Consider the following 72,089-nt stretch of genomic DNA (forward strand, 5'->3'; position numbering starts at 1 on the left):
GAGTGTGAATGGTTGTTTGTCTATATGTGCCCTGTGATTGGCTGGCCACCAGTCCAGGGTGTACCCCGCCTCCCGCCTAAGGACAGCTGGGATAGGCTCCAGCACCCCGTGCGACTCTTGTGAGGATAAGCAGTGGAAAATGAATGAATATTTAAATTGAACTCACTTCACGGCAATGTTAATATTTCAATTCTATAAAACAGCGAAGTACTTCTACTGTGAAAACTCAAGTAATATTACCGCCTAAGGTAATTTTACCACCGTATGCACAGTAATCCTAAAAGTCCTTTGAAAACATGTTGCCCCTGAGTGAGAAAATAAGAATTTTTACCATGATAATGTATATTTCCCTGGTGTAAAAATCCATTTTACACAACAAAGAGAAAATAAATAACATTTCCTTTGAGTAAAATAAAATTTCAACAATAAAGTGAGTCTTGGCGCACCCACAAAAGTAATAAAAATATAAACTTTCATGGTGTAAATATCTACTACCAAGCAGACTAATTTGTCCCTGATGTAAGTGTCACTTTTAAACAGTAGAGGGAGTACTGAGGCATAAAGAAAACATTTACATTACATTTTCCTGCTGTAACAGTGACTCTTTAAAGAAAGTAGAGGCATGTTGGAGTGCAAAAATAAAAATAAAAATAAAAATAAAAATAAAAATAAAAATAAAAATAAAAATAAAAATAAAAATAAAAATAAAAATAAAAATAAAAATAAAAATAAAAATAAAAATAAAAATAAAAATAAAAATAAAAATAAAAATAAAAATAAAAATAAAAATAAAAATAAAAATAAAAATAAAAATAAAAATAAACATAAACATAAAAATAAAAATAAAAATAAAAATAAAACACCCAACAACAATAACAACAAATACTTAGGGACACATGCAACACTGTGAATAGTGACTATTATTAAGTCTACCACTATAAATGTCTCCTCTATTGGAAAGCAAAATATGTACAAAATCTCTCAGATTTTATCATAAAAATCCAGATGCATCATATATTTGTTGGCAGAATTTCCTTATAGGCTACAACTATTGGATCTTATCATCATCGTTATCATTAGCAACATTCCTTGATCGACTGAGGACACAATCACGCTTTCACACTACGCCACAGCATCCAACAACATCAGGACCAATGTCTGGTGTGATGAATAAAATATGTAAGCCGCGATTGCTTTCAGTATACAACAGGAAACGGGAGACGAGTGTTAAACACCCTGATTCAGATATTAGCAGAACTTCGTCTCACCTCTGATACTTACTGTACATCTTAGGTACAGAACTGCATGGCTGACTGTATTCGACATTGGTACCACTCATACAGAACTGTGAGACAGATTTAAAAAATGCAGGAAAAATGCCAGCTTATGTTGGAAAACATGGTTGTGCTTTTTTAGTTCGATGTTTCCGCATCTTGACAAAATGCATGAGGTGAAATATTAAAAATAAAAATAAAAAAAAACCTTAAACTGTATTATGGAAAGCAGGAAGTGAACAAATGCAAATGTTGACAGTTACTATGGTACCCATTATGTCATTGTATGGTCATATCACCTAGTATGTGACAAAAAATTAAAATTAAAATTAAAATTAAAATTAAAATTAAAATTAAAATTAAAATTAAAATTAAAATTAAAATTAAAATTAAAATTAAAATTAAAATTAAAATTAAAATTAAAATTAAAATTAAAATTAAAATTAAAATTAAAATTAATTATTTAAAAAATAAATAACTTAAATTATATTAGGAAAGCAGGAAGTGAACAAACGTAACAGTTACTGATTGTAAAAGTACCAGATGGAGGGGTAGGAATTAATAAGCTTTGCTTCTTCCTACTCCTTTTGGACATGTGGAACTGTGAACTGATTATGGGAAAATAAAAATAAAAATAAAAATAAAAATAAAAATAAAAATAAAAATAAAAATAAAAATAAAAATAAAAATAAAAATAAAAATAAAAATAAAAATAAAAATAAAAATAAAAATAAAAATAAAAATAAAAATAAAAATAAAAATAAAAATAAAAATTTAAAAAATACATAACTTAAATTATATTAGGAAAGCAGGAAGTGAACAAATGTAACAGTTACTGATTGTAAAAGTACCAGATGGAGGGGTAGGATTTAATAAGCTTTGCTTCTTCCTACTCCTTTTGGACATGTGGAACTGTGAACTGATTATGTGATGCATTCAATTGTAAACTGATGCATGTTCAAATGAAATAAAACCATTACCATTGAAAATGAGTCTTTAAGTCAGTTTATGGGTATTTACAAAGCGTCCAGGTGGGGTATCGATCGTCTCAAGACGTCCTGGTGCGTACCGAGCTCATCCTGACAACGGTGAGCTCGGCAACGTCGGCGTCCTGCAGCTCCTCCACCTCCTGCTGACAACTTTCTCTGATCACGTACACTACGAGTCCGACACAGATGACAATAAGCAGAACAATGCCGAGAACCTGCAACACCAGACACAGTAGAACAGCTCACTGAGTCATAAGAAATGGTTTTGAACGTCTTCTCTGAAGATGGTACTTACCTGAGAGACAACAAAGAGCTGCTGAGAGCGCAGCATGAGTTCTTGCTGGGGGACACCTCTGTCACTTATTGGTTCGCACCACTTCTGCGGAGCCGCCCTGTCCACCAGCACAAACCTGCCCTCCCAGTCTGTCATAGCGCAGGCGAAGTACTGACCGTCCAGGAAGAGCAAAATGAGCCACACGATGGCCGGCACAAAGCTGGAAAGGGACACGCTTTTCCTGCACCACGTGTCGCACCTGCACCCTTGAATGATGAGCATTAACGTGAACGCCATGACAGCCGGAATGACAAAGAATGCGGATGAGAAGACGCCGTTCCACGTCGGATTGCAAGGACACTCAAACTCCAGTTCCACCAATTTCTCCAGTCCCATGAGTATGAAGCCAAACGCCACATTGGACACCAACGGACTGTTGCTAAGTTCATCTTTCAGCCTGGTAAGCCATTGTTGTCGACTTTCCATACTAGATCGGCCCAACAAATGAAGACAGTCGTCGTGAAAAGCCCCAAAGAGGGTCCCGCGTTGTGAACACATTGGCAACAGCTAAGCGATGCGGAATTAACGCAGGCAGTCCTAAGTTCTCCCCTCGGGCAACATGCCACGCTTCCACTCTGATTGGTTTTTTGAACAAAGAAGGCTTTGCCGTCTGCGCTGACATCTCAGCAGCTGATTGGTCTGATGGGGCTTTCAGGTGGGGTTACATTTTGAACAAAGTGGAGGGAGGGCTGCAAAGTGGAGGGACGTTTGAGCCACAAAGCCAATCGGGGAGCACATGTTGGAAGTCCAGCAGAAGTAGTAGAGACAATAGCTGCTTTTGTTTCATACACTTTGAGGCGTTTTTATATACTTGCTTTTCGATCAATAATAGACTAATTAATCACATCGCTTCCTGAATTCTTATTTTTTTGTATGATGTAACACTTCAATATTTCAAATCATTGACATATTACTCAATGACAAGACAAATACACACAAAATTAGACAAAAGTTCTACAAAAACAAACAAATATCCTACCAATGGTAAAATATGGTGGTAGTAGTGTAATGGTCTGGGGCTGTTTTGCTGATTCAGGACATGGAAACCTTACTGTGATAAATGTGGCTGAATGACAAAAATTCTGCAAAATTGAGTGGACCAAAATTTTATCGACAACACCGTAAGAAACTCACAAACGCTTAATTGCAGTTGTTGCTAAGGATGGCGCAACAAGTTAATTGGTTTGGCAGCAATCACTTTTTCTCCCTTAATTCCACGTTGTATTTAAAAACTGCTTTTTATTTTGAGTTGTGTTGTCATTGATTACGATTTTTTTCGATCACAAAACATTACATTATGTTATGATTTTTAAAAATTTTGTGACAATTTTAGACATATTACTTGCTCCAGAACTCCAGAAATTACAGTAATGCTCATGGCGGAAGAATACTTCGTTTTATGTAGCTCTATTATATCGCTCAGTCACAACAGACTCTTGTAATGGTATTAGTCGAAGAAAAGGAAAGTAAAAAGTTCATGGAATTCTCCGAAACTGCTTTTCTACTTCCTCCACCCAATATGTGTCTCCCTCTATTGCAACGTCCCTTCCAGTGTGCAAACGCCATGTTCAAAAGTTATGAAATGTAAAATAAACACAAAATGAGACAAAAGTTCTACAAAAACAAACAAATATCCTACCAATGGTAAAATATGGTGGTAGTAGTGTAATGGTCTAGGGCTGTTTTGCTGCTTCAAAACCAGGAAACCTTACTGTGATAAATGGAACCATGAATTCTGATGTAAAAAAAAAAAAACAACTCCTGAAAAACAATGTCCAACTATCTGTTTGTGACCTCTGATTGGTTAAAGAAAAAAACAAAAGTCTACTCAAAGTCCTGGTGAATGACAACAATTCTGCAAAAATGAGTGGACCAAAATAACAGACTCTTGTAATGGTATTAGTAAAAGAAAAGGAAAGTAAAAAGTGTAATTGCACATCATGGAATTCTCCGAAAATGCCCAATATGTGTCTCCCTCTATTGCAACGTCCCTTCCAGTGTGCAAACGCCATGTTCAAAAGTTATGAAATGTTAAATAAACACAAAATGAGACAAAAGTTCTACAAAAACAAACAAATATCCTACCAATGGTAAAATATGGTGGTAGTAGTGTAATGGTCTGGGGCTGGTTTTGCTGCTTCAAGACATGGAAACCTTACTGTGATAAATAGAACATGAATTCTGATGTACAAAAAAAACAAATCCTAAAAACAATGTCCAACTATCTGTTTGTGACCTCAAGCTGAAACCAGACAAAGATCCAAAACACACCAGCAAGTCCACCTCTGATTGGTTCGACAAATATCCTACCAATGGTAAAATATGGTGGTAGTAGTGTAATGGTCTGGGGCTGTTTTGAGAAAATGAATGAATGTACCAATATGAGTTTACAATGGAAAAAATAACTAATAAAATTATTTTTTTTCCCATAATGCATTGCATCTGCCTGAGGGAGCTGCAATGACGTCAGCCTCCCTCTGGGCTCTCGTGCTCCTCAGGCAGCATTGCAGCACCTCGGCAGCCCTGTGATTAGCTGGCGACCAGTCCGGGGTTTACCCCGCCTCTTGCCTGAAGACAGCTGGGATAGGCTCCAGCACCCCCTACGACCCTCGCGAGGATAAGCGGTAGAAAACATATTAATTATTCATTTGTCTCAATACTTTTGTCCATATGTGTACATGCCTCTTGGCCAAAGTCGGCTGTGATAGGCTCCTGCATACTTCAGTATAGTATTATTATATCCAAGCATAGACAATGGATGTATGGATGGACTTTAGTCCATTCATGACTGTTGTGCACATCTTCAAAACAAAACCATAAAAAGTCACTTCTCAGATCCTACCGCATGAGGGCGCACTCGCAACAGCCCAGATTATAAAGCCTTACTGGGGGGGATTAACAAGGCGGCCATGTTGAACTTTCAAGGGGATATACAACACGCCGACACCGGGACACTTTAAGAGATATAAGATTTGACATAACCTCAACATGGATGTGATCTCCATAGAAAGAGAGAGCCAGTGAAAGAGAGAGAGAAGCCATATTGTCGAGTCTTGTGTGCATTAATATTGCAGCAGCTCTTCAAAAGAGAGTGGCCATAAGTAGATGAAGTCACGTGGTGCACTTCCTCCAAAATACAAACACGGTGATGATGATGATGATAATGATAGAAGATTGAGAAGGAAAAGCAAATTACAGGAAATAAAAACACGGAGTTGTAAGAAAAAAAAATCACATCTCTGTCACACAAACAAAATGTGACGTGCGCAGCCTTGTCATTATCACTTCCTCCTCCTCCTCTGTGCCACTCCGCTATTAAAAATAGATCTCTGCTGATACGACGTTTTCTGCGCAATTACGCGCGTTAAGTCTGCGTTTTTTAAAAACCCACCCAACTACCAGCCTGGGGGGGGGGGGGGGGGGTAGTCACTGCGCATCGATGTGCGCATCTTTGAATCTTCGCAACTACGCTGTGGACAATCTCTCTGATAACACCCCCCCTCCCTTCCTCCCTCACTCCCTATGTCCTCTTCCTCCTCCTAGCTAGACCTCTCCTCCTCTGCAATCTGACGAGGATTCTTCGCCGATGGCCGCACATCATCGGCATCCCTAATAGGGACTGAGAGAGGGAGTGAGAGAACAAGAGAGAGAGAGAAAGAGAGAGAGAGCAGCCGGCCGCTTTCCACCTCCATCGTTCTTTTTTGCACCGAGGAGGCGTTCAAGAACCACTCGTTGGTTTCTGTTTTTTTTCTTTCTTCTTCAACAACAACACATCGAGGAATCTGCTGCCATGCTGGGCCCGACTCTTCATCACTATTATAATCATTGCTAGAACGACACAAGATCATCTACCCCCCTCCCCCTTCCACCTCCCCACCCTCTCCCTCATTCGAGCGAGACCGACGGGATGCGTCCTGGTGCAGTGATGCTGGTGGTCCTAGTGGTCCTTCTGGGCAACTTGATGCCGCCCTTCGTCACGGCGCAAAACGGTAAGAAAACGCCAAGATGTGACTGTGGCGTGACTGCAAACACACACACACACACACACACACACACACACACATTAGAGGGGCAAAGTGACTTGACTTAAAGAGGATTTGGACTCCACTCCTCCAGACCCGTTTAGGCAGCTAACATGCATTCAATACTATGACTTTAGTGTCTTTGTAGACAGTGCATGCATCTCACAATGAGGTGAATAAGGTTGTGAAGGTTTAGCAGGGCACACTTGCTCAAATGACTCGCCCCCCTCCCGGTGTGTTGTTGTACTGTAAATACCCGGGGCCCTTGTTGCTGTCGGTGCTATGCTACGACGACTAGCCTGCTCCTTCCCACCCCCGACTGGTTTAGCAGGGTTGACTGAAAACTACATTTTTTTTATTGCTCATTATTAAATATTCTAACTCAAATCATCTGATTTGGAGCATTGAAAATACAGTTTTAACATTATTAGAGTCCTGTACCTAAGAAATAGCACCCCTATAGTCACCTTTAAACAATATAGTACAAATAATAAGCCATGTAAGACTTAAATAAGACTCATGCTCGTGTGTGTTTCAAAAAAATGTCTTCCGCATGTATAGACAGGAAGTGATGTAGAGGATTAGTAATAACACCCCTATAGTCACCTTTGAACTCATATTACCCAATACAGTAGATATAATCATTCATTCATTCATTCATTTTCTACCGCTTATCCTCATAAGGGTTGTGGGGGTGCTGGAGCCTATCCCAGCTGTCTTCAGGCGAGAGGCGGGGTACACCCTGGACTGGTGGCCAGCCAATCACAGGGCTGCCAATGTGCTACAATGCTGCCTGAGGGAGGCTGACGTCATTGCAGCTCCCTCAGGCAGATGCAATGCATTATGGGAAAACATTTTTTTATTTGTTATTTTTTTCCATTGTAAACTCATATTGGTACATTCATTCATTTTCTACCGCTTATCCTCACGAGGGTCGTGGGGGTGCTGGAGCCTATCCCAGCTGTCTTAGGGCGAGAGGCGGGGTACACCCTGGACTGGTCGCCAGCCAATCACAGGGCTGCCAATGTGCTACAATGCTGCCTGAGGAGCACGAGAGCCCAAAGGGAGGCTGACGTCATTGCAGCTCTCTCAGGCAGATGCAATGCATTATGGGAAAACATTTTTTTTTTATTTGTTATTTTTTCCGGGATAGGCTCCAGCACCCCCGCGACCCTCGTGAGGAAAAAGCGGTAGAAAATGAATGAATGAATGTTATTTTTTCCATTGTAAATTCATATTGGTACATTCATTCATTTTCTACCGCTTATCCTCACGAGGGTCGCAGGGGTGCTGGAGCCTATCCCAGCTGTCTTCGGGCGAGAGGCTTGGATTGGTGGCCAGCCAATCACAGGGCACATATAGACAAACAACCATTCACACTCACATTCATACCTATGGACAATTTGGAGTCGCTAATTAACCTAGCATGTTTTTGGAATGTGGGAGGAAACCGGAGTACCCGGAGAAAACCCACGCATGCACGGGGAGAACATGAAAAATCCACACAGAGATGGCCGAGGGTGGAATCGAACTCGGGTCTCCTAGCTGTGTGGCCTGCGCACTAACCACTCGGACACCATGCAGCCCAGAAAATAATATAATAATAATAATTTAAGACATTAATAGGACTCATGATTGTGTGCATTTCAATAAATGTCTTCCGGATGTATAGACAGGAAATGATGTCTGGGATGATGATCCTCACTATGCTGGAGCCTATGCCAGCTGACTTTAGACCTAAGGTGGGATACACCCTGGACTGGTTTCCAGCCCCCTACTACAAAGTACTTTGCTGGAAAAGTGCTAATGTTCTACTAATACGCAAGCTCTACAACTACCATTTGACTGTGACGTAATACGCATGTCCTCTGGTTTTAGAGTCTAAATGAAGCTATCATTTTAATTCTATTATTGCCTACTTTTACTTTTTAGACATTTCTTTTTAAATGTTTGTGTTTTTCGACTCCAAACGTTTTGGCCGTTCATTTATACATCAAGACTTTCACAGCAGGGGAAGCAAAGTAAACATGAAGATGATTATGTCTTGTTAGTGCTTATCCAGGGAAGTGTACATTCATATACTGTGGACAGAATACTATAAAAACATTTTGGGTAAGACTGTGAAAATAAGCAGTTGGTGTGCATTAAATGATGTGTACATTTTAACTCATTCAATGCCAAAGATTTATTGATACATTTTTATAACCATGCTTAATCCCAACAATATACGTATTTGTATGTTTGTTACCTTTTCTTGTGCAAGAGGCAAAAAGAGCAACTTTGATGCAACGCTCCACTAATGTATTTCACTTCAGAGCACTTTTAAGCCATAAAAACAGAAGCGCATTTCATGATTGGACAAATCACACATGACAGGAAGGAGGAAGTGAAAGAGCGTAGAGGAGTGCAACGTGCAGAAGGTTACGCATTTTAACGAGTTCGCACACATAGTTCGGTTCCAAATGTGAAAATTGTATATTTTGTATTTGTATTAGTAAATAAATAGTTTTTTTTTATATAGTTATTTTTACAAAAGGGCTGCACGGTGGATGAGTGGTTAGCGCGCAGACCTCACAGCTAGGAAACCAGGGTTCAATTCCACCCTCGGCCATCTCTACGTGGCGTTTGCATGTTCTCCCCATGCATGCGTGGGTTTTCTCCGGGTACTCCGATTTCCTCCCACATTCCAAAAACATGCTAGGTTAATTAGCGACTCCAAATTGTCCATAGGTATGAATGTGAGTGTGAATGGTTGTTTGTCTATATGTGCCCTGTGATTGGCTGGCGACCAGTCCAGGGTGTAGCCCGAAGACAGCTCGGATAGGCTAAAATTTTACTTTATTTTTGTTTTATTGTACAGTGGTTGAATTCTCTTTTGCTCGTGTATGATTGAAAAGGGCTGCACGGCGGACAGGTGGGTAGCGCGCAGACCTCACAGCTAGGAGACATGGGTTCAATTCCACCCTCGGCCATCTCTGTGTGGAGTTTGCATGTTCTCCCCGTGCATGCGTGGGTTTTCTCCGGGTACTCCGGTTTCCTCCCACATTCCAAAAAACATGCTAGGTTAATTAGCGACTCCAAATTGTCCATAGGTATGAATGTGAGTGTGAATGGTTGTTTGTCTATATGTGCCCTGTGATTGGCTGGCCACCAGTCCAAGGTGTACCCCGCCTCTCGACCTGAAGACAGCTGGGATAGGCTCCAGCACCCCCCTCGTGAGGATAAGCGGTAGAAAATGAATGAATGAATTTTTACAAAAATAGTTGGGAACTGATATTTTCCTGAAACTTACCTACATTCTACTGATGATGACTAAAAATGCAAACAAACGTTTTCTTTGTCTGATGACGAGAGTCTAATCCTTCTTTTGGTAGGTTCATACAGCCATAGAAAACAATAATTTGTATACCTTCTTGAAAATCTAGTGAAGTGAAGTGTCTGGGATTGAATATAAAGACCTTGTGATCCTTACACGTACCTTTTCAAAAACACAGTTCTCATGTAAACAGACTTTGTTTTATGTATTGATCTCGGCTAACTCCAGAACTTTTCTGACCCCAAAATTTGATATAATAAACTTGCATTTGTTTATTTATGTAAGTCAGGAGTGTTGAGCATGAACTAATCCTCAAGGAAGAGAAAAGCAGGGGAGGGAAATACTCCACATAGTTAAATTTAAAGCCTTAATACCCCACCTCGTCTTTTCTGCAGGATAATCAAACACCCACTGTGCAATTCTTAATAAAGTGGAGGTTGACTTCTCTTCATTTGGAAGGGGGTGTATTTCAAACAATTTCAAACATGTACTGTACAGTCCAAAAAACATGCAAATTGGAGGGGGGAAAAATTTAGTTACATAATAAAACTCTTATTCCAGAGATCCCATTCTTTGGTGTTATTTGAAGTGTGACGTGAAGCATTTTCCGATCTCGGTACGTGGAAAATCTCATATCCCATAATCCCTTCTATTGTTGGACATATTTGAAAAAAAGGGTTTTTCCGTGGTTGAGTTGCGGCCCACTCACGGGAAACCAATACCGAGGGGGGGAGATAGATAGAGTGTTGCCATCTTTTGTATTTTAGGTAAACCCACTCAATAATAATACAGTATAGTTTAGCTTTGATCATAGTTAGCGGCATGGATTGCTGTTATTTTGTATTTGCATCTAAAAAAGCCTTTAAATTCTCCCACACAGTTCAGATTAGGGACACGGTTTTCTTATGTAATGCCAGATTTTCCCTGTGATATGACAGCCTTCAGGTAGTGACGCGTGGAGAGTCATAATTATAAGTGCATGAGATGTAATCACGCTTTTCAAGGAGAGTAGGGGGGGGGGGGTTTCCGTGGTTTCACATTCAGGGAAAAAGTGGGTGGCGAGTTTATGCGACAGATATTTGGTACAGTGCAAATAGTATCCCCCTCCCCATCCGCCGCCGTCCATTCTGCCTCGTTTCTATTTTTACCGCGACGACGCTGCAATGTGGCTTTAAGGTCCTTTTGTGAAAGTGAATCCATTAACGCTTAATGGATGGCCTCCTTGTGCACAGCTGCAGCGCCTCACATCCGAGACCTGTGAGGCGGCTGCGGACGACGCAGTTGTGAGAGACGACAAAACAAAAAAAGCAAAGGCTAGTCAGGATGGCTGCAGGGAGGAGGATGGAGTTGCGCCGCACTTGCCCTATATAGCATATAGCTTGCTGTTACTGTAATAGCGTGAATGACAATAAGTCAAATCCCCTTCTTAAGTTGTACAATTCTGAACTCACTCCCTTTAATTTTACATCTGTAATTTACTAGGAAACACAGAAAAACAGGACATAGTGATGAAATCATTATGGGTCTGTATGATTGGACAATATTAATGCAAATGCAAATATATTAACCACATAAAGATACTGCTAAATGTAAATGTGCCGGGGTGCTGGAGCCTATCCCGGGGTACAACCTGGACTGGTTGTATGTGCCAATCACAGGGCACATATAGACAAACAACCATTCACACTCACATTCATACCTATGGACAATTTGGAGTCGCTAATTAACCTAGCATGTTTTTGGAATGTGGGAGGAAACCGGAGTACCCGAAGAAAACCCACGCATGCATGGTGGAGAACATGCAAACTCCACACAGAGATGGCCGAAGGTGGAATTGAACTCGGGTTTCCGAGCTGTGAGGCCTGTGTGCTAACCATTCCCGTTGTCAACATTAAAAATTTCATTCATTCATTTTCTACTGTTTTTTCCTCACGAGGGTCGCAGGGGGTGCTGGAGCCTATCCCAGCTGTCTTCGGGCGAGAGGCGGGGTACACCCTGGACTGGTCGCCAGCCAATCACAGGGCACATATAGACAAACAACCATTCACACTCACATTCATACCTATGGACAATTAACCTATCATGTTGAGGAAACCGGAGAACCCCGGAGAGAACACGCAAACTCCACACAGAGATGGCCGAGGTCTGCGTGCTAACCACTCGACCACCGTGCAGCCCCATTGCAAGGTTATATATACCTTAAATTTTTTTGGCTCTGTATAATGAAGGTTGCTAACCACTGATTTAGAAAATCTTTTAAATGTATGCACGGTGGAGAACATGCAAACTCCACACAGAAATGTCCGAGGGTGGAATTGAACTCGGGTTTCCGAGCTGTGAGGCCTGTGTGCTAACCACTCCCGTTGTCAACATTAAAAATGTATTTCTTACCACAGAAAAATGTTGTATGGCAAAGAAGGAAGATTGAGACGATGGCCATAGAACCAGAAACGGAATTTGTTGTGACAACTGCAATACACATGCCTCTGTCCTGGCTGCTCAGAACAATAGGGATAAGGCTAAGTTGACAATAGTACGAAAAACAGAGGACAAGAAAATTAGCGTTCAAGAAAACACTGTTTTCAGACTGTTCCCAGGCCAGATTCCTAGCTAAAATTGGCTTCTTGACTCTGTCACACAACAACAACAACAACAACAACAAATGTTGACCGGACTATAACATGCAGTATTTTACATTGTAACCGTCAAGCAAGGCAAAGGTTGGCCTCTTTAAGACAAGCCAAACTGCATCCAATCCAATCAATAGACACTACAGTGTACGATGCAACTTGTCCATTATCGTGTTTCTTATCCATGCTCGTGGACAAAAGGTCCATTTGTGAATCTGGAAAATATGCCGCAGGCTTCCAGCCAATGCTTCGACAGAGTTGGACTTGTTTGATGTGAAATCTGATACGGACTGCGCTGAATGCAAACAACAGCTAGACACTGATACTCGATAGTGTAAGATGAGCTGGCATTTTGGGGGGGACATATATAGTACATTTCCTTTTGCATACTTTTGCCTCAAAACAAACAAAACAAAAAAACACATTTGGGATAATGAAAGGGGGATAGTGGAGGATGAATGGATGAAACTCCCACAGACAGACAAGGTTTTGCAAAAAAAAAAATCCCACTCTGTCGAATTTAAAACAATTGTGTTTGTATAGTATACAGTATATGCAGTACTGTATAATGTTTTTAACATGCTATTCATACTTTACACTGGATAGTAGGAACCTATAATTTGTGTCAGGCTGCACGGCGGTCTAGTGGTTAGCGCACATACCTCACAGCTAGGAGACAGGGGTTCAATTCCACCCTCGGCCATCTCTGTGTGGAGTTTGCATGTTCTCCCCGTGCATGCGTGGGTTTTCTCCGGGTACTCCGGTTTCCTCCCACATTCCAAAAACATGCTAGATTAATTGGCCACTCCAAATTGTCCATAGGTATGAATGTGAGTGTGAATGGTTGTTTGTCTATATGTGCCCTGTGATTGGCTGGCCACCAGTCCAGGGTGTACCCCGCCTCTCGCCCGAAGACAGCTGGGATAGGCTCCAGCACCCCCAATAAATGAATGAATTAATGAATAATTAGTGTCATGTGACATATCGGCAAGACTCTTACTTGATTAATCGAAATGAGATTAATCGACAAAGAACGTAATCGTCAGTTATAGTCCTACTTCCAAACAACGGTTTGTTGTGATCTTGCTAGTAACTATATGATTTTGGTTTGTGTTGATTCGGTCCATCTGGGGCCTAAACGATTACTTGATTAATCGAAATGAGATTAATCGACAAAGAACGTAATCGTCAGTTATAGTCCTACTTCCAAACAACGGTTTGTTGTGATCTTGCTACTACTAACTATATGATTTTGGTTCGTATTGATTCAGTCTATCTGGGGCCTAACCGATTACTTGATTAATCGAAATGAGATTAATCGACAAAGAACGTAATCGTCAGTTATAGTCCTACTTCCAAACAACGGTTTGTTGTGATCTTGCTACTAACTATATGATTTTGGTTCGTATCGATTCGGTCCATCCGGGGCCTAACCGATTACTTGATTAATCGAAATGAGATTAATCGACAAAGAACGTAATCGTCAGTTATGGTCCTACTTCCAAACAACGGTTTGTTGTGATCTTGCTACTAACTATATGATTTTGGTTCGTATTGATTCGGTCTATCTGGGGCCTAACCGATTACTTGAATTAATCGAAATGAGATTAATCGACAAAGAACGTAATCGTCAGTTATAGTCCTACTTCCAAACAACGGTTTGTTGTGATCTTGCTATTACTAACTATATGATTTTGGTTCGTATTGATTCGGTCTATGTGGGGCCTTACCGATTACTTGATTAATCGAAATGAGATTAATCGACAAAGAACGTAATCATCAGTTAAAGTCCTACTTCCAAACAACGGTTTGTTGTGATCTTGCTACTAACTATATGATTTTGCTTCGTATTGATTCGGTCTATCTGGGGCCTAACCGATTACTTGATTAATCGAAATGAGATTAATCGACAAAGAACGTAATCGTCAGTTATAGTCCTACTTCCAAACAACGGTTTGTTGTGATCTTGCTACTACTAACTATATGATTTTGGTTCGTATTGATTCGGTCTATCTGGGGCCTAACCGATTACTTGATTAATCGAAATGAGATTAATCGACAAAGAACGTAATCGTCAGTTATAGTCCTACTTCCAAACAACGGTTTGTTGTGATCTTGCTACTACTAACTATATGATTTTGGTTCGTATTGATTCGGTCTATCTGGGGCCTAACCGATTACTTGATTAATCGAAATGAGATTAATCGACAAAGAACGTAATCGTCAGTTATAGTCCTACTTCCAAACAACGGTTTATTGTCATCTTGCTACTACTAACTATATGATTTTGCTTCGTATTGATTCGGTCTATCTGGGGCCTAACCGATTACTTGATTAATCGAAATGAGATTAATCGACAAAGAACGTCATCGTCAGTTATAGTCCTACTTCCAACAGAAATATGAATAATCCAATACACGGCCAAGATTTGTAACGATTATTCTTAACGTCTGTTTAATCTAAAACAAACAGCAAACCAAAACACGACAGCAGTAGGCCAGATATGCCCCCCCCCCCAAAGCTCTTCACACGAGTACCACTTTGTCTCATCATCACTACGAATTGACTCAAGATTTTCCAAAACAATTTCAGAAATCAGTCAATGTCACATCTCTCGTGTCACAATCTGCCACAGTGCCATGCAGGTACAGTCCACATGCACCCACTTCCACTCCAATACACACCAATACACATACACACACAGCTTTGCATGTGGCCAGTTCAGCGGCCCTTGGGGGGTTTTCCTACTTGCTGCTCTCTCTCTCTCTCTCTCTCTCGGTCTGCCTTGTGGGACCGCAGATGGGGATCCAGGTTGTAGGCAGGCAGCTGACTCACTCTCAGGCTGCACGGTGGTTGTGTGCGGCTTGGTGTCGATTCTCAGGGGAACTCTCTTTTATACCGACATCAGTGGAGTACGGGCACTTCCAATTTTTTTTTTTTTTTTTTGTGGTACTACTGCTGCTTTAACACCCAACAACCAACCTCTCTCTTATCATTGTGCTCCTTGTTTACATGCTTACGTTCCTTACAAGACATCATGGCAACGCAACACGTTATCTGTGCTAACTTGCTAACAACCGTTGAGACACTTTTTTTTTTCCAGCTGCTCACAGTGTAACGGCTGCATCTCCCCAGAAGTGTGAATGACGGGAAGAAAAGCTATGACTAACTTAGAAAGAAGTGGTTTGCCGCCACCTAACGGCTTTCTTGTATAAATCCCAAATATAACCCTCAAATATAAAACCGAAAATCTTTTTACCATCTTATATTAAACGAGATGATGCAATGTCCGCAGACGTTGCGTGTGAATTCTGAACAAGCTGAAGCGAAACTGAAACGCAAAATTTCACAAAATGAACACAGGAGCCTTTTGGAAGATGAAGCTTGTCTGAAATGCTGTGGAAATACGCTAAAATGTACAATGAAAGTAAGAGTAAATTGGTAGTTTGAACTCAAATCGGGAATCGTACCAACCATCTCTGGGTGTGGATCCAAATAAGTCTAATGCCATAAAAACTTCAGTACAGTCCGTAACTTCGGTACGGAACAAAAAAATTTTAAAATTAAAAAGTAAAAAAACAAAACAAAAAAAACCCTTAAATCATATTAGGAAAGCAGGAAGTGAACAAAAAATTAAAATTAAAATTAAAATTGATAAAAATAAAAAAAATTTTAAAAAAAATTTAAAAAAATAAATAACTTAAATTAGGAAAGCAGGAAGTGAACAAATGTAACAGTTACTGATTGTAAAAGTACCAGATGGAGGGGTAGGATTTAATAAGCTTTGCTTCTTCCTACTCCTTTTGGACATGTGGAACTGTGAACTGATTATGGGATGCATTCAATTGTAATCTGATGCATGTTCAAATGAAATTAAACCATTACCGTTACTGTATCCAGTTTGTGTACAGTCCTAGCACCGGGTATGAAGGAGCCTACTCCAGTTGGTGCCTTTGCAATCCAAAATCAAAGAAAAAAGTTGACCTTTTTTTTTTTACAGTACTATTTAAAGTGGTTTGGTATCTCTGGATTCGATTTTAGGACGTCCAGATTCCAACCCACCGTGCTCATTTTGAATGCCCAGAGATACATGGTGTTTATTCATCCTTCTGCGAGTTACTGCCTTGCTTTGAAATGAACGAGCACCAGCTGCTTTGTGCTACAATCTCCCTGCAAGTGTCAGCATCTTGTTCGAACCGCGCACAATTGTGCTCGCTTATTTGTTGCGCGTCATCTGTAGTTTGTTCCATGTGTTTTTTGTTTTTTTTTCTCTGTACAAACCCGGAATACAAATGATGCCCTTGTTATCTTCCTCATACTGGTCACCTTCAAATACATTTAATTTAGAGTGTATATCTATAAATTTCCTGTTATAACGCTTCCAAATAAGTCATTTTTGACGCAATTGTACATAGAATCATACTAAAGAATGTCAGTCAATGTGTCAAATTACACATGTAGACTTGGTTTTCATGCTTTGGAATTATGTGGTGAGCCTGATGGAAGCAGATGTTTCCAGAGAAAAGAAACAAATGCTAATTACTGTGCATATCTGGAGGCATCACGCATAGAAACGTTGTAAGCGCCAAATATCCTCCGACACTTCTCGTCGTGGAATTTTTTTTGTGTGCTTTTTTTCATTCATTTATTCATTTTCTACCGCTTTTTCTCACGAGGGTCGCAGGGGGGGTGCTGGAGCCTATCCCAGCTGTCTTCGGGCGAGAGGCGGACGGGGTACACCCTGGACTGGTCGCCAGCCAATCACAGGGCACATATAGACAAACAACCATTCACACTCACATTCATACCTATGGACAATTTGGAGTCGCTAATTAACCTAGCATGTTTTTGGAATGTGGGAGGAAATCGGAGTACCCGGAGAAAACCCACGCATGCACAGGGGAGAACATGCAAACTCCACACAGAGATGACCGATGGTGGAATTGAACTCGGGTCTCCTAGCTGTGAGGCCTGCACACTAACCACTTCTTCGCCGTGCAGCCCTGTACCTATAACAGTTTAACCTGAAGAGTCGCCAATTAACCTAGCATGTTTTTGGAGATGGCCGATGGTGGAATTGAACCCTGGTCTCCTAGCTGTGAGGTCTGCGCGCTAACCACTAGTCCACCGTGCCGCCCGTGTGCTTTTTTTTTTTTTTGTTTCTCCTATTAAATTCATGTGTCCCTTTTATCCAATTCATTTCCATCTGGCTGTGAGTCATGAGCATGCTTTTGGGCATCAGAACCGTTACTATGGTTACCAATTGTAATTTGTGTATTGTTAAGCATGTGAAATATTTTGGCTGGATTTTTCCACATTCTGTTGCAAGTCAATGAGCCAGATTGACGCCGATCACAACTTTGTGATTATTCATATTGACGGAAAAGCAAAAATGGCAGTAAAATGGCTGCACTGTAGAGTTTTAGATGAATAGACTAGTTCTGTCGTCAGGTTAAGACGGACACATCTCGACGGGGTTCCAACAGCATCTTTGCTCCAATTTCGTTTTACTGATTGAGGACAAAGTTAAGTTAAGGTCGTTGGATGTTTTTTTTACACACCTGACAGACTTTGGGGGAGGGTTTCGAAGGGTGTCTGTGGTCCAGGTGATTTGTCATTAGATGATGTTCATTAGTGTGTTGTTGGGCTGACTAACGATGTGGAACTCGAGCATGAATGAAGCCCGGGAACGCATTTTTACAGGATACATCTCAGGCAATAATTCTATTTTATCATAGTTTATTAGCAATACTGCATTGTGAGTTCGATCCCGGTGGAATAATAAATAATAATTTTAAAAAAATGTAGTTTGAAGTTATTTCTGTAGAAGGTAGTGGCTTGGTTTTCCTTTTTAACAGCATAACTGGATTTTTTTTTTTTTCGGGGGTGGGCATGATGAGCTTGATGTTTAGCTCATCCAAATTGAGGTTTGGTTGACCTTGTTTCTGCTGTCACAGCAATATCTGCTTGGGATTAAAGGAGATTAAGCCTATTCAGTTGCCCCCCAATGTAGCATTTAATGTGAAGTGCTGTTAATAATAATACACACTCGATTGGTAATGTTGACTGTGAGGAATAGTTCATGTATTTCATTCATTTTCTACTGCTTATCCTCATGAAGGTCGCGGGGGTTGCTGGAGCCTATCCCAGCTGTCTTCAGGCAAGAGGCGGGGTACAACCTGGACTGGTTGCCAGCCAATCACAGGGCACATATAGACAAACAACCATTCACACTCACATTCATACCTATGGACAATTTGGAGTCGCTAATTAAGCTAGCATGTTTTTGGAATGTGGGAGGAAACTGGAGTACCCGGAGAAAACCCACGCATGCACAGGGAGAACATGCAAACTCCCAGTTCATGTACTTAAATATACAAAATAATACATAGAAGTACTGTACCTACTTACCTAACAGTACTAATGGAGGAATAGTCCTTTACGGTTCGGATTTGATCAAGTTTTTTGAAGAACTAGTAACTAATGAGGCAACACGGCGGTAGAGTGGTTAGCGCGCAGACCTCACAGCTAGGAGACCTGAGTTCAATCCTACCCACGGCCATCTCTGTGTGGAGTTTGCATGTTCTCCCCGTGCATGCGTGGGTTTTCTCCGGGTACTCCGGTTTCCTCCCACATTCCAAAAACATGCTAGGTTAATTGGCGACTCCAAATTGTCCATAGGTATGAATGTGAGTGTGAATGGTTGTTTGTCTATATGTGACCTGTGATTGGCTGGCGACCAGCCTCTTGACCGAAGACAGCTCGGATAGGCTCCAGCAACCCCTGCGACCCTCGTGAGGATAAGCGGTAGCCAATCACAGGGCACATATACACATGCAAACGCCACACAGAGATGGTCGAGGGTGGAATCGAACTCGGGTCTCTTAGCTGTGAGGTCTGCACACTAACCTAGATATAATCAGAGAAAATAATATTCATTAATTCTTTCATTTTCTACCACTTATCCTCACAAGGGTCATGGGGGTGCTGGAGCCTATCCCAGCTGTCTTCGGGCGAGAGGCGGGGTACACCCTGGACTGGTCGCCAGCCAATCACAGGGCACATATAGACAAACAACCATTCACACTCACATTTATACCTATGGACAATTTGGAGTCGCCAATTAACCTAGCATGTTTTTGGAATGTGGGAGGAAACCGGAGTACCCGGAGAAAACCCACGCATGCACGGGGAGAACATGCAAACTCCACACAGAGATGTCCGAGGGTGGAATTGAACCCTGGTGTCCTAGCTGTGTGGTCTGCGTGCTGGAAACGAAAATAATACAACAAAATAAACTTGTCAGCTTGTTATCATGAATGTACCTTATACTACATAGCAGTAACATATACTGGTGTATAAAACAAAAACACCTTGTTGGAGTACTTTGTGGGTGGCATAAGTTTGTCCCATTACATGCATTAATTACTTGTCTGTTTGAGTGACAGGAAACAAATCCTACTTGGGAAAATTCCAAATACAAATTGGTATTTCCTTATATTTAGCTGTTGGGGTTTAAACATTCCCATGTAATTATTCGTTGCAATTAATTAATTACACATGTCCTGAAAATATAGTAGAGGAGCCGCTTTGGATAAGACTGAGTTTGGCATTAGAGCTAAAAAAAAAAAAAGTTAATTTTCTCGAAGTTTCCCTGGTATTGAGGTCAAGTGAGAGCAACGCTGCCACTGATTGCTGCAGCGACGTGCCAAAAAGAGTTGGGTGATTGTTGACAAGCGTACGTCTACTCAACAAGGGTCTCTGATGAAAAGACTTCAGGGGGGGAACCTGACAGGACTGATTAAACTCCACAACATTGTCAATAGTGCTGCCTTTTAAGCGTATATTTATAAAGTCAGCTGAGGTAATGTGCACTTTACATGTGCCTTGACAACAGAGGGGATGATTGACTCCAAATTTGGACACTATGGGCTTTTCTTTTAACACCTGTCAATAATTTGGAACACTTTCTGTCATCTTTGATCAAAATGTACTCTGATTACATTTCTTTTCCTTCTCCATGTCTTGGCCTTTTCTCTCCATCCTATTCCTCTACCCTTTCCTTTCCCGATACGCTCCTTTTCCTTCTCTCAGCTGGGTTTGTGAAGTCGCCAATGTCTGAGACTAAGCTCACGGGCGACACCTTTGAGCTGTACTGCGACGTAGTCGGTAACCCCACCCCGGAGATCCAGTGGTGGTATGCCGAGATCAACAGAGCCGACTCCTTCAAGCAGCTTTGGGACGGAGCCCGTAAGCGGCGAGTGTCCATCAACACGGCCTACGGTGCCAATGGGGTCAGCGTGCTGGGCATCACGCGACTCACCATGGAGGACTCTGGGACCTATGAGTGTCGGGCAAGCAACGACCCCCGGAGAAATGACCTTCGACAAAACCCCGCCATCACCTGGATTCGGGCCCAGGCCACCATTTCGGTGCTACAGAGTGAGTGGTCCATTTCTTTAATAACCCGCCGACCAACCATACCCGATACTTTGGTTCAATAAACCGAGCGAGTGGCCGTCAATCGTAGATAATCTTTGCAATGTTTGAAGTAGTGATTAAGAATACTGTACGTTGATGTCAAACTATTATGACATGATCAAACTTAGAGCAACCACTTAGTTGACTGACTACTTTAAGATGTGTAGTGAAGCCTGTTTTTTTCCAAAATCTTGTGGCACACCACTAACCAAAAAATGTTACAAAATGTCACCATGACCTCACACGTGCATCAATAAGTCTATTGGAGGAACAAGGTAGGCGTTGCCACACGGACCAATATTACATTGCTATGCTAGTCTTTACACCACAGACACTCGACAGTAGCCCCGTTTTTACGTTTCTGAGTTTTTCTCTTTCCGAATGACCTTTCGGGAAACAATGGTATCCATAGAAATGAATATTCCAATCTCTTGTCTACATGCACCATGAAAATCAAACAGAATAGTCAATAGGGCATGCCCAGTAAAACGTAAACATCAACATCACGTGATACCGACTTCCCCGAGTTATTCCTCCACTAACTCCGTATTGCCAGTTTTTTCGTCTGTCCAGTCTTGAAATTTAGTTTGAATCAAAAACAAACTTTGCTTAGTCCAGTGCTGATTGCTGGCGTCCATTTTTAAAACTGAAGAACGTCTGGATCTGCGTGTTACATCATATCTGAGCATGCGCTGAAAGAACGCACCCGGGATAAAGTTTATTTTTGATTCAAACTAAATTTCAAGACTGGACAGACGAAAAACTGGCAATAACGGAGTTATTCCAACAAGTTGAAGAATAACTCGTGGAAGTCGTTATCACGTGATGTTGGTGTTTACGTTTTACTGGGCATGCCCTATTGACTATTCTGGTTGATTTTCACAGCGCATGTAGACAAGAGATTGGAATATTCATTTCTATGGATACCATTGTTTCCCGAAAGGTCATTCGGAAAGAGAAAAACTCGTCATGTAAAAAACATGGCGACTGTCGAGTGTCTGTGGTGTAAAGACTGGCAGAGCAATGTAATATTGGTCTGTGTGGCAACACCTGCCTATTTCCTCCGATAGACTTATTGATGCACGTGTGAGGTCGTGGTGACATTTTGTAACATTTTTGGTTAGTGGTGTGCCACAAGATTTTGGAAAAAAACAGGCTTCGCTACACATCTTAAAGTAGTCAATCAGCTATGTGGTTGCTCTAAGTTTGATCATGTCATGGTTAGTGGTGTGCCACAAGATTTTTCCAATGTAAAAAAAAACGTGCCGTGGCTCAAAAAAGGTTGAAAATCACTGCTCTAGGGAATGCGTATGACTGTAAGCACATCATTAAAAACTATTAATTTCATTATTCAGTTAGCCTCTCGCTCATAATCCTTTAAACATCTTGTCACGGAAAAGACCACAAACCCAGAAACTGCATTGCTGACTGCATGTTTGTAACCACATTAACTTTGGTTCTTAATGCCTTGTGTCTTTTTTCGCTAATCATTAGCTTCTCTTCTGAATCCTAATCTCACCCTGGTAGTCTTTGTGAATGTAATCAAATCAAATCAACTTTATTTGTATCGCACTTTGCCTGCAAAGAAATGCAACACAAAGTGCTTTACAGAATTAAAACAATTTCCACAATTAAAAGGAAAAAACAAAGAAACAAAAGAAAGCCCCTCCTTCCCACCCTCCATAGTAGACCCACACACACACACACACACACACAATCACACAATCACACACTGAAGCTGAAGACCAAGAGCAAAAAATATGACTAAAAAGATAAAAACAAAACACTGGAGTTAAAAGCTGAAGACCAAGAGCAAAAAAATAGGACTAAAAAGATAAAAAACAAAACACTGGAGTTAAAAGCTGAAGACTAAAAGCATAAAATAGGACTAAAAAGATAAAAACAAAACACTGGAGTTAAAAGCTGAAGACCAAGAGCAAAAAATAGGACTAAAATAGGACTAAAAAGATAAAAACAAAACACTGGAGTTAAAAGCTGAAGACTAAGAGCATAAAATAGGACTAAAATAGGACTAAAAAGATAAAAAACAAAACACTGGAGTTAAAAGCTGAAGACTAAGAGCATAAAATATGACTAAAAAGATTAAAACAAAACACTGGAGTTAAAAGCTGAAGACTAAGAGCATAAAATAGGACTAAAAAGATAAAAACATAAGAAAAGTTTATGCAACTGACTGTTATTATGGCGACCTTACGGTGCAAAACTAGTGGTGCTTTTAAGTGACAGTACTTTCCTTAGGCTTGTTTTTTCCACTGCAAGGAGACACTTCAGTTCTAGAAAAAACAATATCATATTATTGCTTTCTAATTTTGAACTGATTCGATAAAAAAAAAAAAAAGGGTCCGGTGTCTCCTTTCCGATGAGACATATTTTATTTCCGTGAAACAGTCTCCCTGGACTTGTCTGAACATGGCGTAACCTTGCGCCTTCTCAGCCATTAAGCGTGTGACTGTGAATCAGTAATGACATTATACCCCCTTTAAACCCTCTGCTCGGTGCACACAAACGTTCTGAATAAACTGAACTGAAAGTGGACCTTCCTTATTCGTGCATGCTTGGTTGATGTGGCCACTGAAGCACACGGAGATGTGGAATGTTCTTAGTCATTGTGTGAGCGTTTCTCCAAGAGTCAGATCCCTGCTGGCGGATCTTTCTGACAAATATGTGTTAACACGATTTGATTAGGTGAAGCTGACCTGTAATTAGAATGACAGCGGCTGTCCACTCTTCTCGTTTGATTGTTAGACCATTTTTATACTAAACCCCAACTGAAATACGACAAACATTTTGTTTTGACCGAAGAGGAAATGTTCTGCCACGCTAAGTCTGTGCATGTATAGAATGGAACCCGCTTTTGTCACCAACTTGTCAAGTCCGGTGTTGTTTTTACGACTAAAAAATACCCAGCAACCAAACGTCTATACACTACTTTTGCGTTCATGTCGGCAAAAACTGCATTTTTTGCCATGTCGCCAACAGAAACGTACGTAAACTATACATTTGTCGACCCAGTGCGCACATTCTCTTGCTAAGTTTATTTTAGAAATCATAACCATAATCTGCGGCGGCACGGCGGTCGAGTGGTTAAGCGCGCAGACCTCACAGCTAGGAGACCAGGGTTCAATTCCACCCTCTGTGTGGAGTTTGCATGCGTGGGTTTTCTCCGGGTACTCCGGTTTCCTCCCACATTCCAAAAAAACATGCTAGGTTAATTGGCGACTCCAAATTGTCCATAGGTATGAATGTGAGTGTGAATGGTTGTTTGTCTATATGTGCCCCGTGATTGGCTGGCGACCAGTCCAGGGTGTACCCCGCCTCTCGCCCAAAGACATCTGGGATAGGCTCCAGCACCCCCGCGACCCTTGTGAGGATAAGCGGTAGAAAATGAATGAATGAATGAATGAAATTGTTTTCCCATAATCTGCCTGAGGGAGCTGCAATGACGTTAGCCTCCCTCTGGGCTCTCATGCTCCTCAGGCAGCATTGTAGCACCTCAGCAGCCCTGTAATTGGCTGGTGACCAGTCTAGGGTGTACCCCGCCTCTCGCCCGAAGACAGCTGGGATAGGCTCCAGCACCCCCCCCCCCCCCCCCGTGACCCTCGTGAGGAAAAGCGGTAGAAAATTAATGAATGAATGAACAACCTCTGTGTAGGAAGTTGCGTACGTAACTTTCAAGCCCTGTTTTATGTAAATGGGGCCCCAAGGACTTATGGGTAAAAATAACCTTTTATCGCTTCATACACATGTGATCATGTATTACACGGTACGTTGATGATAACATGTAATACCGTACTTACAGTATCTTGAAAAAAAAAAACATTGCCACAACTTCTTTCCTCGGCGCACAGATCCCACTGAGCGGAACTAATGCTACTTCCATCAACAACACGAGCATAGAGCGTGATTGCCATCAGCAATGATGGTAGACTTTGTGAGAGCCGCCGTCACAACACTGCCTTTGGACAAATTAGGTACCAGAACCTTATCTTCTTGAGCATGAATATACAGAAGATGAACTACAGGTTTGACTTACAATGTCCGCCGCTCTCATTGGGATGCCGACTGATGGAAACGCTGGAATAAATATAATAATAATAATAATAAAACGGCAAATAATAAAAACTTAAGAAACCACATATAGTTGGTGGGTAGACAAATTATTTTTTTCAGATTAAAATGAACAAAGCATTATTAGAGCCCTGTAGACATGACAAAACACGACTATAGTCACATTTATACCCTTTTTATTTACAACATATTGCGCAACTGCAGGGTCTTGAGACACATGCTAACTCGCAAACTAGAGAGCTAGCGACCTAAACGGTAGCCTTCAAGTTATTTCCTTTAAACTTAAATAGCCAAAAACTTACCACTTCCACACGGATAGGGAGGATAACTATTAACAGTTATTTAACCTTTAACATGAACATGAATCAAACGTAATAATTTTTTCTGGGTACATGATACCATACAGCATCCATATCAAACTTGCGCGGGCCGCACTAACATTAAATTTTCATATCAAGGCGGGGGGCCTCAAACTAGTGTCCTGCGGGCCACATATGGCCCGCGGGCCGCATGTTTGAGACCCCTGTTCTAACACAATCTATTCCGAAATACTGGTCGGATTTATAGAAATTCAGAGGAAACCTTTCCAAGACTGGTGCAGGCAGTGTACAAGTGTAAAAAGTACTAGCATTGAGCTTTTTTTACACATCCTGAACTATCAGACAAGTGTAAAAAGAAGTCAACCACTTTTAAATGTCAAAGGCTAAAACAATAAATTGTGGACTCGCCCTCTGATGATGCATAATGGATGTGCAACCTGTCCTTTGAAGGTGACTTTTCACATTACCACTAAATGCTAGTGCTAGTGTACATTCTGCCCTTCAATTATTAATGTCAACATAGCCATATTGGACTGGAAAAAGAGATGCACATGGGCTTCAAACTCCAAATATATATTTTTTTACGACTTAAAATAAGTATTTTTCCTGAGAATATTGGTTGATGTCGGAACTGCATGACCTAAATATGAACATTTGGCTGTGCCTCTGAACTGCTTATACAAACCCATTCCAGAATTGGGTTATATATCAACTTGTATACAATACAGAGTAGAAAATACCAACCTTATAAAAAAAAAAAAACATGGAAAATCTTGTCTGATTCAAGCAATCAGTGCCATGAACTGGTACATTTCACACAGCCACCAAGGGGATTGACTATACACACACTCATATTTGAGTGGAGGGCCACTTCAATTAAAATCACGAGCTAAAATCACTACAGGAGCATTTTGTGTGACTTAACAGGGTAACAGCTTATGTAATGGACTTGCTGCACAAAAGCACAGCTAAATATTCAAAATGAGAAAATAAAAGACTGTACTCTAAGGCAAGTGATTTTCAACCTTTTTTGAGCCACGGCACGTTTTTTTTACATTGGAAAATCTTATTGCACACCACTAACCATGACATGATCAAACTTAGAGCAACCACTTAGCTGACTGACTACTTTAAGATGTGTAGCGAAGCCTGTTTTTTTCTCCAAAATCTTGTGGCACACCGCTAAACAAAAAAATGTTACAAAATGTCACCACGACCTCACACGTGCATCAATAAGTCTATCGGAGGAACAAGGCAGGTGTTGCCACACGGACCAATATTACATTGCTATGCTAGTCTTTACACCACAGACACTCGACAGTCGGCACGTTTTTACGTTTCTGAGTTTTTCTCTTTCCGAATGACCTTTCGGGAAACAATGGTATCCATAGAAATGAATATTCCAATCTCTTGTCTACATGCGCCGTGAAAATCAAACAGAATAGTCAATAGGGCATGCCCAGTAAAACGTAAACATCAATATCACGTGATACGGGGAGAACATGTAAACTCCACACAGAGATGGCCGAGGGTGGAATTGAACCCTGGTCTCCTAGCTGTGAGGTCTGCGTGCTAACCACTCGACCGCCGTGTTTAAATTTTTACTTTATTTTTGTTTTATTGTACAGTGGTAGAATTCTCTTTTGCTCGTGTATGATTGAAAAGGGCTGCACGGCGGACCGGTGGGTAGCGCACAGGCCTCACAGCTAGGAAACCAGGGTTCAATTCCACGCTCGGCCATCTCTGTGTGGAGTTTGCATGTTCTCCCCCGTGCATGTGTGGGTTTTCTCCGGGTACTCCGGTTTCCTCCCACATTCCAAAAACATGCTAGGTTAATTAGCGACTCCAAATTGTCCATAGGTATGAATGTGAGTGTGAATGGTTGTTTGTCTATATGTGCCCTGTGATTGCCTGGCAACCAGTCCAGGGTGTACCCCACCTCTTGCCCAAAGACAGCTGGGATAGGCTCCAGCACCCCCCTCGTGAGGAAAAAGCGTTAGAAAATGAATGAATGATTTTGTTTAACAATCATAAGTGGTAAGAAGAGAAGATCTGGTTTTGAACCGACAGCCCATTCAAGGCAAAGATTTATATACTTGGCCTCACGCTGCTGTGGAGGGTCTGCAGCATTTAACACGTTTTAGATTGACAGGTCGTCCTTAAAACAACCTTCTGTTTGAATTGCCTGTGGACCAGCGTGCAGAGTTTGCTAAATGTTAATTTATGTACTTCATGTTGTGTCTGTACGCATGTCTTGAACATGCTATTAATAGAACATGCTTGGTGGGGGAGATGTGAGGGAGTCGGGTGGGGGGGGGGGGTGGGGGAGTGAAATCCCTGTAGCTACTGCGTATACAGCAGTGCAGGAAGATTGCTGCTATGAATGCTAATACAAGTCACGAGCTAGTCCTTTTTTTCGCCTGGCTCAAAGCCTTGCGGGAGGCAGTGGTAATGTCATGAGGCTCGGGCCTCACGGTCGCCGAGGTTGCATCGCCCTGGAAGCTTCCCTCTCGTAAAAGCAAAAGCAGAGGACGTCGTGCCCTGAACGTCCTTGAGAAGCATATTATGTAGTCACTGGCAATGTCTGTCATTTAGAGGGCGAAGTCGTGCAGTGACAGCCTTGATGTAAAATGTTGGAATTCTTTGTGCGGCTACCTCAACTGTGTGTCTCAAATATTGAATTAGCTGTTTTGGGGAAGCTTTTATTATTAAATGTAACTGGAATTCCAGTCAATAGGATACACACCTCCAGGAACGCAAACAAAACTGCAAAAAAATAAATTATCGCAATACTATTTGTGTTTGACTGTTAAACGGTATAGTTCATTTTTTTCATTGTCTTTATGGCCTCACGGTGGACTAGTGGTTAGCATGTTGGCCTCGTGGTTAGCACGTTGGCCTCACAGTCATGAGTGTTCGAGTTTGCATGTTCTTCCAGTGTGTCTCTGGCTACTCCGGCTTCTTCCCACATCCCAAAAACATATATACACCCTGGACTGGTCGCCAGCCAATCACAGGGCAAACAACCATTCACACTCACATTCATACCTATGCACAATTTGGAGTCGCTAATTAACCTAGCATGTTTTTGGAATGTGGGAGGAAACCGGAGTACTCGGAGAAAGCCCACGCATGCACGGGGGAGAACATGCAAACTCCACACAGAGATGGTGGAATTGAACCCTGGTCTGCTAGCTGTGAGGTCTGCGCGCTAACCACTCGACCGCCATCTTGCTAGCATACTATGCTTAAATCTGTGGCTGTCTCTTGTGGTCTTGCAGTAATCCCATAGCTTGCACTTTAGCAATGTGGAGTAAACAAAGAAAAATATGTGTGTAAAGGTGATTATAGGGGTGTTATTTCATGTCTACTGGGCTCTAATAATGGTGGAAAAACATATATAGAAAATAACAAACAGGTTTTCTATGCTCTAACTACGAAAATATTCCATTTGTGACTTCCACCAAGCCAGCGTTTATCAGTTTGTCTGTTTGTTTGTGTTCAAAATAACGTGAAAAGTTCCGAACGGATTTGAATTAAATGTTCGGGAATTGTCAGAAATCAGATATGGAAGAACTGATTAAATTTTGCGGGTGATGTCTGGATCCCGGAATTTTTGAAAGGATTCCTTAGCATTGAGAGACAATTTTTGGTATTTGTTTATATAATAGATATTATATCATCTGTTCAGGTGCACTTGGAAACAAATACAGGACAAGTTTCCAACAAGCTCTACAAAATATCAAAGACTGACAAAAAAATGTAGTCTTATTATTTTGGTCACAATATAGTTAACATTGAATCCTACTTCGCGGAAATGCACTTATTACTTTATTACCACTTATAACCAACAACCAACCAACAGGATACATGTTTTTGTAGTATAGTTTATACATTTTATGAAATTTACGCTCCAGCTGTCCATAATCTGGTCGTTTCATACGTTCGATCACAGCTAGCCGCTCATGCAAATCTTATTCTAACTGCGTACAAAGTTTAATGGCGCTGCCTGCACAAGGTATACTGAGCTCCACATCTGTGATAAGGCTTCACATGTCTGTCTTTGCAGAACCAAAGATTAATGCCTCGGATCAGATCATCCTGCCGTTGGAATCCCCTCCCATACCCGTTACCCTGCATTGCAACCTCACCACTGCCCACACGCCCCACACGGAGAGCTTCTGGATGAAGAATGGCCGGGAGATTGCAAACACAAGGACCGAGCAGAGGAGCACGGCGTACAGGTGAGACGATATATTGACCAGGGGTCTCAAACACGCGGCCCGCGGCCAACTGTGGCCCGCAGGACACTAGTTTGAGGCCCCCGCCTTGATATGAAAGTTTAATGTTAGTGCGGCCCCGCGCAAGTTTGATATGGATGCTGTATGGTATCATGTACCCAGAAAAAATTATTACGTTTGATTAATGTTCATGTTAAAGGTGAAATAACTGTTAATAGTTATCCTCCCTATCCGTGTGGAAGTGGTAAGTTTTTGCCTATTTAAGTTTAAAGGAAATAACTCGAAGGCTACCGTTTAGGTCGCTAGCTCTCCAGTTTGCGAGTTAGCATGTGTCTCAAGACCCTGCAGTTGCGCAATATGTTGTAAATAAAAAGAGTATAAATGTGACTATAGTCGTGTTTTGTCATGTCTACAGGGCTCTAATAATGCTTTGTTCATTTTAATCTGAAAAAAAATAATTTGTCTACCCACCAACTATATGTGGTTTCTTAAGTTTTTATTATTTGCCGTTTTATTATTATTATTATTATATTTATTTATTACTGATTGATTGATTTTCTTTATTCTTGATTTGTCTATTTATTTTTCATCTTATTTTGTGTAGAAAAATAAAAAGTAAGATATTTGAGAACAGTGGAATGTTTTATCAGAACTTTTCTTGTAGAAAATTGGAGTTTAAAAAAAAAAAATGTTTTTAATAAATGCATTTTTTTTTTTTTTTGGAAAACCTGATGCAGCCCAGTCTCACCCAGACCTGAGCTCCATTGGCCCCCAAGTAAATTGAGTTTGAGACCCCTGATATAGACTGAAAGTGAATCAAGAGGTCTTAAGTATTATTAAAGAAAGGCCGCATACAAATTAGCTCTCTGACATGCTAATTAAATGAGAAGTCTGTGTGAATCTTTTCCATGTTATAAGAAGTGGAAACAACAGCTTCGATTTACACAAGTAATTCTATTCATATTGAACCCAATCTATACAAAAACAAAAAAACCTAGCCTTCAGTACTAAGCAGTAACTTGTCACAAAGGATGACCAGTGGAGCACAAAGCTACTGTCGCCCCTGTAGAAATACCGCAGACTCTCCCTCGCCACAAGATAAGACCAATTGGTCATTTCCTTGTCACATTACATCAGTGATACTCGGAAGATTACAACTAATATGCCCACGGTTCTCCCTCTGAATCCCATACTGCTGCTCTGTAAGATCACATATTATACAGACGCTTTATTCGCCATGGGCTCTCTTTTGGTCCTCCGGAGAGGGGGGGGCTCACTACCGTAGTAACTACTAAATTACTGACGCTCTTATTGGTTGACCGGTTTGAGTGACTGGTGGATTTAACGCCATGAAATGAATGTTTCATATTTTGTTACAGAATTGCTAAACCGAGAGCAGATGACTCCGGGGAATACCTGTGTGTTTACACGTTTGCAATGGCGCCAAATGCAAATGCTACCATTGAAGTGAAAGGTAAGACTCTTGAGTTGCATGATCGAACCTTTGGGATCGATCATGATCATGATCGGACCCTACTAACCCTAACCCTAACCCTAACCCTAACCCTAAGTCACAGTAAAGTGGAAAGTGAAAGTGAAAAATGTGTTAAACTCTCCCAAAGTTCTACAGGAAGTTAAAACAATATTCATTCATTCATTCATTTTCTACCGCTTTTTCCTCACGAGGGTCACGGGGGTGCTGGAGCCTATCCCAGCTGTCTTTGCGCGAGAGGCGGGGTACACCCTGGACTGGTCACCAGCCAATCACAGGGCACATATAGACAAACAACTATTCACACTCACATTCATACCTATGGACAATTTGGAGTCGCCAATTAACCTAGCATGTTTTTGGAATGTGGGAGGAAACCGGAGTACCCGGAGAAAATGGAATTGAACCCTGGTCTCCTAGCTGTGAGGTCTGCGCGCTAACCACTAGACCGCCGTGCCGCGTTAAAACAATATTTTATAGAAAAATACAGTATAGTAGTCTCTGTGCAGTGTGGAGAGAAAATTCAATGGCACGTTCAAGGACCATCAAACAAAGTAGGGTAGGTCTCCACTCGCATTACACTTACAAAAACAGTGAGATCTGGTATCACTAATGTTTTTTGACTAAAGTCATTGCCCCAGTGATTGGGGACCCCTGCCAAGGGAATCGAATACTCTACCACAAAGAGATTTACATTACCTACAACATGAACTTAAGGTCTTACTTTGAGCCTGCTACAAATTTATTCATGTTATTTCCTATAGGAAAATTGGTTTTGAACCTTGGGTCACAGAACGCATTGTCCAGATTTTCAATAAATACAATCACTGTAACACTGTGTGGTAATTGAATAAAATAAATAAAATACACGGCGATATATACAGTATGTATATACAGTAAACCTCGGATTCAATTGTTCCCACTGGTTTTGTCCGATATAAGCGAAATCCGTTATATGCGTATACCGGAAAATGTCCGTTTTACGCATATATCGGATTTATATCCGGTATATGCGCAAATCGGATTTTATCCGTTATAAAAAGGCACTTCCTTGACTATGTTTCCAATGTAGCTGGACACGCAGGCAACGCTGCAAACGCTGCAAATGACGCCGTATAGCGGCCTGTCACGATTCGGCGAATCGGAGCACCACGATGCGGCCATCCGATATATGCGAGGGAAATTTAATGGAAATGCATTGGAACGGGACTGGAGATTTTGTCCGAAATAGGCGAAATCCGTTATAAAAAATCCGATATATGCAATGAATTTTTATTGGAAATGCATTACAGAAAAATTGGTTCTTTTTTATCTGTTCGTTGTGAGCGAATTTCCGATATATCCGAGTCCGATATATCCGAGGTTTAGTGTACTATATAATGTCCAACTGTTATTTTCCACTCACTAACCCCAGCGACATGTTGAAAAAAAAACAAAAATACCCCTGCTTTGATTGAAGCGTTTTGCAAGGCCGTACAAACGGAAAGGATAAAGATGTCCGAGAAAAGTTAACAACCTCAGGCTGCGTGAAGTGACTCCATGTTGACAAAGATGTTTGAACTCATCCTGTGCGGCGGTGATGACAAGACGCTCTCTCCCCCCTCTAGGCTGTTGTCACTCTTGGCTTTTTCACTGAGACGACACTTTTAACAAAATGGACAGGCGACTGCGACTGTTCAGCAGACATGCAAAAAAAAAAAAAACGGAATCTTTTTCTGGAGGGCATTTCTTTTGGCCGCTTGTTCCAAAGCACGAGCTCTCTTTGCAAGTGCGTGTTTAAAAAAAAAAAACTAGGTGATCGTAGGACAAACACGTTATGTAAACAATGTCAATAACGGGCCAGGGAGGCTAACCGACTCATGTGTTGTTCCACACAAGCTGACAGCCGAGCCGTCGCCTCGGATAAGGAATGGTCTCTGAGAAAGGGCAAGTGAAAACCCTGTTCAAGAGAAGCTTGCCTGTGTGCGGCCCCATAAGCCAATTTGCTGTGGCGTGGCTCTGCTGCATACTGAGCATGCCCCGTCTCTTATTCCGTAGTTTGTCTTAGAGCGCTGCCTGATTGCGTAACAGGGGTGATGAGCGCTTGTATATTCTGCTTTTACTGGCTTTGGGAGCTTGAAGCTGAAGGGACTCATGTCCGTTCAAAGTGAAGTGTCCCGACCATCACCGGGCTGCAGGGGCTTGTGACTGTTAAGACTTGCTATGTGTCAGCCATTTAGCTAGAAGCATTCTGCATGATTTGGTCGTTTAGCAATAATAGGAAGAGCAAAACAAAAGTCTTTTCTTCATTTTCTCGAGGTGTTTTGCATTTATTTGTGACCTAGGTATAGCAAACCCACTGTTATCCTAGCCAGCTTTGCACAGCGCTTCTGGCAAGCAGTTTTACCGAGATCCCTCGCCTACAGTGTCCTTGGCACACTCATCCTTGCAGGACTCAGCTCTGAGGCAACAGATGGAGGCTTCTGTGATGTTGTAGGATTAAGGCTCTGAATCCTGTCCCAGCCATCTCTGTGGCAGCACTGGAGTTTATTGTCTGCGATACTAAGCTTACCGCAGCTACACATTTGGTACCTCATATCCCCCCCCCTCAAAAACCTGCTCAGTGATGACATTTACTCATCAAATATTCCAACCTCAGGATTACAGACTATGTAAATATCCTAAAAATACTAATTTAAAAAAAAATTCTATATTGACGATATAGCAGAATGTCATTCGAGTGCAAAATCTCTGCCAACCAAACTGTTAACAAAAGTGGCAAAGAAAATAACTGTTGTTGTTCGCCCCATCTGTTCAGTTAATTAGCAGGCTACTTCCTGGTTCACAGATGACGACAAACAGACGCACGCTGCATTATGATTCAGCGAGGTGTGGAAAGGTTCTATATACAATATCTCACAAAGTGAGCACACCCCTGTAATATTATAAAGGATAATAAACTTAATTATACTTGATATATATTCCAGTTTAAATTGACTTTCCACTGAAAATACTCAACATACAGCCATTACTGTGTACATGACTGGTGGTTGTGCGAGTGCTTCCGAAACTGAGGAGCTATGGTTCATTGAGGGGAAATATTCTATCATGTACTGAGACTTTCCGACTCAGAGAATGATCCCCTTCCTTCGAAAAAACTGCGCCACACAGTAGTTTTCCCAACAGGGTAACAAAACCAAACGCAGTGAGGTGTAGGGGTGTAAGAAAATATCGTTTTGGCGATATATCGCAATACTTTGTTAAACGATACTGTATCGATATTAAAAAGTATATGGATATTTTTAGGCATTTATAATGCAAATAAAATACAAATAAAAATGTGTTTAGTAAGTGCATATTGCTGTAATTTTTCCAGGAAATAGTCTTTAACTACAAGAAAAAAAAATATATATATATATGTATCCCACATTCTAAAAACACGCTAGGTTAATTGGCGACTCCAAATTGTCCATAGGTATGAATGTGAGTGTGAATGGTTGTTTGTCTATATGTGCCCTGTGATTGGCTGGCGACCAGCCTCTCTCCCGAAGACAGATGGGATAGGCTCCGGCAACCCCTGCGACCCTCGTGAGGAAAAAGCGGTAGAAAATGAATGAATGAATGAATAATGGAAACGAAAATAATACAACAAAATAAACTTGTCAGCTTGTTATCATGAATGTACCAGTCCAGGGTCGCCAGCTGGGATAGGCTCCAGCACCCCCGCGACCCTTGTGAGGAAAAAGCGGTAGAAAATGAATGAATGAATAAATATATATCGCCTTGTTAACAGTATTGTGATACAGTAAACCTCGGATATATCGGACTCGGATGTATCGGAAATTCGCTCACAACGGACAGATAAAAAAGAACCGATTTTTTCCAATAAAAATTCATTGCATATATCGGATTTTTTATAACGGATTTCGCCTATTTCGGACAAAATCTCCAGTCCCGTTCCAATGCATTTCCATTAAATTTCCCCCGCATATATCGGATGGCGCTCCGATTCGCCGAATCGTGACAGGCCGCTATACGACATCATTTGCAGCATTTGCAGCGTTGCCTGCGCGTCCAGGTACATTGGAAACATAAAATCCGATTTACGCATATACCGGATATAAATCCGATATATGCGTAAAACGGATATTTTCCGGTATACACATATAACGGATTTCGCTTATATCGGACAAAACCAGTGGGAACAATTGAATCCGATATATCTGAGGTTTACTGTATATCGTATCGTGAGCCTCGTATCATGATACATATCGTATCGCCAGATTCCTGCCAATACACACCCCTAGTGAGGTGTACTGATTCTGTATAGTATTACCCCTTGAGAAGATATCATCAAATCTTTGTGGCAATGTAGGGGATGTACTCACTTTTAAGAGATGATATCTATTATCCTGTGATAAGGAATATCATGCTAACTGTGCCTACCCTACTGTTTACTATATGTTAAAATGACTGACAAGGTCGTTACACGACAATGCTTGAGGTGACTTGGCGGAGGATTACGCAACGCATACAATGGATAAAACTGAAAGCTGCTCCGAAGCATGTGATTTAACGCCTCTCTCTCTTTCTGTCAAGTCTATCCGTTGACGTCCTAATGCATATCGTCCTCTCTGACAGCTACGACCTCGACCCCTCCTTGCGCATACGCACGCGGCCTCTCTCTCTCTTTATCTCCGCCTGGCACAAACAGTTTAATAATCGCAGGAGTGTGAAATTGAGGTTTTGAGGCTCGTTTAGCGCCACTCCGATGGTTGTCTCTCTGCACTGTCACTCACTGATATATAATACAGTCACGGGATAAGGCGCAAATGAGCTTGGCCACTCCCCCTGCTCAGGTCAGCACGTGTGCTCCATAATTAGAGTGGGGGGGTGATGTCAGCCAAGAGCTTAGATCCCCCCCCACTCCCCGCCCCCTTTCTCTCTTGCTCCATTATCCATGTGCAGCTGAAAAATGTTCACTCCGGGCCTCATCCCGCTTAATTGCATGGAAGGAATTATTGTAATTTGGGTGGATTAGTGGAAGAGCGGTTATCCTCTGATGGGAGAGTCAAATGAAGACTCTCACCTGTTCTATTGGCAGATTGTTGCGGTGCATGTCGTTTTTGTCTTATTTCTTAAACAGTCATTATCCTCGCTTTCATTAATCAGAACCAATTTCAACAATTTTGGCTTGCATTCTCTTTTGTGGAATTCACTTTGGAGTTATATTTTGAATAGAAACATCTGGAGGCTCTAATACTTTACTGATCTCTCCCTTCCATGACTTCAATGTGATTCATTATGAAATGTTTTTGTTTTAAATTAAATCTTTATTTATTATAATTTATTATGGGCTTGCTCAGTAATGCAAGCCCCATAGGCAGCTGTCTATCCTGACGCTAGCGGACTACAGCGGTATTTATTTTTTGGAACGTTTTGTGTAACCATGGCGACGCTATTCACCAAAACGTTCAAAAATGGGCCACTAGATTAGATACACCCTGTTCTATTTTTAGAACAGCCACGTTCCAGGGAAAACGAGAATTTACAGACTTTTCACAGCCTTATAGCTCAGCCATACGGCCATGATTTACGGCTCATTTTTTTAGATAAACTTCTCAACTCTCTCTGTGGCTAAATGCTAATTGCTAGCATGTTAGCATGTTTAGCATTTAAGCTAAGTTACTCATGTCTAAAGGCAAATACACACATGGCATGATGTAGGGAAGTTCTAGGACAACCTTGGCACTTTCTAAACTTGAGGCCCTCTTGCTAGGTGCTAGCATGATGACTGTTAGCATGTTAGCATTTAAGCTAATTTACTCATGTCTAAAGGCAAATACACACGTGGCATGATGTGGGGACACTGTGGGACTGCCCCAAACTTTTCGTGAGAGGCTGTCTTGCTAGGTGCTAGCTTGGTAGCCGTTAGCATGTTAGCATTTAAGCTAATTTACTAATGTCTAAATGCAAATAGACACATGGCATGATGTGGGGACACGATGGGACTGCATCTACCTTTTCGGTACTTGAGGCGTTCTTGCTAGGTGCTAGCATGGTAACCGTTTGCACAGCGGGCCTGAGGTTCAGAGCACAGGTGGCAAGCCCATCAAAATTTCCACGGGAATTTTCTAGTTTATTATATTATATTATAATTATTTATTATAATTAAATCTAAAATTAAATCTTTTTTTTTTATCTTTGCAACACTTTGAGCAAGTCATGCACGCTTTTATTTCATCACGTCTGGACTACTGTAATGCACTTTACTCTGGAATTAGCCAAAAGTCTCTCTCCTGCTTACAGTTAGTCCAGAACTCTGCGGCACGGCTTTTAACAGGAACCAAAAAGGGGGAGCAACATCACCCCAATTCTGGCTTCCCTACATTGGTTGCCTGTTCGCTTTAGGATTGATTTTAAGATTTTATTGTTTGTTTTTAAGGCGTTGAATAGGCTGGCACCCAAATACATCTCGGACCTCATTCAAATTTATTTATTATACTTTTATTGCTTTAATATTTTAATATCTATTTTACTATTTTATTTATTAAATGATCTTTTAGTTTTGGATTATTAGTTTTTATTTTTACTAGTCTGTGCAGCACTTTGGAAACTCTGTTTATAAAATGTGCTATATAAATAAAGTGGATTGGATTGGATTGTTTCTCCCCGAATCTTGCTGTGCGATATTACTCATTGCAGGCTCTTGGTTAAAAAGTCTTTGGACACAAAAAATGTTACGTTTTTACAGAGGAAGGTGCATGGCAAAGCGATACCGTTACATGCAGCTGCCACAATGATTTCCCAAAATTGGATACAGCAATAGGGAGTATGTGAATAAAAATTAAAAACAATTAGCGCCTAACACTCACAATTACGCCTCAACACCTCACAGTGCAAGAATGGAGCCGTAAGGACACGGAGCATGAAGTTGTTCATTGCTCTGTGTGCATCATATGAACAAATAAGTAAGTCTGATGATTATTTTGTGCGTTAAGAGGATTTAATCTTGAAGATTTTGTTTATATTGGTGTTCCAATCTCTGCACGTTGCACCTGTGAGAACCTGTCACTGTGAGTGGAGGTTCCCTTGAAAATTCGGCTTTATGGTTGGTTGGTTGTATTTTTGTACTTTATATACTGCGTTATCGTGATTGTTAAATGTTCCCCTTCAATTTGGCATTAAATTAATAAGCATATTTAAACCATAGCCATTGTGAGTGGACAAAAAAAGTGATGCTCAAATTCAACCCATTCAAACAGAATGATGGCAACATCAGACTGGAATAAAAGAGCCAGAATTAACAGAAAATTAACAAATTAATGATGTTAAATATTTCTAAATGATATACATGATGATTACTTATCTATTAATCAGCGCTCATGTGAAACTTTCATCAAAATGGCTTCTTATTGTGCGGGGACTGCTGGGGCGCTGGGCAGTAGGTTGGGTGCATTCAGGGGCTAGAAGGGGTCGGGGGTCAGGTGGGTTGGTGGTGTGCTACGGCAATGTCCTGGGGTTTTGCTGGGGTGTCCGATGTTCCCACTCTTCTTTTGTTGTTTTGTCTTATGTAAGATATTTTGTGATTATATGTGTGGAAAAAAAAATCACTTATTGAATTGGTAACTGCTCTGGATGTGGAGAAGGGGTAGAATTTAATAAGCTTTGCTTCTTCCTGCTCCTTTTCAGAAATGTGTCGTAATGAAGTGTTGTGTGTTGTGAGTGTGAATGTATTGTTCAACAAATCAAAAAAGTTCCTCCCATTTGGTGTGGAAGTGGTAGGTTTTTGGTCAATGTTACATAGTATGCATGTCTGAAATAAATTAAGAAGAGAAAATGTGAAATCAAAAGGTCAAATTTCTGACCCAGAATTAGTATGGAATTAATTCACTATTTAAAGTTAATTAAGATTAAAAAAAGCTTTATGTTGTTTTAAGTGTGCAGGAGTAAGGTCAAATGTCTCAAGGGGGTACATGACTGTAAAAAAATTAGGAAAATACTACACTACATGATATTTACGTTAGCATCTGCTTGGTTAGATCAGCGCGTGTATGTGAGTATTAATTTGTATTGCTTCGTGAGATGAAGTATAATGAGATTTGCTGAGCTTTCGTTGAACTTTTACTACGGTCAGGGACATTTGATTTGGGAGGTTCGACAGTATCAGGCATCAATTTATGTCATGATCATAGACCTAATCTTAGCAATGGTGTCTGTATGGAATCCAAAAATAGTCTCGTTTTCACTGCATTTTCTAAACCAGGACACTAATTACATGCTTTGCGCTTCCTTGCTGTAATTACTCATGACGCCTTCAGTGTCATACTTCTCCTTCCCCAGTATATTAATTATTTCTCTCTGTCTCTCTCTCTTTTTTTTTTTTTTTTTTTTTTTTTTTTTTTAATTCTAGCAAAACCTTATGTCACAGGCCATAAACGAAGTGAAAATAAAAACGAAGGTGAAAATGCAACGCTTTACTGCAAGTCAGTCGGGTATCCACACCCAACCTGGACATGGCGTAAATTGGATGGAACTTCCCCAACGGTAAGTTATGTTGATTTAAAGTTTTAAAAACAGGGTATATTTAACCGACTAATTAAGCAATTTAACGCTCCCAGGAAATCGATAACTCCACTGGACGCTTCTTCATCACCAGTAGAGACAACTACACCGAGCTGAACATCATAAACTTGGATATTAACACAGATCCTGGAAAGTATGAGTGCAATGCCACCAACGTCATTGGGACCATTGCTGAGAGCACGATCGTACGGGTGCGGAGCCATCTCGCACCGCTTTGGCCTTTCCTGGGCGTGCTTGCAGAAATTATAATCCTGGTAGTCATCATCGTTGTGTACGAGAAACGCAAGAGGCCGGATGACATTATTGATGGTAAGGAAATGCAAATTTATGAACTATAAGCTGGATTTGTTTTGAGGGTTATCCGAGGATAAAGTCGTACGATTTTTGTGTTTGCAATAAGAAATGGTACAGTATTATATTTACAAATTTACGAAAAATAACATCAAGAAAACATTTGCAGTGTTCCCTTGTTTATCGCGGAGAAATAGTTTAAATCCGCGATGTAGCCAACTGAATTTTTTTTTACATTAATTGTATATGTTTTAATGCTGCAAAACCACTCACCATACACTTAATACACTTTTCTCAGACAGGCATTAGCATCACTCGCATTAGCATCACTCGCAAAGTTCATATTTCGTTTGAATTTTGATGATACTAGGTTAGACAGAAAAAATTATCAAGTGACGTAATGCATATTTCACTCCTCTGACATTACCTCTTCATACTTGCGCTGTTTGGCTGTAGCGTTTTTGTATCCTAACATATTGTTCCCGTTGTTGTATTTTACTCCTTATCCTCTACGAACCAAAAATTGAGAGAAAATGATGCAATATACGGTGATATTGATATTTTGTCCATACCAATAGACCCCAGTATCTTGAGAAAAGGATGCAATATATGGTGATATTGATATCACTCGCAAAGTTCATATTTCGTTTGAATTTTGATGATCAATCTACTAGGTTAGACAGAAAAAATTATCAAGTGACGTAATGCATATTTCATTCCTCTGACAATACCTGCGCTGTTTGGCTGTAGCGTTTTTGTATCCTAACATATTGTTCCCGTTGTCGTATTTTACTCCTTATCCTCTATGAACCAAAAATTGAGAGAAAATGATGCAATATACGGTGATATTGATATTTTGTCCATACCAATAGACCCCAGTATCTTGTGGTCCAGCTGAAAGAACAGAAGAATGACATAGCTCAAGGCTAATTTTAGCTGCATACATACAAATATGACCTTTGCAGATTTACGTTAGGTAAACAACAGGAGCCCTAACCTTCTGGGGTGTCTTTGCCTTTGACGGACAGCAACGGTAACAATGTGTTCATAAATATACTGTACATATCAAGACGAGATATGTAACTGAATTGGTCACTATTCTTTCCCCCCTTCCCCTTCAAATGGCACCATAATCTAAATGGGCGGTAAGTGAGAGATTCTGCATGATCCTAGAGATTTTGTTGCATCAGTTGCATTGACGAGCCTACTGCCCATTGCCCCCTGTCCCAAACTAAATGTCAATAATGTTACCCTTTTTTTTTTGGCTATTTCTATATTACTTAAAGTGCATAATAGGTTAGGTGTTTCCAGCGGCGACAAGCAAACAAAAAAACATCTCTGTTTGTGCTTAGCATGACTCCCTTCGCAATAAATTTTAAGCCTTCTGTGTTACACCATCATGCAAGTGTGGGCAGACACACTGTAAACTGAAAGGTAAACAACGCCTGCGAACAAAACTTCATATTAGTACTCTCAGCCCTGCAGCAAAGAGCTTCAGGCAACTGTGAGGCAGGCTGAGACTCGAGATCATGTCTTATTCATCTGAATCTGATTTTTTTTTTTTTTTTTAAGAACAGTTTGGTACATTTCTGCATTTATTGAGATTTACTCCCACGTGTGCCAGCTGCCTCATGCTTGTGGTGGAGCCCAATTCCCAACAAGAACGTGACCCGTTGAAAATGTCCCTAAAGCCCCAAGGCCCCCCCCAGTCAAGAAAGGTTTACTTTAACCTTTACTAATGTGACTTTATCATCTCCCCAAAATTCACCAAACAACTGCCGCACTATTATACAAAAACACAACCGCGACAGCACCCTGCTGTCATTTTGGATTACAACGGGGCAACCAAACACTCTTAATACAGCCCAAACAAAAGCTTCAGGGTACATCTTGCTTTTGTTGATTTAAACCAAACAAAGAAGATTGACTCAGGGAAATGTGTCAGGAATATTAAATAGCTCGTTTTAATTCAGACTGGAGCTGTTCCGCTCTCTTACTGTGCTTACTTTACTGAAGTTGTCATCATTTCATGTGCCCCAAAATGAACAAGGAGTGGGTGATGTTTATACATAATTTACATAATGTACGCTATAATAACAGTGTGCTAAATACTGATACTGGCCGCAACATTCATGCATTTCTGCCGGCAGTGAGTCTTTGAAATACAGTGGAACCTCTGTTTTCCTTGTCGTTTGGTTTTTGGTAGCATTTTTACATTTTCCAGTGGTTAACTTAATGTTACACTTGTATGACAAAAGATGTGTGAGATGCATTTATGTGCATTATGCATATGCACCATTGCATTATGCATTTGTTGTTTAAGATAAAACGTGATTGACAGTTATGAATGAGGTTTGCACATTTGGAAGGGAGCTGTGGAAGGTTTCAGGACTTCCTTATATGGGCATGCCCAGGTACAAGCTGAGATGGACTAATTACAGAGGAGTGGGCGTGCCTGGAGTCAGGCCGTGGGTGGAATAAATTAAGACAGGCTGTTTTGGAAATTTCAAGGAAATACAGCCGGAATATGTGCAGATTCTGGAAGATCTAGAAAGCTTTCTGTGCTGGTTATTGCGTGTAGCTGCTCCATAGGAGTCCACGACTCAATACAAAGGGCTGCAAATGAGTATAATTGGTCCCCTTTAAGATACTGCAGATTTTTAAATTTGCAATATTTTCGATGGGAAATATCATTTTTAAATCGGAACAATTTGGCCTTGTCCGGTAACAGATTGTGTTCTTCCTTAGAGGTTCCACTGTGTTAAGATTGGAAAATATTTTCTATGACTTAATATGGATCAGATTACTTTGATTAGTGCTTATTTGACCGGGTCAGGTTGAAGTATAAAATATTGAAGTGTAATATATATTTACAAGTATAAAATATGTACATCCGGAATTTAAAGGGCTCAAGCCAAATCGGCGACTCTGTAACCAGGAAAAAGCCGAAAGAAACAAACAAAAACACTAACAAGGAATAATAACAACCACAATCAATGTCTTAAAAATAAAATCTCTGATCTATTTATAAGTAAAAGTACTTTCTTCTCCGTAGGAAATGAGTGGTTAACAACTATCAGTGATTCTTTTGGGACAAGCAACACGGGAAAAATGTCTTAATAAAACATTTGCGTGTATGTGCATTACATGTACATGTACAAGAGCACAAGTAAACTGTGTGCATGGCCTCCCGTTGGTTTCATCCACGGAAAAAAAATGAAGCGATTAAGGTGGATTATATTTGCCATGTTTATGTCATTCAAATCAGCAATGAGGACTCTCAGCTCACGAGGCACAGCCTCTCTAAAATCTCCTTTTAGCAATGTGGATTCCCGCCGGTTTTGGCCCCCCCATCTGCGTGCATTATGATTTCCTGTATTTCAACACTTGGTGCTCCACAGCCGAGGGCTCTGAGGCAGAGGCTGGCTTTTCTAACCCTGTGTTTCAAATCTAGTTGCTTACATTTCAGATTTCTGCTGTGTGATCATTTTGAAAAAAAAAAAATTATATTAGAAATTTTTATTATTTACATTTAAGCAAATGTGATCACGTTGTTGCAGTCATGTGGGTACACTCACACAGCAAAAATCTGGTATTCGTCATGTGCTTGCAGAGGCATTATAGCAAACACAGCTTGTGTGGCGTGCGCATAGGAGGTGTGAAAACAGTGGCATATGCAGACAGATGTCCTCCTGCAAATCGATCCCACTGCCATGGATCATGACTAACATACAGTGATATGAAAAAGTTTGGGTACCCCTAGTCTTTTTCAAGATTTCCCTCTATAATCACTCGTTGTTGGGATCGGCAATTTCAGTTAAATATATCATATAGCAGACAAACACACTGACGTATGAGAAGTGAATGAAGTTTATAGCAGGGGTCTCAAACTCAATTTACTTGGGGGCCACTGGAGCTTGGGTCTGGGTGAGACTGGTCCGCATCATCAAAAAAAAACAAAAACGCATTTATTAAAAACAAAAATATTTTAAAAACTTCGCTTTTTTCTACAAGAAAAGCTCTGATAAAACATTCCACTGTTCTCAAATATCTTACTTTTTATTTTTCTACACAAAATAAGATGAAAAATAAATAAACAAATCAAGAATAAAGAAAATCAATCAATCAGTAATAAATGAATAAATATAATAATAATAATAAAACGGCAAATAATAAAAACTTATAGTTATAATAATAAAAACCACATATAGTTGGTGGGTAGACAAATAATTTTTTTCAGATTAAAATGAACAAAGCATTATTAGAGCCCTGTAGACATGACAAAACACGACTATAGTCACATTTATACTCTTTTTAATTACAACATATTGCGCAACTGCAGGGTCTTGAGACACATGCTAACTCGCAAACTAGAGAGCTAGCGACCTAAACGATAGATAGCCTTCAAGTTATTTCCTTTAAACTTAAATAGCCAAAAACTTACCACTTCCACACATATAGGGAGGATAACTATTAACAGTTATTTAACCTTTAACATGAACATTAATCAAATGTAATAATTTTTTCCGGGTACATGATACCATACAGCATCCATATCAAACTTGCGCGGGCCGCACTAACATTAAATTTTCATATCAAGGCGGGGGCCTCAAACTAGTGTCCTGCGGGCCACATTTGGCCCGCGGGCCGCGTGTTTGACACCCCTGATTTAAAGGATTTATAAACATTGCACTTCTCATCTACCACTGTGTTCGTCTGCTATATGATATATTTAACTGAAATTGCTGATCCTAACAACGAGTGATTTATGAAAGGAAAATCTATAAAATTATCAGGGGTGCCCAAACTTTTTCATACCACCGTAACTTTCATACTCTGCTTCATATTAACGTCATGGAATGCCGCTAACGCTGCCGATCTATGATGCAACTGCATGGAAGATGGAAGATACTGTATATGATTACGACTGGCCGTTGACTTGGTGTTACATTTTCATCTGTATGCCAACCACTAAACACCTCGTCAAGGGCACCAAATGTAACCGATTCTTGTTGCCTTGTTTCCACTAAGCTGCACCGTTTAGTTGAGTTTGGTACTTGGCATGGGCATTTGACTAAAATATCCTAGATCCAAGGTTCCTAATCATTTCCCAGGGCATTTTGAGCCACTACAGCTCAGTACTAGCGACACTCACCTGTTCCTGTACTTTCCAACGTGATGTTAGAATGTTTTTCTTGTATTCAAAACATTATAAGTAGCTTTGTGCCGTTCAAAAAAAAGGTGCTGCGAGCAGGAATTACAATAATCAGTAACTGCAGAGATTCTAAGTGTGCTGCAGGGGAATCATACAACCACAATGATGCTGCGGGAAGCTCAATAAAGATCCGTATTTTGATGCCAAATCGGTCACAATATCTCATCTGTCGTGTATTCTATTTTTTTTTTTTTTTTGGCTATTTCAAAAAAATGACTGTGATATTGCTGGGTGTAATTAAAAGGCGGTTTCAAATGAGCCATCTGCAATCCTCCTACACGTATGCTCAATCTGAAAATGAGTAGTAACCCCCTGAGATTCATTTGGCGAATGAGTTCACATTAGATTTGCGGGTAGTTTAAAAGGGCCCATTGCAATGTTGTCAAACTCCACTATTCAAACAATATGTCACTGTTGGCCATTTTCTAATGCAATGTGTGCGGCGCTATTGCCTTCCAAGAAACCAATTTTTTTTTTTTTTAAATATATCCTTTACAATTGTGTCTGTTAATGTTTTTCAATTTGACACAGTTTGTGCACAGCTGACTTCTATGATGTCAGTGCTTATCACCAGAGCACGCCTGTGTCACACCACCATTCAAAGCAATCTGTTCTCTGCAAACGTTCCCGCTTGAAGGATTTTGTGGCCCATATTGAGGAACTCTGGAGTGTCTCGAAGGCTTTTTTTTTTAAAAAGCAAAATGGCCAAAGTGAAACCGAGTCAAACGCCCCCCAAAGTAAAATTAGCTGACTACAATACAAGCAATTCAATTAAACATCCATTACATTCAGAAACAGGCAAGCGGATGCTAACATAATAGACATAATAGTCATACAGTTTATACCTTTGTATATGACATACGTCTCCCTTATTGTGTTTTTCATCTCCTGCATGTCAAAGATGATGAACCAGTCGGACCAATGTAAGTCAACAGACCTCTACGTACATCATAAGTTATTTAACCTGCTTCATGTTTCTAAAGCTGTCTTTTCTTTCCTAGGAAAACAAACTCAACAAACAACCACAAAGACAAAAACGTCCGCCAAAGGAACATGAAATAAGCAATCGACTCAAGTAAGAGAAAGCATGTAGTGATTGGGAGGAGGGGGGGGCAAGTCTAAATATAGAACACATTGCGAGGATTATCCATGGCCTTGCCTTCTCTACATTTTCTCTTTGCAGATGAGATGGCTAAACAGCAAGTTTTGGGGCTACATCAAAGGTGGATGGAGCTGCAGGCTATTTTGGGAATAACAATAAAGCATATCTCGTCTCATTTTATGAGAAACAATATCAGCATAACACTGGCAACAGAGAAGGAATTGGAACGGCGGTCTTAAATAAGCATGCCTTGTCGCGTGGAGATGTCAGGATGACGAATAGTGACTATGAATCGCCGCCCAAGAGGTGTACACATTTTTTTGATGTGATGTTGATGTCTCCTTTATTGATTTAAATCACGGGTCTCAAGCGAGCTGATCCCCTTTTGTATTACATATCATGTAAATGCATGCAAAATAATTACGCAATAGGATACTCAGAATAGACATCTTCTGTTGTTATCCCTCGTGTGGCTTTTTGTTTTGCATCCCAAAAGATTTTTTTTTATAGTCATCCTTATATAAATATAAATATATATATATATATATATACAGTATATAATGTCTTCTTTTGTTCCCCTCTTGAACATTTGTACAGCATATCATGGTCATTTAATGTTTGATTTTGTGACGCAACGTCCACTTTTAATAGAACTTTTGTTGTGAAGCAAGGGCTTCATTGACAGGCAGTATTTAAAGCTAATGAGAGTGAATACAGAAAATGATTCATGTGTGTTTAACTAACTAAATATTGATGGTATGTGTATTACTTTGAATTTCTTTTGAGAGTAACTTAGAGTGTCTTGTATATGTTGCAGTATGAGTGTTCAAATGATAGGAAATCTGTAAAAAAAAAAAAAAAAAAAAAGAATATTTTTTTTAATATTTCCTAATTTTATTGATTATTTTTTATTTTCTTCGACTATATAGCATGGCTATAATCCTATGCAAAATGTATTCTTGAATAGATAAGTGGAGGGCAGTTTGTTTTAATCAGTCAAGCTTTAATATTGTGGGATCCCTTGGAAGCTGGCATAGCAAAATTAACTGCTGTAGCTGCATGACTCCTACTTTCAATACAAATGTACTGATGTGTGCTGCGGTGGGAATGGACCTGCAGTAACATGGGGAGCAGCGGGACCAGAGTATATAGCCACGATCAAAACATGAGTAAGACCAATATTTTTTTTTCTGAATAAAAATTTGAAAAAAATTAACCAAACTGGGTTTTTTAGGGGGGTGGGGTGGTTAAATTTGTGTGGATTTAACGCCATTTGAAATCTCCGAAGCCCACGACCACGATCCAGTCAACTTTGGCAGCACGTCAACCTAACGCCTACGTAGCAAACAGCGTGGAAAAAAACAAACACAAAAGAACAGCGCTGACTTGACCTCTCTCTCTCAGCCTTCACTTGTCGAGCTGATTCACTCTTGAAGTATTTTCCTCAGCTCACCCTCGACCTGCTCCACCAAAGCGTGGAAGCTGGGATCCAGCAGACAAACGCGCAGCAGGGCCTCCAGATCGCCGTGTTCCCAGGAGCCTTGACGGTAGAGTTGAGGCAGCGTCAGAGGGGTCTCTCCCAGGAGGTTCTGTGGAGGGTCCAACAGATAGCTTTAAGCAACACACATGTAACAGTAACAGTAAGAAATCTATTGATGACTATAACCCTGACCAAAACATCACAATATATCATAGCTATTCTATCTGTGCACATATGACCCCCAGTGGCTGTGAGCAGCACAGGCGACAACATTAAGCAATCTATTAGAACACTTTTCTGTTAAATTATACAGTGCATAAATATGAAGGTGAATCTCAGAATAGAATACAATATATTGCACGATTTATAAAAGACAAAGCACCCTGCAGTTACCCGGGTAAGACGCTGAACTGACAGCGATCCTTCACGAACAACCTCAGGTTCACCTCCAGCCGCCTCACCCTGCAGACATGCAGACACAGTAGAAGGAGGGGAGGAAAAGAAAAAATAAAAAAAAAGATTTGACAAGACGCAGCAGGAAACACAGATTCAAGAGTCTAATCAATTGGCTTCATTACTAATTGAAAAATATCCCGCCCCCCTTCAAAGCCCTTTTATCTTCTACTGTGAACTCCTTTAGTGTGTCTGTTTGTTAAAAGGTCATATTCCACCCTGTTGGCACAATCCACACCACTTCCTTCTCATCCGCTTACAAACAAGCCACTACAATCCTTTAAATACACCCGTAAAACTGTGAGTACAAAATAATCAGTTCATATTTAGACAAGTTTTAGAGTAGATACATTTGTCATCATGTTCTGTCTTTTTGGTTTGTGATACATATTCAATTAAGACAATTGTCAAAACGTAAATAACATTCCGCAACTACAATCAGTATTAATCATGATGTACAATTTTCCATAAAATCCCAGTTTTAAAACATATTTCATCTACATAGAGGTAGTGTATATGCTGGACTGCATCATAATGTAGGCGCACAAGCTGCTTGTGTGTGGCAGCAATGTGACCTCTAAATATGAGTATTTGTAAATAGCACCATCTAGTGTCTGCTCCACGAAGCTGACCTAGTTGAGACTGATAAAAAAAAAATTGGTCCCACAGGACATCTACTATATTTAATACAAACTATATGTAAATATATAAATTGCCTTCGGTGTTGTCCTTTTTTAATTCATAACAGGTTGTAAATGACTACATAAAATCTATCAAAAGCAAACAGTCATTGTTAGATGTTGTTGCCATAAGTACTTTGTATAAACAGATTTTTTTTACATTTATGAAAATAAATATTTACTGAATGGAAAAATGGGCCACCTGTGTCACTGGTGCAGGGTCGTCCACAGGGGGCTGATTATTTGGCAACAGGACGTCGTCTTGAGTGCCGACGGGCACATGCTCTCTGAGTTTTTCTGCAGCACTCGAGCACTCTTTGATGGCCTCCGTCTTGTTACGTCCATCAAACTGCATCCTGATCAGGCGGCTCGCTCCCTGAGGACACATCTCTCAGCTGTCACTCTAAATCACTTTTTTATTTTGAAATCAGCATCTCATTAAGGGTAAAAAAAAAAAACAAGGTGGCTGTTTTTTTTTTCTTCCTTTGAGAACACAAGAGCAGAAAACACATTTAATGATCATGACACTTTTTTTTAAAAAATGGCCACAAAAGCGCACCTCACCTTTATTGTATGGCGAATCATCAAGTTGTCGGATTTCTGAAGGACTTTGAGAAAGTCGCTGGCACCATTCAAAGGAATTGTCTCCTACAATTTAAAATACATATACAAAAGTATAACTGACAGAAAATGCATGCCAGAAACAGTGAACTGTCAATGTCCATGCAGACCTGCCAACATGTACAAATTTATAGTACTCAACATGCAATTTGACTTCTACGCTCCCCATTTGTTGCATTTTCCTGGTTTCAGTTCCAAGTTCAGTTTTTTCAGTACAGACACATCAGTTTCTGTAGTATTTGAAACCGGGGGTGTGAAAAAATTTTGGCGGGGGCACGACTGCTCTGTAGTATTAGCAGCCACTGTGGTGTTGGAACATTTAAAATACAGTAGAACCTCAGTTAGCAACCGCCCCAGTTAGCATGTTTTTTTGGTTAAGGTTGAAAATGTACGGCACAATTTCGCCTCAGTTTGCACACATTCTCTGGTTAGCGTACAATGCGGAGCATGTTTTCTGTTATTAATACACAAGCATGAGTCCATCAGTTTCAGAAAACATCCGCAACTCGCAAACCAGAGAGCTAGCGACCTAAACGGTAGCCTTCAAGTTATTTCCTTTAAACTTAAATAGCTAAAAACTTACCACTTCCACACGGATAGGGAGGATAACTATTAACAGTTATTTAACCTTTAACATGAACATTAATCAAACTTAATAATTTTTTCTGGGTACATGATACCATACAGCATCCATATCAAACTTGCGCGGGCCACACTAACATTAAACTTTCATATCAAGGCGAGGGCCTCAAACTAGTGTCCTGCGGGCCACATTTGGCCCGCTGGCCGCGTGTTTGAGACCCCTGGCTCAGCCCAATTGGTTTGCTTTATTTATTTTAATTTAAATAGGTTACAGTTTGAAATAGTATACTGTTTGGTTTATGAAGGCTGTGTCTTAAATGCCAGACTAAATTTGTAAGTCTGCCTTTATAAGACTGTCATGATTTCATTCTGCTGACGAGACGTCCAAGTCAGGTCCTCTAAGACCTTCACTAACTATTCTCTCAAATACAGCAAATTCCAGTCTACATCAGGTTTTTTTTCTAGCTATGACCGCCTTATCGTGTGTGGCCTGCAGGTCTAAGCTCCCTGCTCCTGGAAGTTTCCCTGAGCGTTCACAGTACCAATCTATAATAGACTGGTCTATCATCCTGGTTGAAAAAGCTCTCTACGTCTGACCTGAATATCAGGCTGACTGGTGCGCCAAGCATATCTGTGTCTGCTGACAGAACTCAAAGAAACAAGACATAAAGACTTATTTACTTCATTTCTGGAGTCTGCTAGGTAATAAGCTTAAAGGTTTGATGTCTAAACACAAAGGTCAGCGATCTTACCGCTCCATGTTGTACCATTTTTACATGCGTCTCAGAGGTAGTGTGTTGGACGTGTGTTTTAAATAATATACTGTATGCATTCACATTCATGGGTGTTTATTATCTGTATAATCTGCAATAGCCATATTATAGTCATTTATATCCCTGTATATATCCACACTGTATCATAGTCACTTCATTGCACTACTGTACATATTACTGTTATTATATCTAGTCATTCATACTGTGCATACTGTTTATAATCTGTATAATCTGCAATAGCCATATTATAATCATTTATATCCCTGTATATATCCGCACTATATCACAGTCAGCCTGTTATAGTTTGTATATAGATCTGTCCATTTACAGATCTATTCTATTTCTACATTTACTTACTAATAAGGTATTTATAAATTTGCACTTCTGGTTGGATGCTAACTGCATTTTGTTGCCCTGTACCAGTGACATGAGCAATAACAATAAAGTTGAATCTAATCTATTATCACATACTACAGTATTAATTGGCCCTGTACCCTAGAAACCGCCCATGAATGATACGGGAAAAGGCCGAAATGATACTGTGTCAAAGCCCAGGGCGGTGATACTGATAAAAAATAGAGTTTAACCATGTCCAGTATCAGCCCCCGTAGCTGTCCACTCAGAGCGCGCTGCTCTGGTATCGTGCCCGTGAAACAACCAATCAGAGAACAGCACACGAGCGTGAACACACAGCGTTTGTTTTGTTGCCGTCGGTGCTCTGTCAACATGTCAGCGGTTGACACTCCCGGCGAAAGACAAATAGGGAAAATAGCAAACGGAATATTAGAAATGGAACGTTTTATCACCATTAATGAGGAGGACACTCTTGAAATGATCGAAAAAACAAAAAATGCAAATACAAGTCGGAAAACCAAGGGCGACCTCAAGCTTTTTTCTGAATGGCTCATCAACTGCAAGAACAAACAAAGACTGGTAGAAAGTATTCCCCGGCCTGAGTTAGACAAATACGTGTCTATGTTTATTTTATCAATCAGAAAAGAAAATGGGGATGAATACGAGCCTGATTCTCTCAAATCAAAATTCAACTCTCTGGCACGTTACATGATGGAAAAACGAAACCTAAACTTCCATGAAGGCGAACATGGTCGAAATGGTCTTTTCAAATAGTACGTGATAATAAGCTCGTGATTAAATAGTATGTGATAATAAGATCATCACATGGTTTGTCTGGTATCAGGCCCGGTATCATGCCCCCCGCGTGCCAGTATCAGCCCTCGACCTGATAACCTATAAATATCACATACAACAACATAGCATTAAGGAGTGGCACAGGAGGACACAAATGTTAGCAACACTAGCATAGCTACGGGAGCTTCAGTGTTAACATTACATCACATTTTAAAGAACAATATCATGCTAGGTTAAGCCTATTAACAGAATAAAAACAAAATAATCAAACATATAGCTCCCGTATGTGCAGCTGAGTAATGAATGTTGTCGTTTCCAAGACATGTAACAAAGCCTGTTTCCCCCCGCAACCCCCCCAATTTCTTTTCTACAAAGCTGTCCTCCATGAAATGATACATGTATAGAGATGTGGTGTCTTCATGAAAACCGGGAACTTCAAAGACAGACAATGTGAGCGCCTTTTCTTTCAAGATAAGCTCCTCATATTTGGTGCTCATAACCAGGCTGTAATGGTGGTTTGACATCCGTACCACCATAGTAAATGGTGGCGGCGCCATACATGGCCACGATATGATATATTATTCCATATAGTCTGATTACACAGATATCATTGCTTGTTTTTTCTATAATGTAGTTGTACACATTTCCCCCAACCGGGTTTGTCATTTAGAAAGCAGCATTACTAATTAATTGAAACGATATTAAATACTGCAACCTATAATATAGGCAAGCTACAGTATAATAACAAGTGTGACACACTATAAATTGCCAGCATCACAAGCATGACATTCGCAGATGCAACCTTAAATGATTCCAGGCATAATAATTTATTTTCTGAATTACATAGCAGCAAGTGGAGGTATATGGCAAGTAGTTTCATGGATGAACACATTCCACAGTGCAATGTGCGCATGCGGAACATCAGAATTAATTGCTGCATGATCTGCTGCACCCATTTTAATCTGGTGATTTTCGACATATTCATGAGACCGAGATTAGCGTCCAAGAAAAAGTGATGAGCGGCCTAAAACTTCTCCCCCCCATCCTTTTCCTATGAGTGGAATCTGCCTCATCACTGCTAACTGGCTTTGGGAGACGTCCCTCAAGGCGCAGCAGGGGTTTAAGACGTGTCTCTTTTGTCCCTCCTGACACCGCGGCAATCTTAAAACAATTAAACAAACCAAACAAACAAAACCCGTGTGGGATTAGTACCTTGTTAGGCTCTCTAAAACGTGTTGTCAAATGGCGATGGTGTGATAAACAAGTAGTCTGAGGAAGACGATTGATTTGCACAAGGTCAGCAACACACCATGAAACAAATGCACTAAATATGCTAGTTAGTAATGATGGCTTATTTGGATATTACCAATAAACCATTTACAACTGGTAGGGTGACAATAACTTGGGGTCTTTTGATGGTTTGGTACAAATACTTGTCAACCATGAAAATATACATTCACTAGAAATAATACAATTATTTTAAAAAATATTTGGAAGGGAATGTTTCCGTTGTTTTATTTGTATTTATTTTTATTTATTTGTATTTATTTTTATTTATTTTTATTCATTTTTATGTTGTTGTTTTTTTTATGAATTTACAAGGTGCTATCTTATTTTTTTTTATTTCCTCTTTTCATAACTTGAATTGCTTTTTCTAACATCTGGAAATAAGAGCATTTAAAAAGGATGTAGATATTTTCATGAATACACAATTAGTGATGTGCTATACCACTGATTTTGTTTTGTTTCAATTTAAAAAGTAGCATACTTAAAATCATAGTATGAAGAATGCAATATATTTAATTAATTCATGAATTAAATGAGAGAAAAAAGGATTTTTGTGATAAAATACATTTCAAGCATAACTTTCCCTTTGACACTAATTTAGTTCTATTTAGGCAAAATGTTTAAACAATGATGCCACAACATAAAACACACACAAAAAAATGTAAACAAATATAAACACAATGAACTACTTACAATTTACACATGTGTGTGTGCATGCGTTTTTGCACGTGTGCATTTGTAAAAATTTCCCTTCAATGCGTAACCTTGTAAGATACCTTTTCACTTCCTGGTTTCTAGTCTAAAAAAAAAATCTAAAAAATGTCTTTGGTAGGAAATTAGTTAATTTAAAAGTATTTATTTAAAGTGTGTTGAAAAAGTGGGATCATTTACGATATAGTCAAGCTCATATACAAACAATAAAAATAAATATATATATAGGGCAAAACCATTAAAAATGAATACAAAATACTGTAATGGCAACTTTATTCATATTTACAATCGGTCATTGTTTCAACAGACAAACATTATCTCAAATGACTGAAGTAACAACACAATACAAATGCAAATAATACGTTTCTCCTTACCAAGCACTCTTGTCCCTGCAAGACCATCAAGTATCCGTAGTCCACAATTGTGAGAATAATTTCTGGTTCGTTTTTCTTCGCTTCAAATGTCTGGGAGGTGGAGGGGAGAAAGGATAATCAGCAACAACAAGTAGCTCACTAAGCGATCCATAAACAAGGTAACACTGTGTTGCTGTGTGTTTTGCTTTTTCTTTGGCTTTTTTGCATCTGTTCCAGCCTCAGTGCTTGGCATCATAAAATATGTATTAGCATTACAGGTGATGTTTAAAGCAACATGCGGACACACAAGAGTAACTGAAGGACAGCAACATTCTCTGATCATGTTTATGTATGGCATGAGCCATTGTGTTTTCAGCTGCATGCCAACTATGTTAGCATATGTTTGGTATAACTTTTGTGTCGTGCCTGGTGTCATCTTCGATCAGGACCTCTTCTTTAGTTAGAAAACTTTAAAGACCCTTCATTTAGTCCAAAATACTGACAATAATGCACAATTCTTATTCGGAACCAGAAGAGCTCAAACGTCACCTGTATTAGCCTTAATGCTCAATGTTTACCTCACAAATTTAGAATTGAGTTAAAAATTCTCCTTCTTACATATCTTAAAAGCTCCCTATAAACCCAGGAGAATACTTGTTAATGTACTCTTAATATACTCAGTGATATAATTTACATGGAACAAGTAAAGTACATCAGCCTAGCAAAATAATAAATGTTATGCTAGCGAGTTAGCAATGAAGTTAGAAAAAAACATTCAACATTTGTGTATTTTACGTCATAAGTATGCCCCCGTATGACGTTACAAGCGGCACACCAGCTTATTAAACATAAATCGAACTTAAAATACAATAAAGTAAAACACGCACAACGACGCACTTATGCTAACTAATGCTAGGCTAATGCTAGGTCTTTAATTGCATGTTTAAGTGGTGGTGAACAGATAGTTTACCTTCCAGGGTTCCCTCTTGCTGGTCTCACCCGTGCCTGGAATAAAGCGCCCATAACGTTTCAACCTCCATTTCACGCTGGTGGCCATTTCTAATCAATTATTATTATTATAAAATTAAGATTACTTTTGTCCCACGCTGGGAAAAAAGACAGGAGTTGCTCACTGCGCATGACAGTTTGTCTGTGCGCAGTGTTGCCAGATGGGAAATACAATTTGTTCCCAGAATCTTAAAATTATTGTATTTTATGAGGAATTATCGCACATACCCGATTCCACCTATCTAGGAACAATCTGCTACATCAAAGCATGACCACAGCCTGTGTATAGTATACTTTAAAATGCGCTTTTACATTTAGATAAACTAATAGAAGTGTTGGAGGGGACTCGCCACTGGCAGAACAGCACCCCCACCTGGCTGGAAAGAATCACGTGAGACGTGCACATCATTATAGAAAGGGTAGGTCAACAACATATGCACTTGATGAAATCAGTAATGAAGCAGAGAAAGCTGTCAGCAGTAAACAAAGAATGGTAATAGTTATTTTTTTACATACAGAAAACATATGTGGCGAGAAGGACTGCTTATTAAACTAGAATTGGTGGTTAGTGGGGGAACGCTGTGGGTCTAAGGCAGGGGTCTCAAACTCAATTTACTTGGGGGCCACTGGAGCTCGGGTCTGGGTGAGACTGGGCCGCATCAGGTTTTCCAAAAAAAAAAAAACCCCAAAAATGTATTTATTAAAAAGAATTTTTTTTTTTTATTTTCTACAAGAAAAGCTCTGATAAAACATTCCACTGTTCTCAAATATCTTCCTTTTTTATTTTTCTACACAAAATAAGATGAAAAATAAATAAACAAATCAAGAATAAAGAAAGAAAATCAATCAATCAGTAATAAATAAATATATATAATAATAATAATAATAAAACAGCAAATAATAAAAAAAACTTAAGAAACCACATATAGTTGGTGGGTAGACAAATTATTTTTTTCAGATTAAAATTAACAAAGCATTATTAGAGCCCCGTAGACATGACAAAACACGACTATAGTCACATTTATACTCTTTTTATTTACAACATATCGCGCAGGGTCTTGAGACACATGCTAACTCGCATACTAGAGAGCATATAGCGACCTAAACGGTAGCCTCCAAGTTATTTCCTTTAAACTTAAATAGCCAAAAACTTACCACTTCCACACGGATAGGGAGGATAACTATTAACAGTTATTTAACCTTTAACATGAACATTAATCAAACATAATAATTTTTTCTGGGTACATGATACCATACAGCATCCATATAAAACTTGCGTGGGGCCGCACTAACATTAAACTTTCATATCAAGGCGGGGGCCTCGAACTAGTGTCCTGCGGGCCACATTTGGCCCGCAGGCCGCGTGTTTGAGACCACTGGTCTAAGGTTTCCTGTCAAATCGAACATTTATAGTAAAAGTTGGAGATGACGTCTCAGGGGTGTACGGCATCTTAAATGGAATTCCACAAGGCAACGCCATTAGCCCATTGTTATTCAATACCGTGATTAATGACATCTTTGTGAATGTTGGCAAGAGATGCTGCATCATCTCAGTATGCTGATAATGGGGGCATATGGAAGCAACTGATAAATGCCAGGCGTGTTGTCAGGTCCATATAGGGCGAACAATGGTCATATATGAATGAGGTTTGTTTTTTTTTAAATGTCCATAAAACATGTTACATGATTACCACAAAGATATGGAAAATATGTGCAAAGTGCAATAAGGTGCTGAACCTTATGAGGTCAGCCTCAAGCTAAACAGTGACTGTTGGGCATATATAGGGCCTTAATTAGGTCATATATGGACTATGGGTGTTTTGTACAGTATATGGAACTGTGTCTAATACTACTCTGGAGAAAATACACAAAGCCATAAGGATTACTATTGTGGCAGTTAAAACTAGTTCTACAAATGCATTGTTAATTGAAGCTGGAGAGTTTCCTTTAAGTTTAAATGAAGGCGAATTACATCATCTCTTGTGTACTATATATATACTATAGTACTGCTGTAGCGTGGGGAGAAGTTCCTCTATGGATTCTACCAAATGTAGACTCTGAATTAATATGCCCATTGCTAAAATTTCACATGCAGTGTCAAGTTTGTGACTAGTGTTTGTTTGCAGATCTTATCTGAATTTCCATCTACTTTACATTTTTGGAGCATTCCGAGTTGATCATATCCGGAGTCACCTGTGGAGAGGAGCAAAGAGGGCATCTCAACATACGCAGTATCTCATAATTCCCTTCACATAACAGTGTATCTTCTCAAACGGCAATACTATAGAAGATAGTGTTTATGTTGTATATCAGTATGCATTTACTTTCCATTCTGTAAAAAGGTGCCACTATTTTTGGCAACCGGTGAATTCTTTCATACAATATATTCAAACATCTACATTTATTTAGCAGCTACTGCATGAAGGTATTGTATCCCCTGCATGCATGCATGCACGCATGAATTCACTGCATCTCATATGGATATTTCTTATTTTGTTTTGAGAAAAGATTTGCAGAAATAGAATACCGAAAACACTGTGTCCCACTTTCCCCTTTGGGCATTGTGAATATTCAGCTTCCTGTTGGTGAAGAACCACGACATTCACATTCCCGAGAAATGAATATTTGACCTACATGGAAGAGTTTTACATGCACTGGAAAGGAAACAGCAAATAAGAGAAAATTAAAAAAAAAATGAAAGAGTGTACAGTGCACATACTTAGCATAAGCACAAAGATGGTTATGGTAAAAATGAATATTACCGATTTGGGTTGGTTCTTAATTCTTGACATTTTAATATGTTTTGCATTTTTTTTGTTTTTTTTTCCCTGATTCCATGACATAATTCTTCCACAATCCATTGGGATATATTTTGCAGCCATGATCACTAAGAAAAGCAGAGACTTGTGGAGTAACTGTGAGTAAACAAAGCTGGGGTCAATGACTTCCTGTTTTGGTTTCCATGCTAACAGTAACAGGCTGCTCAAAAGGGACATTTTGTGATAAATATATCACAAACAGTCAGATTCAGGCAGTGTATTAATAACAAGACGTGCAACATATTTTATGATAACAAAATGTACGCAAACTAATGCTAAATCTTTGAAAATTTTTGACGTACTCCCAAAAAATACACTAACCAGGACATGTATGTATGTAAACCGAGGCAAACTTTTTGCAGCCGTTTATGATGTTCCACTATACAGCTGTCCTTTGTCACATGCAATTTTAATTTCTTGACTTCATATTCTGAACCCCCGACATCACTTCCTGTCCTCCACCCATTCTGCTCCACTACATATACTATATTATTCATTCATTCATTTTCTACCGCTTATCCTTATGAGAGTCGTGGGGGTGCTGGAGCCTATCCCAGCTGTCCACCCTGGACTGGTCGCCAGCCAATCACAGGGCACATATAGACAAACAACCATTCACACTCACATTCATACCTATGGACAATTTGGAGTCGCCAATTAACCTAGCATGTTTTTGGAATGTGGGAGGAAACCGGAGTGCCCGGAGAAAACCCACGCATGCACGGGGAGAACATGCAAACTCCACACAGAGATGCCCGAGGGTGGAATTAAACTTGGGTCTCCGAGCTGTGAGGCCTGCGCACTAACCACTCGTCCACCGTGCAGCCTATACTATATTATTCATTCATTCATTCATTTTCTACCGGTTATCCTCACGAGGGTCGCGGGGAGAACCCACCCAATAAAGAGTCATGAGAGGCAGCACCAGGTGCTATGGTGAGTATGCTATTCTTCTTATTACACTTGTGTGAGTTGACCATAATATGCATGTACATTAAATGTTATAAAATTAAGACAGGAACAGATGATATCCAATTTTATCATTTCCTAAATCCTAATTATGAACAAATTGGAGTTCTGTCTTTGTGTTTTGCTGTACTTCAGGGGTCTCAAACTCAATTTACCTGGGGGCCACCGGAGCTAGCATCAGGTTTTCAAATTTTTTTATTATTTATTAAAAACTGGAAAAATAAATCAATAAAAAAACTATCTTCAATGCTATACCCTACACTTTTTCAGTACTTTGGTTCCGGTTTTCCACACCAAAATATCTGATAAAACATTCCACTGTTCTCAAATATCTTAATTTTTATTTTTCTATACACAAAATAAGATTAAAAAAATAAATAAACAAATTAAGAATAAAGACAATAAATCAATCAATCAGTAATAAATAAGTAAAATAATAATAAAACAGCAAATAAGAAAAACATAAGAAACCACATACAGTTGGTAGAGAAATTATTTTTTTCAGATTCAAATGTACAGTATTAAGTTATTTAACCTTTAACATGAACATTAATGAAACTTAATAATTTGACCCAATTAGCAAGTTAGCATCGTACTCAGTCGTAACTTTAACAACATGTTTGATGAGATGCTTTATCTTGACGTGTATTTTCCGTTTTATTCCAAATGTCCTGCATTTATTTGTACCCAGCGTCATAAGCCTTTAGCTTCATTGCTAATCCAAAGCAAAACAGGGCGGGGTAACAGGGTAGGGTAACAGTATGGGCGGGGGGCAAAATCATGTTCATTGTGTCCGGTGTGCACACAACATTAAACTTTGGTATCAAGGTGGGGGCCTCAAACTAGCGTCTCGCGGGCCGCATTTGGCCCGCGGGCCGCGAGTTTGAGACCCCTGCTGTACTTTATAATTCCAATATAACCTTGACCCACTTGTTATAAGGTTAATTTGTGAATTATGGATCTATAATAGCACCAGATTATACCAATTACGCTTAATTAGAGCTCCATCCCTCATACATTTAAGAGGACCCGCACTGATCACAGACATGTTGCTTTCCATGATTCAACAATCAGCACCCCCCTACCTGTTTCCCCGCCTCCCCCCACCCCCACTCCCTCTCAGCCTCCCCCAACCCCAACTGTGTGGTGCGTTTTAAGAATGGAGAACAGCATTCCCCTTTAAACAAGGTGGGCTGAGCTTAGACTCGCAGCCCCTCGCTCCTATGGCAACCCAACAGATCAGCATCATGAATATTCACGCTTTCACCTAAACGCACCGCCGGTCGGGGATGGGTGAGTGATGTCAGCGCAGCGCTCCTTGGAACGTCGCCGTGCGTTTTCCTCATCATGATCGTCGCCGTGTTTTTTTTTTTTTTTGTTTGTTTTTTGAGCGGCGTGACGGCTCCTTGTAAGACGCCTCCATGAGGAGAGTGGGGGGTGCAAGCCTCTCTTCTCCGTGCGTGACCCTTCTCTCGTCCTCATCCTCCTCCTCATCGGCGCGTCCCCTCACATGTCAGGGAAAGGTGACTTTCAGGCAGTTTTTTCCACTTTTGCGCACCATGTCGACGAGGCGCAAATATGTGCGTGTAGGTCAGGGACGCTGTGGTCGTGCGGACCGCCCAGACTGTGCGTGAGAGGGAAACAGGTAGTGGAATTTTGCAAGGAGCCAAAAAAATGTGCGGTTCATTTCTCTGAGAGACACCACCAACAGCAGCGGCATCGGCGGCGAGCGAGGAGAGTGCGTGTCATGTGTTGCAAGCTTTCAGGGATTCAGATTAGCTCCACGCTGCTCACAAACAGATAAGAAACGCTTGGGGCTGGTCGTTAACCAAAAAAAATCGTCCCCTTCGTCTTTAAAAAAGGTGGATTGGTTCAGTTTGTTCTCAATGTCATAATGGACAGGTTGCACTCGTCCATGCGTAAAAGGCTTTATAGTTTGCCCCATCACATTGGACACAAACCATCCATCATGGGTGAAGGAGAAGACGGAGACAAGGACACGCGGAGGAAGAGCATCAGGATGAAGCCTTTGCCATCGCCCACCTCCGGTGGAAGCTGCAAAGGCATCGGGGAAACCAAGAGCGGCGAGTCCGTCATCATGGAGACGGACATCGGTAGACCGATGAAGACCAGTTCCAATGGAGACTGCCGGAGGTTCAGGGGCAGCCTCTCGTCTATTACCAGCCGCCATGTGCACGACTCGGACTCCGCGGAGGAGAGGCGCCTCATCACGGAAGGGGACGTCACTCCTAGCGAGGAGAGTCCACCCGGAGCTATCGGCGAGGTGGCTCCGGAGCAAGGCGCGCAAGGATGCAGCGGAGGTGCGGGCGGAGGTAGCGGAAGCGGCGGTGGCGCGCCTCCGAACGAGTCCCAAGCGGACGCCCAGTCCGGGTTCATAAAGTTGGATGGAATTGATCAGATTCTACCGGACGACGAGCGGTTGTACCAGGCCGGGTTCATGCACCGGCAGTTCGGGGCCATGCTCCAACCTGGGGTCAACAAGTTCTCCCTGAGGATGTTTGGAAGTGAGAAGGCGGTCGAGAGGGAGCAAGAGCGGGTTAAATCCGCCGGATTTTGGATTATTCACCCCTACAGTGATTTCAGGTAAACACTGAGCTGTTTGATGCCTTTTAAATTTGAAATAGTACTTTTCTCAATGCATGGTTGTGTCCACTCACTATTATATTGAAATACAATACAAACTGACACAATGAGAGTATTCTTAACAAGTTTCCCTCCACATTAATAATATTTGCATTTACTATTTTAAGATGCATATTTCTCAAGAGGCCTATGGTACAATCCATGGAAAAACGGCCTTTTCCCAATATGGGAATTTAGCTCGATTTAGCACATGTACAAACAAAAGCACAACTGAAAATGCACTATACCTTATTTGTTCAGGCTTGTATGCATACATTAATATAATGATATATTATAGTGGTATAGTGGTTAGCGCGCAGACCTCACAGCTAGGAGACCAGGGTTCAATTCCCCTATATGTTCCTTGGACTAAGATATAGGCTTTTCTGTTTTCTGGCTTAATAGGATTCCTTATTTATAAATAGATTATTTTCGTATTACATAATATAGTATAGGCTGCACGGTGGTTGAGTGGTTAACGCACAGGCCTCACAGCTCAGAGACCCAAGTTCAATTCCACCCTCGGCCACCTCTGTGTGGAATTTGCATGTTCTCCCCGTGCATGCGTGGGTTTTCTCCGGGTTTCTCCGGTTTCCTCCCACATTCCAAAAACATGCTAGGAATGAATGTGAGTGTGAATGGTTGTTTGTCTATATGTGCCCTGTGATTGGCTGGCGACCAGTCCAGGGTGTACCCCGCCTCTTGCCCGAAGACAGCTGGGATAGGCTCCAGCGCCTCCGCAACCCTCGTGAGAATAAGCGGCAGAAAATGAATGAATGAATGATTCGGTTGAGCTGGTTTCATAATTATACCTTTTGAGTATTAAGTTGGTGTGTGATGAGTTTAGTGTTTTTTTGTAAGAACATTAACACATTCCAAAAACATGCTAGGCTAATTGTCCATAGTTATGAATGTGAGTGTGAATGGTTGTTTGTCTATATGTGCCCTGTGATTGGCTGGCGACCAGTCCAGGGTGTACCCCGCTTCTCGCCTGAAGACAGCTGGGATAGGCTCCAGCACCCCCGCGCGACCCTCGTGAGGATAAGCAGTAGAAAATGAATGAATGAATGAGTCGGTTAAGCTGGTTTCATAATTATAACTTTTGAGTGTTAAGTTGGTGTGTGATGAGTTTAGTGTTTTTTTTGTAAGAACACTAACACATTCCAAAAATATGCTAGGTTAATTAGCGACTCCAAATTGTCCATAGGTATGAATGTGAGTGTGAATGGTTGTTTGTCTATATGTGCCCTGTGATTGGCTGGCGACCAGTCCACGGTGTACCCCGCCTCTCTCCCGAAGACAGCTGGGATAGGCTCCAGCACCCCCTGCGACCCTCGTGAGGAAAAAGCGGTAGAAAATGAATGAATGAATGAATGAATAATTCCGCCTTGAAGCTACTGAAGCATATTGGAGTGTAGTACTAGACTGCAACCAGCAGGGGTGCCTCTGAGTTAAGCTTAACAGTAGTTTGTGGCCTAAAGATGAACAGCTATGCTATTTATGGTAATGGTAATGGTTTTATTTCATTTGAACATGCATCAGATTGCAATTGAACGCATCACATAATCAGTTCACAGTTCCACATGTCCAAAAGGAGTAGGAAGAAGCAAAGCTTATTAAATCCTAAACCCTCTATCTGGTTCTTTTACAATCAGTAACTGTTACATTTGTTCACTTCCTGCTTTCTGTAATACAGTTTAAAAAATATATATATTTTGTAATTTTTGTCCCGTACCGAAGTACAAGGTGATATGAGCATCCAATGACATAATGGGTACCATAGTAAGTGTCAATATAGTGATATATATAGCACATCATGACTGGTTCAAGACTCCTTGTATTTAGCAAACATCAACTGCTTGATACAAGGATTATTTTGTGAAAGATACATAATACAATATATCTTTTAAAATGTTATTTTTCGACGTTTAACTTTCCCTCGTTTAAGGGGATTTAGTAAAAAAAAAAAAGAATGACTAATTCTATGTTGGATTTAAGGGAATTTTAAAGCAGCGACTTTAACTCTGCTGTATTGGGATGAGCCACCGATTGTTCTTCCTTAGTGCCCTTGAGTTTGTTATTGGCCATATGCATCTTGATTCATGGCCACACGGAACCTCAGAGCCAGCTCGGTCTTTATTCTGTCTGCTGTATTCAGCTTTTGTGTATATACGTGCTCGAATATCACACAAAACTATTTAGAGGAGGCGTAAGCGAAGATATGTGTTTCTTTATTGGCAAAAAAAACAGCTATGATGTGACTCTGTGAAATCACATAAAAAGAAATGTCCGTAGCTTGATAGGGAGTAATGAAATCCGTTTTTTTTTTACTTTCCTTTCCACAAGCTCATTTCCTGTGGCTCGGTAATTAAGGAGAAAAATATTTAATTACAGCCAGTGTCAGATTTAGTTCAGCAGTGCATCTATTCACTAGAGCTGCTTTGTGATTCTTGTACATTTTCCCTTGTCTTGTTATTAACACATGATACAGAATCCATGTTTTTCAACATGTCTGACTCGGAAAAGACGTGTCAAATTTGCTGGTGTGAGTTTGGTGAAAAAGACAAACTAACAAAAGACAAACTGTGCTGGGTCACATAATTTAAGAAGGTTGGGACCCAGCTGTCTTTAAGCAAAGGGAGGAGTTACACCTTGGAAACATTTGTCATTCATAGAGGTGAAACAGATAGAAGCCATAACCATTCACACTTACAGTGAATGGAGAGTCTGATATCTATAATTTCTATATAATTTTTTATTCCAGTTTTTTGGCTGGAACTCTGACAGAAACCAAATTTAAGTCAATTTACAAAAGTGTATCTCAATGCACTGTACATTTGGAACACCATACATCAGGGGTCTTAAACACGTGGCACGCGGGCCAAATGTGGTCCACAGGACACTAGTTTGAGGCCCCCGCCTTGATATGAAAGTTTAATGTTAGTGCGACCCGCGCAAGTTTGATATGGATGCTGTATGGTATCATGTACCCAGAAAAAATTATTACGTTTGATTAATGTTCATGTTAAAGGTTAAATAACTGTTAATAGTTATCCTCCCTATCCGTGTGGAAGTGGTAAGTTTTTGGCTATTTAAGTTTAAAAGAAATAACTTGAAGGCTACCGTTTAGGTCGCTAGCTCTCTAGTTTGCGAGTTAGCATGTGTCTCAGAGACCCTGCAGTTGCGCAATATGTTGTAAATAAAAAAAAGTATAAATGTGACTATAGTCGTGTTTTGTCATGTCTACAGGGCTCTAATAATGCTTTGTTCATTTTAATCTGAAAAAAATTATTTGTCTACCCACCAACTATATGTGGTTTCTTAAGTTTTTATTATTTGCAATTTTATTAGTATTATTATTATATTTATTTATTACTGATTGATTGATTTTCTTTATTCTTGATTTGTTTATTTATTTTTCATCTTATTTTGTGCAGAAAAATAAAAAGGAAGATATTTGAGAACAGTGGAATGTTTTATCAGAGCTTTTATTGTAGAAAATTGGAACCAAAGCAAAATGTTTTCATTTTTCTGACCCGAGTTCAATTCCACCCTCAACCATCTCTGTGTGGAGTTTTTGCATGTTCTCCCCGTGCATGTGTGGGTTTTCTCCGGGTACTTCGGTTTCCTCCCACATTCCAAAAACATGCTAGGTTAATTGGCGACTCCAAATTGTCCATAGGTATGAATGTGAGTGTGAATGGTTGTTTGTCTATATGTGCCCTGTGATTGGCTGGCCACCAGTCCACACAAAGACTCACCAGAAATATAAGCGAGTACATTTCTCCATGGAACTAAACCAGCCACACTAGGCAATCAACACACAATTATACGCAAAATGGCTGCACACACAGCATACAGCACAAACAACCAAGTGCACGTGTGGCTTGGTCACATACACAACAATGATTGAGAGAGAGGAACCTGCTTCCTGTTTGTCTCCTTAATGCCAGCTCCACCTGATTGCTAATCACACACACCTGGGGTGCACTTTCCAGGTGTGTCTCAATACTGCAAAGTGGAAGGAAAAAAAAACATTCTCAACACACACACACACGCCACACTTCCAGCCTTCAAAATAAAGCACCGTTTGCCACATCTGGTATATACAGATGTGGGTCATAAAAAGTATTTTATATGAATACCGCAATTGCATCTTCAGTGTGTGGCAGGGTGAGCTTCACCTCCACAAGGTGAACAATAACAGCTGGGATAGGCTCCTGCACCCCGTGACCCTCATAAGGATAAGCAATAGAAAATGAATGAATAATAATAATAATAATAATAATAATGATAATAATAATAATAAAAAATAATGATAATAATAATAAAAATAATAATGACAATAAAAAAAAATAAAATAAATAAAAATAAAAATAAAAATAAAAATAAAAATAAAAATAAAAATAAAAATAAAAATAAAAATAAAAATAAAAATAAAAATAAAAATAAAAATAAAAATAAAAATAAAAATAAAAATAAAAATAAAAATAAAAAAATAATGACAATAATAATAAGAATTATAATGATAATAATAATGACAATGAGAATAATAACAATAATAACAATAATAACAATAATAACAATAATAACAACAACAACAACAACAACAACAACAATAATAATAATAATAATAATAATAATAATAATAATAATAATAATAATAATAATAATAATAATAATAATAATAATAATAATAATAATAATAATAATAATAATAATAATAATAATAATAATAATAATAATAATAATAATAATAATAATAATAATAATAATAATAATAATAATAATAATAATAATAATAATAATAATAATAATAATAATAATAATAATAATAATTACGTACACACTTGGAAATCTTATATAAAGTCATTCCAGACAAATGTCTCCTATTTTCACTTGCTGTAGGTGACATGTAATATTTTTATCCATAGTTTGAACAGGTCAAAGTTCAACAGATGGCCATTTCAGTTTGCATTCCTCCTATCTGCTTTTTGCCGTTGCGCCCACCTATGCTCTCTTACTCAGCGTGTTAAATGTCACAAGAGAGGGTGATTTGGGGCTTGGGGAGAGTGTCCTCATACTGAAAGGTCAGAAGTTTGGCTCCAGCCCTCAGTTTTGAAATGTCTTTGAGCGGGATGCAGAAATAGGCCGTGGTGGTGGTGGTGGTGCTGCTGCTGCCGCCGCTCTCGCTCTTGCATGTACGACGCACGTGTGAATCTCTTGGCGAGATGGAGAGATTAAATTGCACAGAAAGAGAGAGCGGATGCTCTAAAAAATAAGGTTATCTAACTTGTTTGGGGTCTGGGGTTGGATACTGTGTTACATTTAGTGGTGCATTCAATATTATGATTGTTTTATTGCTCAGTTAAACAGTGGAGCTTCTACGGTCAGCTACAATCCATTGTGGGATGCTCGTCGACCTCCGATTTGTTCAGATTTGGAATTTTCCTTATCGGAAATAATAGGAATTGAAAAAAATGATTCCAACTGTCACCATCATGAACTCTTCATGACTGTTTTTCTGTTTCGGAACATTTTAACATGCTTAACTGTTAAAAATAATTAAATTACAGCGTAACCTTGGTTAGCATTATTAATCTTTTCTAGTTGGTCCGGCTCTAACTGAAACGTACTTAAACCAAATCCTTTTTTCCTATAAGAAAGATCGTTCTGCGGCCCAGAAGTTAGCACGCCGGCCTCACAGCTAGGAGACCCGAGGTCAATTCCACCATCGGCCATCTCTGTGTGGAGTTTGCATGTTCTCCCCGTGCATGCGTGGGTTTTCTCCGGGTACTCCGGTTTCCTCCCACATTCCAAAAACATGCTAGGTTAATTAGCGACTCCAAATTGTCCATAGGTATGAATGTGAGTTTGAATGGTTGTTTGTCTATATGTGCCCTGGGATAGGCTCCAGCACCCCCGCGACACTTGTGAGGATAAGTGGTAGAAAATGAAGGAATGTACCAATATGAGTTTACAATGGAAAAAATAACAAATCTTTTACATTTTTTTTACAATGCATTGCATCTGCCTGAGGGAGCTGCAATGACATCAGCCTCCCTCTGGGCTCTCGCGCTGCTCAAGCAGCCTCTGGCGCAAAATGTCAACAACATATAAATATTTGTCTATGTGTGCCTGTGATTGGCTGGCCACCAGTACAGCGTGTACCCCGCCTCTCGCGTGAAGACAGAGACAGCTGGGATAGGCTCCAGCACCCCCTGCAACTCTGGTGAGGAAAAGCGGTAGAAAATGAATGAATGACTATGAAAATATTACTTTTGTATATATTGTGTTATTTGTGGCTTTATAGATAGATGGATGGATGGGTGGATGGATGGATACATGGATGGATAGGTGGATAGATGGAAAATGAATGAATGAATGGATGAATTAACTTTTGAAAGTATGAAAAGAATTGAATTATAGCGGAACCTTGGTTAGCATTATTCATCTCTTCCAGTTGGTTGGGCTCAAACTGAAACGTACTTAAACCAAATCCAATTTTTCCAATAATAAAGTTTGTTCTGGGAAGCCAAAAATGTTAATAAAAGTCACATAAATGTCGAATGACGGTTACGTCACTTATACTTTGATTGAAAACTTGAATGCAGATTGAAGACTGCTTACTTCCTGGTTTCCATCAAAGATGCCCTTCATGAAAACAGATGCACGGAAACACTTGGCTGATCTGAAGACAACTTCTATTTGTGCAACTATAGAGGTCTAAAATTTCTGTTGAGCTAAGAGGTTCCACCGTACAATTAAAACCACAGACGTGTCGCTGCAGAAAGATATCGTGCATCTCGTCCCGTCGAGTCGAGTCTAGAAGATCCTTGTATGTTCCTCTGTGGCTAACAGTGAGAAGACAAGGAACACCACTTTTAATGCACCATTTCACACGTAAATGAAACTATAATGGCCCCATTACTGAGCCACCTCTCAGAGGAAGTCTGCGTTATTAGTCTATTAGTCATACATCAGCATTAAAGTGAAAGTTTTTTTGGGAAAATAATAGCAAAGTTAGACGCCGAGGGAATAGCGTGCCTTGTCAGGAAGATGACACCACACACGTTGAAACGACTTTCAGCTTGTATTTGAGTTTTAATGCGTTGAAGGGGGAAATGCTACTTTGGACACCTACATTCTCCGAAATCAGGATCAGACGGGACATGATGACTCTAATTAAAGTCCACAGTGAGTGTGAGTGGGACCTTTTTTAATGGGACCTTTTTTAAGAAGAGAAGGGTCGCAGTGACTAAAAAGTTTTATTCCCATGTCTGCATCAAAGCCTTAGCGCTATAAGCTCAAATTAGAGTGTCACGAGGAATCACATAGTCATCACCGCGCTAGAATTGGGCAAAAATCTTCCCTTGTCAAGTATTGTATAACGCTAAGAAGTAGGGAGGAGCAATATCTAGCCGGGGAAAAAGACGGGATTAAAAACGGCATCATAATCCAATCTACAGCCTCATTTCCAGCTCCAAAGCCCAGAACAGCCGCCTTCCATTCTGAACGAGCATCTTCCAGAGAGGAGATGCGGCCAGCGACATGGTGACACTGAGCACCCCCCCCCCCTTGAAAAAAAAAAAGATATGACTGCTTCTGTGAAGATTCTTTTTCAAATGAGGCAGCCTTTTAAGCCCGCAAGGACCATAAATATCTGCGTTGCGATGGTGGATAGGACTTTGTGATTGAAGCTGCGACGACCAGACCTGTCAACATTTGAACTCGAAAATACGGGAAAGATCCTTACAAAAATATCCTTAAATGTCATTCAAGTCTAAAAAAAAAAAAACAAAGTTGTGCAACTCAAATAAAAATATAAAACTTTGCCTTTCATCACAGTAAACCTCGGATATATCGGATTCAATTGTTCCCACTGGTATTGTCCGATATAAGTGAAATCCGTTATATGCGTATACCGGAAAATGTCCGTTTTACGCATATATCGGATTTATATCCGGTATATGCGTAAATCGGATTTTATCCGTTATAAAAAGGCACTTCCTTGACTATGTTTCCAATGTACCTGGACGCGCATGCAACGCTGCAAACGCTGCAAATGACGTCGTATAGCGGCCTGTCACGATTCGGCGAATCGGAGCACCACGATGCGGCCATCCGATATATGCGAGGGAAATTTAATGGAAATGCATTGGAACGGGACTGGAGATTTTGTCCGAAATAGGCGAAATCCGTTATAAAAAATCCGATATATGCAATGAATTTTTATTGGAAATGCATTACAGAAAAATCGGTTCTTTTTTATCTGTCCGTTGTGAGCGAATTTCCGATATATCCGAGTCCGATATATCCGAGGTTTACTGTACATTTTCAAATTCACCTATTGCACCTTTTAAGTTCTTGAAACTATCATTCAAATTTCAAGTGTGCAACAAAAGTGAAATACTCGGTGAGACACACAAGCACCAGACTTTTTTTTTTTGCAGGTTTAAATTATCTGACAAAAGGAACAATAAAATGGATGTGGATGGATGGATGGATGGATGGATGGATGGATAGATAGATAGATGATAGATGGATGATAGATAGATGGAAAATGAATGAATGAATGGATTAATTAACTTTTGAAAGTATGAAAAGAATCGAATTACAGCGGAACCTTGGTTAGCATTATTCATCTCTTCCAGTTGGTTCGGCTCAAACTGAAACGTACTTAAACCAAATCCATTTTTCCAATAATAAAGTCCGTTCTGGGCAGCCATAAATGTAATATCAGAGACAAAAGAAGATAAATAATTAATAATAATAAATAATAATAATAATAATGTGGAGAATAGATGACATCAAATATGAACAACAATGTACAACGTAAACAGTAATTTTGTACAAATAATTTTACAAATTTTGAATAAATTAATAAATAAATTACAAATACTATACTGAGATACCGTATCACAGTGCAGTATTTCTATGATCCACATCACATTTTTCCGCATTGACATTATTTTTATTTTATTTTTATTTTTATTTTTATTTTTATTTTTATTTTTATTTTTATTTTTATTTTTATTTTTATTTTTATTTTTATTTTTATTTTTATTTTTATTTTTATTTTTATTTTTATTTTTATTTTTATTTTTATTTTTATTTTTATTCATTTTCTACCGCTTTTCCTCACAACGGTCGCGGGGGGTGCTGGAGCCTATCCCAGCTGTCTTCGGGCAAGAGGCGGGGTACACCCTGGACTGGTGTCCAGCCAATCACAGGGCACATATAGACAAACAACCATTCACACTCACATTCATACCTATGGACAATTTGGAGTCGCCAATTAACCTAGCATGTTTTTGGAATGTGGGAGGAAACCGGAGTACCCGGAGAAAACCCATGCATGCACGGGGAGAACATGCAAACTCCACACAGAGATGGCCGAGCGTGGAATTGAACCCTGGTCCCCTAGCTTTGAGGTCTGCGCGCTAACCACTCGACCACCGTGCCGCCTTATTATTATTATCAATTCCATAAAAATCTGTTACTCGTTTCAGCATGACGATGCTTATGATTGCTGATGGACAAAACGTGCGCCCACAATGACAATGAAAGTCTATCTTTGCCAGATGAAAACCAGATGATTTTTGTGTATCTTTGCGTATCGAATCTTATGGTGTTGAGTTCTATAAAGGCGAGAGCAGACAAAAGATGCAGCACAATATTAGAATGCAGCCCTCTGATCGTCAAGTGCCTTTTAATTATCTGGTGATTCAGAGCCTAGAGGACACATCTGTTGGGAAGTCTTTCCCGTTTCCCTAGAGAGAAAGGAAAGTGTCACATGTTTAGAACTTTCCCCCTCCCTTATTCCCGTTGCATTGAGGGTTCTATTAAGCTATTCCTTTTTTTTTTTAAGAATCCTGTTGCCAACCCCATCATAGACAGGAGGGGGGGACTGGCTGTCCTGCAGTTTTCTGTCAATCAGTTAAATCCCTTTGCAAGCGAATCCTGCCATCCTTTCTGTAAAGTCGACTTTCCCAACCAGCCTTTTTTATTCCGCCTGCACACTCTGCCGTTGTTTCCCAGAAGACACTTACCTAGACAGCAGCAAAGGAATTCTCAGAAAAGACATCACCTTTTTTTTTTTTTTAACGATTGTATTTTGTCACTTTTTTTTTTTTATAATAGGGTCGGGAATACAGTAACATACCGCACGTGGATCAGTGGTGGTCACACAATTCCATG

At 40.0% G+C, this 72,089-nt stretch overlaps 4 protein-coding genes across 6 annotated transcripts in view; 2 read left to right on the forward strand and 2 right to left on the reverse strand.

Annotated features, from left to right (window-relative positions):
- Positions 1-2,146: 2,146 nt before the first annotated feature.
- Positions 2,147-5,127, reverse strand: LOC131139531 (calcium homeostasis modulator protein 6). The gene is made up of 2 exons (XM_058089226.1): positions 2,559-5,127; positions 2,147-2,478 (listed from the first exon to the last, which is right to left on the reverse strand). Exons 1-2 carry the CDS (start codon positions 3,093-3,095, stop codon positions 2,323-2,325), a joined length of 693 nt encoding a protein of 230 aa, XP_057945209.1. The 5' UTR covers positions 3,096-5,127; the 3' UTR covers positions 2,147-2,322.
- Positions 5,128-6,061: 934 nt separating this feature from the next.
- LOC131139219 (neuroplastin-like) lies at positions 6,062-51,264 on the forward strand. 2 transcript variants are annotated; one of them, XM_058088592.1, is made up of 9 exons: positions 6,063-6,586; positions 20,660-21,007; positions 29,525-29,699; positions 31,076-31,170; positions 39,581-39,714; positions 39,789-40,062; positions 46,161-46,182; positions 46,261-46,334; positions 46,443-51,264. In XM_058088592.1, the coding sequence occupies exons 1-8, from the start codon at positions 6,505-6,507 to the stop codon at positions 46,319-46,321; spliced, it is 1,191 nt and encodes a 396-aa protein (XP_057944575.1). In that variant the 5' UTR covers positions 6,063-6,504; the 3' UTR covers positions 46,322-46,334; positions 46,443-51,264. The 2 variants fall into 2 exon arrangements, with proteins under 2 accessions (XP_057944576.1, XP_057944575.1); XM_058088593.1 differs by lacking the exons at positions 46,161-46,182; positions 46,261-46,334; positions 46,443-51,264 and adding an exon at positions 41,195-41,612 and having other exon boundaries at positions 6,062-6,586.
- rec114 (REC114 meiotic recombination protein) lies at positions 46,026-55,626 on the reverse strand. The gene is made up of 6 exons (XM_058088596.1): positions 55,421-55,626; positions 54,472-54,561; positions 49,539-49,622; positions 49,177-49,350; positions 48,235-48,303; positions 46,026-47,950 (listed from the first exon to the last, which is right to left on the reverse strand). Exons 1-6 carry the CDS (start codon positions 55,505-55,507, stop codon positions 47,786-47,788), a joined length of 669 nt encoding a protein of 222 aa, XP_057944579.1. The 5' UTR covers positions 55,508-55,626; the 3' UTR covers positions 46,026-47,785.
- Positions 55,627-60,444: 4,818 nt separating this feature from the next.
- hcn4 (hyperpolarization activated cyclic nucleotide-gated potassium channel 4) overlaps positions 60,445-72,089 on the forward strand; it is a 103,954-nt gene continuing 92,309 nt past the window's right edge. For both annotated transcript variants that reach the window (XM_058089022.1, XM_058089023.1), the window contains exon 1: positions 60,445-61,850. In XM_058089022.1, coding sequence (XP_057945005.1) covers positions 61,141-61,850 — 710 coding nt within the window. In that variant the 5' untranslated portion in view covers positions 60,445-61,140. The remainder of the gene's footprint in view (positions 61,851-72,089) is intronic.

This window comes from Doryrhamphus excisus, chromosome 12 (assembly GCF_030265055.1).
Source record: "Doryrhamphus excisus isolate RoL2022-K1 chromosome 12, RoL_Dexc_1.0, whole genome shotgun sequence".
Taxonomy (NCBI): domain Eukaryota; kingdom Metazoa; phylum Chordata; class Actinopteri; order Syngnathiformes; family Syngnathidae; genus Doryrhamphus; species Doryrhamphus excisus.

Excerpts from the sequence above, each read along its gene's own strand:
- LOC131139219 (XM_058088592.1), top strand. The coding sequence starts at position 6,505 with ATGCGTCCTGGTGCAGTGATGCTGGTGGTCCTAGTGGTCCTTCTGGGC. Across the intron at positions 31,171-39,580 it reads TGCTACCATTGAAGTGAAAG|CAAAACCTTATGTCACAGGC; the intron begins GTAAGACTCTTG and ends TTTTAATTCTAG. Across the intron at positions 40,063-46,160 it reads GCCGGATGACATTATTGATG|ATGATGAACCAGTCGGACCA; the intron begins GTAAGGAAATGC and ends TGCATGTCAAAG.
- rec114 (XM_058088596.1), bottom strand. The coding sequence starts at position 55,507 with ATGGCCACCAGCGTGAAATGGAGGTTGAAACGTTATGGGCGCTTTATT. Across the intron at positions 49,351-49,538 it reads TGATTCGCCATACAATAAAG|GGAGCGAGCCGCCTGATCAG; the intron begins GTGAGGTGCGCT and ends ATGTGTCCTCAG. Across the intron at positions 48,304-49,176 it reads ACCCTGCACCAGTGACACAG|GGTGAGGCGGCTGGAGGTGA; the intron begins GTGGCCCATTTT and ends GCATGTCTGCAG.
- LOC131139531 (XM_058089226.1), bottom strand. The coding sequence starts at position 3,095 with ATGTGTTCACAACGCGGGACCCTCTTTGGGGCTTTTCACGACGACTGT. Across the intron at positions 2,479-2,558 it reads AGCTCTTTGTTGTCTCTCAG|GTTCTCGGCATTGTTCTGCT; the intron begins GTAAGTACCATC and ends CTGGTGTTGCAG.